The 72089-nt window shown below is 35.2% G+C and overlaps 1 protein-coding gene and 1 long non-coding RNA gene across 2 annotated transcripts; one reads left to right on the forward strand and one right to left on the reverse strand.

Moving 5' to 3' along the window:
* Positions 1-5740: 5740 nt before the first annotated feature.
* Positions 5741-13267, reverse strand: LOC124508729 (uncharacterized). Its single transcript, XR_006961308.1, has 3 exons — positions 13189-13267; positions 6353-6447; positions 5741-5815 (listed from the first exon to the last, which is right to left on the reverse strand). It is a non-coding gene; the product is annotated as an uncharacterized LOC124508729 (long non-coding RNA).
* On the forward strand, positions 12745-50418 carry DPH6 (diphthamine biosynthesis 6). Its single transcript, XM_047075344.1, has 4 exons — positions 12745-12767; positions 17595-17689; positions 31187-31380; positions 50233-50418. The coding sequence occupies exons 1-4, from the start codon at positions 12745-12747 to the stop codon at positions 50416-50418; spliced, it is 498 nt and encodes a 165-aa protein (XP_046931300.1).
* The last annotated feature ends 21671 nt before the right edge of the window (positions 50419-72089 follow it).

The following is a 72089-nucleotide window of genomic DNA, read 5'->3' on the forward strand; positions in this document are numbered from 1 at the left end:
GAGAGCAGAATTAAGGACATATAAATTTCCTTTTGCCTGAGAGAGGCAAAGGAGTCAGTGATAAAGAAAAAGAAAGAAAATCCTATAAATAAATCAGGTAGGTTAATTTATGTGTTCTTTATTAATTTATAACTCCATCTTTTTTCTCTCTCTCTCTCTATTTTTTTTTTAATGTTTATTTATTTTTGAGAGAGAGACAGAGCGTGAGGAGGGGGAGGGCAGAGAGAGAGGGAGACACAGAATCCAAAGCAGGCTCCCAGGCTCTGAGCTGTCTGCATAAAGCCTGATGTGGGGCTCGAACTCACGAATTATGAGATCAACCTGAGCTGAAGTCGGATGCTTCACTGACTGAGCCACCCTGATGCCCACTCCATCTTTTATTTTAAAAATATTTGAGATTTTAGAGAAAGATTCTTCCTAAATATTTTTATTATCAATATTTTGAGATATTGAATCAAGTTAATACCCACTACAATTTTCCAAAGAACTTCTTACCTGTAAAAAGCATTCATTTTTCCAAGTCAAAATACAAAATTACATGTACTCAAAATAATTATGTTAAAATTATGTGTGTGTATGTGCAAACAAAAATTAAATATGGAAAAACTAAAAGAAATGTTTGTAAGGAGATACAGAAGAATATTCTTTTGTTTAATTTCTAGAATTATAATGTCAATTTCATGATAAATTATTTTAAGTATTCACTGCCTATTCATCATCAAACATCGCTTATTATTTTCATTCCATCAATGTTTATATACTAAATTTTGCTTGCTTAAAAATCTTACCTATTTCATATGTCATGTTTTTTATTGTAGATAAATTAAATCATACCAACTATATATGTTCTCCTTCCTCATACTTAAATAATTTTCAAATATCACTTATCTTACAGGTATGTGCAGAGTATGTACCCTGTGTGTATGGGCTGAGATGCACAGATGAGAAATGAAAAACAATATTAGAAATATGTAAGCACATAATCCAATGTTCACATTGCTAAACACAATAAAATTTTGGTAACCTACTAAAATTTTCTACAAAAAACAACACCAACATGCAGAAATCTTATTGATGAAATAAAAGCTCAAAGGGAAAAGGACCACAAATAAAACGTTGTTCAATCAAATTCTAATGTATTCTACAATTGCAAAGAAAATGCTCCAACTTTAAATTCTCCTTTCATATGCTAGTTTTTCCAGTTCTTCTTGCAAATTGCTCTACTTCAAAGAAATATCAGGTTTTCCATTAAAATAAACTAGTTTATTTAACTATTCCTGCTGCCATTGAGTCACCTTTTAGAATTTAGTTTGTTGGACTTTTGAATTCATCTAATTACTCAGAATTGCACAGCTGAACAGAGAAAGTTATTCATAAGGCTTTACCTGAGCCATGAGATATTGCTCTGAATGATTGTAGGCTATATATGTTCCATGATGAAAAAGAAATGACAGATGGGCATGATGTTTATGATGCTCCCAATATTTTCAAAGCTGTGGTCGGCCACTTTCAAATGATTGATTTAGAGTCTAGGGCATTTATATGTTTGGACAATATTTTAGGGGAATAAAAATAGGTGTAATATTGAATCTGATGTCATCACATTTTAAGTTCATTTCACAGAGAAGCGCTTAATGAAGAAAATCAGTGGTTGAATATGTATTCTCTACATTTCTTGAGAACTGTTCCTTTCCAGTGAGATTCTCTAAGGAAGATTGTTTTCTTTTTTTAACGGATTATTATTACAGCTCTAGAAATTCAGAATGTGTGAGAGTATACACAATTACTTTTTCAAAATTACAGAGTAGACAGTTTTATGATTCTGAAACACATAATCTGGCTTGAAAGTCAGGAAACCTGGGTTCCAGTCCCAGCTTGGTCACTAACACACTGTGTAGCCAAGCACTAATCACCTGATATATCTGTTTCCGTTCTTTCATTAGTAAATTGAAAAGAAAATATTTTCTTCAACCTATTTCAAAGGGATATTATTAGGATATATGAAACAGAACTTGTTAAAGTACTTGGAGCTTGTCAAAAGAAGAACCATAATACCACACTATAATTATAAAACTGTATATCCCACCAGACCGAAATATCTTCCTAAATAACAATAGCAATAAATAAAATTATAAAGAAAGAATATGGAAATAAACTTTTTGAATAGGGAATATTAAAAGCATCAATTTATCACTTAAGAAACCTCTTAAGTCCTCTGATGCAATTTTATAGACAAAACATCTGGCAATGGAGATTGGAACTGGATGCAGATACTAGTCTTAGTTCCAGGGCATTGAATAGGTAACAATGAACTTCAAGAATTTCATCATCCATCTCCAACTTATTGAGACACCTTCAGAGCACAATCTATAAGACTTGGTTACAGACTGGGGAAACATCAGGGAGAAGGGGAAGTTAAGAATTACCTTGAATACTAAGTAGGTGGAGGATGGTGTCCTCAAAAAGTAACAAACTGGTAGAAATGTGAGTTGGAGTGACTCAGTGGGAGTGTAACATGTCAGGATATTGACCTTAGGTTTGAATGTGCTGGAGATGCAGGTGTCCTGAGTTCTTTAGTTACATCCCAATCATATTTTGGAGGAGTCTCACTTAGCCATGTTAGCTAGAATTTGGAGCACTAGTGTTCTTGATGGGGACCTTCCAAAAAACAGACTTTACCATAGTTTAGTTAATACTTTTTTCCGCCTATACTTTACCATACAGCAGTTAAAAAGAATGAGATAAATCCATATGTAGTGATACAGAATAATGTCCTAGATATATTTGGAAGAACAAAGTAGACGACAGTGAATACAGTATGCTCCCCTTGGTGAAAAATAAAAGTGATATATGCTTATATATTCATAAACTCATTCTGGAAAGATACAGAAAAATGGGTAATGTGTTGCCTCACAGGAAGGGATCTGGGGGACTGGAGATCTGAGGAAGCAGAGAGACTAATTTTATTCCTTACTCTGAAATCTACATTTTCTCATATATATGTATATAGCTTTTTTTTGACCAGTGTTTGCATAGTATATATCTTTTTTCCATCCTTTCACTTTTCATTTGTCTATGATTTCATATTTAAACAGTGTTTTTTGTAAACAGGGTAGTTGGGTCTTGCTTTCTTGTTGAATCTTTCAAGTGTTTGGACATTGACATTTAATGTGATTACTGATATTGTTAGATTTAAATCTACCAGCTTATTGTTTTGTTTCATTTTTCTCTTCTCCTTTTACTCTTTTTTTCTTACCTCCTTTTGGACTAAGTGAGCATTTTTATATGAATTTATCTTCATTCCTTCATGGCTTGTTATAAATATTGTTCTATCATTTGTAGTGTTTGCTTAAGAGTTTGCATGTGACAGATATTGTGACCAGTGCATTTATTAAAAAAACATTTTTTTAATGTTTATTCATTTTTCTGAGAGAAAGAGAGAGAGAGACAGAATGCAAGCAGGGGAGGAGCAGAGAGAGGAGACACAGAACCAGAAACAGGCTCCAGGCTCTGAGTTGTCAGCACAGATCCTGATATGGGGCTTGAACTCACAGACCATGAGATCATTACCTGAGCCAAAGTCAGTTGCTCAACCAACTGACCCACCCAGGCGCCCCATGACTAGTGCATTTATATATATTTAATCTTCATTTCATAAGGTAAGCATAGATATGCCTCTTTTACAGATCAAGGAAAAACATCTTGCTGAAATTACAAACCAATATCTCAGAACCAAAATTCAAATTCAGGTAAGCCGACTCCCAAATACATTTTTAGGAAAATATTGGAATACCTTTTCAACCTTTGATATGGTCAGAAGTCCATAAAAAGGACACAGGATAAACACTGAGTTGGTACTACATTTAAAATGGTTGAATATACACATGAAGACTTGAAAGGGATAAAGGGTCTAAATGTAAATAACTCTCAGAATTTGGCAATAAAATCAACATATACATTACTGTTATCCTTCTCTATGAAATTGAATCTAGTAAAACTCATCAATGAGAAGAAAAACAGAATAGTGAAGAAATTAACTATCTGCAGAAATAAAGTCTTACCCTTCAGGCAAAGTTTTAAAGTATGCTGCTTTAAAAAAGTTTATACAAAGTTTAAAGTATATTAATGTGTAATGCAAATTTTCTTTTATATTTATAACTGACTAGTGCCTGACATCAATGCAATACTCAAAAATCTAAGTGCTACTAAAGATGATTTAGGAGGCTTTAGCTCCTCTATAATATCTAACACTAGCCTCAAATAAACTCACAACTTAAATAAGAGTATGCTTACTATACAAACACACTTTTAACTACATAGCCACTCCTAAAACATCTTTGATATAGAATTCCAGAACTCCCATTATTGGGGGAAAAGAATGAAAGAAAAGGATGTCTCCACCAATGGATGTAGACATTCTAGTCTCCTTCAAAGTTTAATTCCTATAGTACATACACTCATTCATACACAGATACACATTTTGAGAAAGTGAATTAATGGGATATAATTTATTAGATAATAAAAATGAACTCTATCCTTACCAGTAACTTACCAATAATTTAAGGTATTAATTACATATAAAAATTTTAACCAATTTTAACTGTATAGTTTGATGAATTTTGGTAATTGCATAACTACTGTTACTAGCAATGTGTAGAACAGCACTTTCACACTAAAATGTCTCCTCAAGTTCTTTTGCCCTTAATGACCTCTCCTCACCACTGACACCAGGCAACACTGATTCCTTTTCTGTCACTGGTAGCTTTGCCTTTTCTAGAATTTCATATCAAGGAAATCATACTTAATGCACTGCAGCTTGTTGTTGAAATTTGTTCATGTTGTGTGTATTGCTGAGTGCTATTCTATGGTATAATTTGTTTATCCACTTACCACTTGATGGAGATTGGGTTGCTTTCATTTTCTTATTATAAATAATGCTACGAACACTCACATTGTTTTTTTGTTTTTTTTTTTTTGCATAGACACATGTGTTTATTTCTCTGGGGTAAATGCCTAGGACTGGAATTGCTGGGTCATAAGGTAAATTATGCTTAGCTTTATACGGTACTGACAAACTGTTTTACAAGGAGGCTGTACCATTTTTGTATTCTTACTAACAGTGTATTAAAGTTTTGGTTTATCCATATCCTTGCCAACACTTAGTAATGTTAGTCTTTATAACTTCAGGTATTCTAGTGGGTATGTAGTGGTATCTCATTGTGGTTTTAATTTATCAAGGAATGTTTTGACGAAAGAATATTTCTAATTTGTGTTTTCCTAGTGGCAAAAGAATCAGCTGACTCATATACATTCTGGTTTATTAATGAGTCCTCCATGAAACTACGTAGCTTCCATCAGTTCCCTACCATCTGGTCTACATTGGATAAATAGTAAAGTTGATTTCTAAAATCTATGGAGCTGAAGATCTATGGATCTACTCTTCATACTTTTCTGTAACTTCATCAGAGAATTGGCTCCCTGTGAGACCAACCCTGAAGCAGTCAGGTATCCCATCTCTCTTCCTTCCCTCCTTCCATTCTACCAATCATCTCTTCTCATTGACTTTATTTACAAAGATTTGCATTAATTTTAGAAAACCAAAACAATACAGAAAGGTATATATATGGAATCAAAAATTCAATTCAATTTTACCACCCAAAGACTGCCACCACCAACACATTGATGATTTTTTTCCAGATCTCTCTTTACGTAAAATAACAATAGACTATGTAATTATGATGGTCCATTTAATTTAATTCTTACAACAACTAGGTGTGGTAGATCATATTTTAATCCCATTTTACAGATAACAAAACTAAAAGAAAGAAAGAAAGAAAGAAAAGAAAGAAAGAAAGAAAGTAAGTTTCAGTTAAGTGACTCAAAGTAACAAGCTTAATAAATAGCAGTTCTGACATTCAAATTGAGGGAGTCTGACTCCAGAGTACAAGTATTTAACCGTGATTCTGCACTGTCTCCCATATATATGCCCATGTGTACTTTTTGTATGTTAATGCAATTATACTACATTTCATGCTTATATTTGCATACTAACAAATATATGCATACATCACTCTTTATAATGACGCATGATCTTCTACAGTATGGGTATACTGTGGTATATTTATCATGGTACATTTATTTAACCAGCCTCCTAATTATTGATATTCAATTTGTTTTCCATTTTTTAATACTATAAACAGCATCATGAGGAATATTCTGGTATATACACTTCTGTATTACTGTACAATTATCTTCTTAAGATAAATTCCTAGAGATGGGAATGCTTAGAGCACATGCACATTAAAGACTTAATGTGTAGTCCCCAATTGCCCTCTAGAACAATTGTACTTACTTCTCCAGCAACCAAGCATGAGATTGTTCCTTTCCCCGTATTCTTGCCGACATTGGTATCTTCACCAGCTGTTCTTCTTTGAAATCTTTGCTAACCTGACAGTTAAGAAATGAGATTATATGGTTATTTCATTTCATTTATTTATTAATGGGGCTAAATATTTAGCCTTTGAAAATACACAAGTAATACACATATATTCATCTAAGTCAAACAACATAGATGTATATGAATCAAAGAGTAGAAGTCCTATCTCCCATTTTTTCTCATCAGAAGTATCATTGTTAACAGCTTAGGATGTAACTTTGTAAAGCCTTTAATATCTACTTACATATGTATGCATATATATATGCTTAATTTTCCTTCAGTACAAATGGAACATCTGCAACTTGCTTTTTATGCTCAAAATATGTCTTAAAGAATTCTTCATTTTTCTTTAACGGTTACATAATATTTCACTGTGCAGAGGGACCATAATTTATCCCATTCTGTTGATGAAATTAAAGATATATATATATATATATATATATACTCTATATATACACATTTACTTCCTACTCTAATTCCAGGACTGTTCTAGAAGTGAATAATACAAAGTTCCTGCCCTGATGAGATTTCCATTTTGCAAATAATGCTGCATTGGCACATACTTGTATATTTTTGCACATATGAGTACAAGATACTTCTGTAGGAAAGGACATAAAAATTTTAAATTTTATAAATAAACATAATGGATTATCAACAAATGCTGGTTGAATAAAGGAATAAAGATTACTCTCTAAAGCTACTCTCTAAATTATAAAATTAATAATAAGCAGATATGCCTTATTTGGTGTGAAAACAATTAAAATTTTAAAAATTAGTTTTCTGGGCATCTGGGTGGCTCAGTTGGTTAAGCATCAGACATCAGCCCAGGTCATGATCTCATAGTGCGTGAGTTTGAGCCCCGTGTCCAGCCCTGTGCTGACAGCTCAGAGTCTGGAGCCTGCTTCCGATTCTGTGTCTCCTTCTCTCTGCCCCTCCCCAACTCATGCTCTATCTCTCTGTGTCTCAAAAATGAATAAATGTTAAAAAAATTTTTTAATTACTTATCAACATTAAAACAAAAGGAGTTAACTAAAATGAAGATTGAAGATTTCTGTCATTTCTTGGAAAATCAGAAGGTCTGGTCCTTCTGATTGGGTCCACATTTGCACAGGGCAGCTGAAGCCAAGTGAGGAATGAGTAGTGGTTTGCCAAAGTCCTCACTATCCTGTTGTCTTATACCAGGCCACTTTACTCATTTTTGTTACCTGCCTGGCTCCTATAGCTTTTGAATTTCATGTTACCCATTATGAAGCAAAGAAAAAACATATGTAAAGGCAACAGAATGACTCTCAGGCCTGGAATGTTTAACAATGATCATACAACATGTTAATTCATATAATACAACAATTTGTGTCTTTAAGAAAAAGCATTGGTCAGCTTGGGAGCACAGAAAAAGGAAATTCAGGAGGTGAATGATGGCATTGTCCTTCCAAACATATCTTGGAAACAGGATATTTTAGCCAGAAAACCAGCTGACCATTTCAGTGGCAGATAGAGTATAGAGGTTAAAAGCATAGACTTTAAAGTTAGACTGACTGGGTTGGAATCCTGGTTCTGACATTTACTAGATATAGGACTTTGGGCAGTGCAATGGACTGAATGCTGAAGACCTAAAATCCAATGTGAGGGTGTTTAGAGGCAGGGGACTTTAGGTGGTAATTAGATCATGACATTGGACCCTCATGAATGGGAATAGTACTTATAAGAAGAGACTCTCTCCACTCTGTAAGGATACAGCAGTCTGCTAACCAGGAAGAGCGCTCTCACTAGAACGTGACCATGGTGGCATCCTGAGCTTGGACTTCCCAGCCTCCAGAATTGTAAGAAATAAATGCCTGTTGTTTAAGTCACTGGGCTATGATATTTTTTTTAAAACAGCCCAAACTCACTAAGATAGGCAGATTATTTAGCTTCTTTCTACTCAGCTTCCTCATCTGCAAGTGGGAATGACACTGTATCCTACTTCATAGATTTGCTGCGATATTTAATTGAGTCACCATACATAAAATACTTAGAGGAGTGCCCGGCCCATATAAGCTGCCATTACTAATATAGATGGATCAGATACTCATATAATGATGCCCTTAAATTTATGCTTCAAATAAGTACTTAATTCTTTTTTTCCTAAGTTCTTACCAAGAAACCTTCCGATGGCTTCCTGATAAGGCACAATGAAATCCTTAAGGCCTCTGAGAATAACTACCTGCAGAGTTTTTGATTTGATTATCTGAGTCTTTATCAATCAGTACATCACTGAGATGTGCTGCCAGGAAAGCAGAATTCAGTGACAGCTTGCAACTTTTTATTACCAGCAACAGTGTTTGGCTATGGAGAGTTTCTTTTAAGTACGCTGGCAAGGGATTGAAATTATTTTGAGTTTGATTTCCTATTCACCTATTTTGTTGGTTCTACAAATGAATCCATAGTCACTCATATGTAAGAGCTTGAGACTGCAGGAAGTGAGCTCACAATGCCTTTAAAATGCGAATCTTGGACAAGTCATTTCAGTATAATAAAAAGTAATTACTTTATACTGATATAAAATTTATTAACTTGTTGACATTGACTAGGCTGCAGTAACCTTTACACTATCCATATAGAACGCTATGCACATAGAGGTCTTGCTAGGCCAACTTTTCTTGACGTTTCAACAAATTATTATAGGCAAATGGATATTACTAATTAAAAATAAGTTTTCCCTATTAACTTATGAGTCTTCTTAAAAACACTTTGTCAGCATTCAATGAGTACACTACTAGGTTTAAGATTAATATATTGTTTTTGATTTAAATTAAAGCATTTCTTTAAAATACTGTTTATTATTTAGATTTTTCACAAATTCAGATGGACTCTCCTTCAAATATAATTCTAAGTGTGAACGAACCCTTCATTCTACATTTCTTACTCCAAAGGGACACGGTGTGAAACAAGTAGTGTAAACATTGCTGCCCCTCATTATGTGACTCTGTGAAAGCCATTTTGCCTCAGTGTGGCAGTCATGGAGGTGACCCACTCACATATCCTTTCAAAAACACTTGCTGCAGGAAGCATGGATGACAGACACCTTTCAACTGCCACACTTTTGGATCCACTATGGAATTTATCGAAGGCCATGCCTTTCCAGGCTGCTCCCAGACTTGGATTGAACACAGAGAGGATACTAACCTGGCCTTTCTTATCTGCAATGACTCTACTAGCAGTGCTCACTCTATAAGCAAAGAATTCCATCCAGCAGAGTATTCATAAAAAATAAAAAAAAAAACCCACTTCACAGAGAATGAGGTACAGAAGTGGGTCCATATCCATGAAATCTAATTGTTGTATCACATACTGGACTATTTTCATGAAGCTGGTCTTATAGAGTACTGGAAAGGCCTACTGAAGTTAACAGCTAAATCAGCAGCTGAAAGACAATACTCTACAGTGAAGGTGCACCATTCCTCAGGATACAGTATAGGCACTAAGTCAGAGATCTCTGTATGGCAGTGTGTTTCCAACAGGAAAGCTATCTGGATCTGGGAACAAAAGGGTGAAAGGAAGAACAGCTTCATTTACAATCACTCCCAATGACCCACTGGGGAACATTGTGTTTCACCTCCCACAACTCTGGGCTGGGCAGAGTTAGCAGTCCTAGTCTTTAAGGTTTTCTCTCTTGCCAGGGGGTACAACACTGATATATTGAACTAGAAGATATTTAGTAGTAGGGCATTTTTAACCCTTTGCAGAGGCAGGCAACCAAGGATACTTGACTCTGATTAGCAAGAAGAGATGGGACTGCTTTCACACAGTAGAGACGAGGAAGAATACAGGTAGGGCACAGGTGGTCAACTTGGGTGCCTCTTGACATTCCCTTGCCCAATGATAACTGTGAATGGACACATGCAACAACCCCAGAGTAAGAAGGATATGATGACCAAAGTCTACAACCCCTTAGGAATGAATGTTTAGGTCCTATCACATCTATTCCTCAATCCCCTGTCTCTTCTTTTCTGCCGAGTACAGGGAAGGCACCTTCTATGAGGGAGTTTTATCCCTTATTTTCAGGAATAAAGAGGGTCAGAGTGCCCTTCCCATGTCTGCTATTTCTCAATGCCTTTAATTTAAAATAATCAATACATTGAAGCAACATATTTTGGTGTGACATGCTCTAAACTCCTCCTGTTTTGTTGCCTGTTTGTAAGGTCCAACTGTTCTTCCTGCTCTGTTTTGCCCATCTTTGAAATTCAGTCCTCATTGTAGCATTTACTCTGTGGGTTCAATTCATGGGGCCCTTGCTATAGGCATCACATAACTTGTTACTTTCAAAATATGCCATCTTGTATTGCGAATATCTGTTTAATGTATTTGTCTTATCTCCCCAACTAGACAACAAACGCTTTAAATAGTTGACTCATTTGTTAAATACCCACCATCTCATAATTTTAAAAATGCATCATTTTAATAATTTATTTTATTATTTTTATTTTGGAGAGCACACAGATGAGCAGGGGAGAGGGGCAGAGGGATATATACACACACATACATACATATATATATATATATATATATATACACACACACACACACACACACACACACACACACACACACACAGAATTCCAAGCAGCCTCCATGCTCAGTGGAGCCAAATGGGGGGCTTGATCCCAGGACCCTGGGATCATGACCTGAGCTGAAATCAAGAGTCGGCTGCTCAACTGACTGAGCCACCCAGGGGTCCAATAAAAATGCGTCATTTTAGATGGTGAAACTGGTATGCAGACTGTCACTGCTGTAGTCACTCATCATACCAAGAGTACTGGAGTTAATGAGAACATTATAGTGTAATTAAATTGAATGATTATTTTATGCTGGGCATGATTCTAAATTCCTTACATATATTAATTTAATGCATGACATTAGTATCATCCTTCATGGTTTTCTTTCATAACTCATATCTAACCCATCCAATTCAATGAACTCTACTTTCAAAATAGACCTGGAATTCTCTTACTTCTGCCCAAATTCACTAGCACCATCCTGGTTCCTGGCTCCACCGTGTCTCTCTTCAATTACTGCAATAGCCTCACCACAGGTAGGTGTATTCTTAAAACAGCACAGTGTAATCTTTTAAAAGTTTTAAGTCAGACTTCTGTCCCAAACCCTACAGTGGCCACTGACTTCACTCAAAATAAGACAAAGTTCTTTATGGCTTACAAGACCCTATATATGATCTTCCTCCTCCCTCCATCACTGGAACCTTATCTCGCTGTACTCTCTGCCTCACAGTACTCTCAGAGCTGCTCTGCTCCCACCACATGGGCCAGCCTTGTTCCTCTACAGACACCTAATATACCTGGGGCCTTGGTTCTAGCTTTTCCTTCTACCTGGAGCACATCTCCAGTCATGCACAGCTATCGCTTTTGAGTTGGCTCAAATCTCACCTTCCCAGAAGTCCTATCTTGCCTTTTAATTCTGCAACTTGCCCTTCTGCCTCCTTCCTGATTCCTCTCAATCACTAATTTTTTTTTCATACCACTTACCACTTTTTAAGATATTACAGAATTTTTTTAACCTGAATGTTGTCTGCTCTCCTCACCCCTATATAAACTTCAGGAAGGTAATGATCCTTGTTTTATTCATGAATGTATCCCAAAGAGCTTAAAACAGTGTCTGGTACATGAAAGGCATTCAATACTTAGTGAATGATTCTGCAAGGCCAAGGCTCTTTCGCGAGGAGCCTTAGCCGGCTTCTACGGTGCTGTATTTACGCAAAGGGCCGAACCCCAGGGAGCTTCGAGCTTCACAGCGGTAGTTTCAGGTTTAAATTTGTAATACAAAGGAGATATTAGGTTAAAAAAAACACTAAAGGGTGCAGTTAGTTTCTTGCAAGTGGCTGAGGAAGTGAGGGCACACTTCCTCTCCCTTTGCATGTTCCAAGTGTTTCCATTTGCAGCCTAAGTGATTTTGAACGTTCTCTTGCCGAAACAAATCCACTGCCACCTCATTTGGGCTTGGCGACGCGGACCCTGCCCTTTCCCTGGCAGCTTCAGTGCCCTCACTTAGGTGGTCAGGCCGCGCGCCTAAACATCATTTTTTCCTGGGCCAGGAGGGCCCTGTCACAGGGACAAGGCGCCGACGTGCCGCCTCCTCCGTGGCCAGGTGTCCCACAAGGCAGCCGCAGAGGTCGCAACACCCCGCCGCTGACAGGCGGCGAGGCGAACACCCGAGCCAGGCCCCGCGGCGCGTCACGGCCGGCGGCGGCGTGGGCGGCGACTTCCCAGCTCCCCCCCCCCCCCGCGCCCGTCGCACGCACGCGTACTGCGCCCAGCATGAGGGTCGCCGCTCTGATCAGGTAACGCGGCGCGGGAGCCGCCTTCCTCCTCCCCTGCCGGCCTCTCATCCTTTCCTGCTGGTAAACGGCAGCTACCGCCGCCGCCTTCGGCGGCGCGGAAGAGTGTCTGTGCAGGAACCGCGTGTCCGGGGGCCCAGCGGCTCCTCCCGGCCACAGGAAGAGGCGGAGTTTTCGGGCTATTGCCCGGCCCCTCCCGCGGCCCTGGACCGAGGCTCCTCAGTCTGTCAGCCCCTGCCACTGATTTTCTGGCCCTCATACGTGAATTCACATTGGGTTCACCAGGGGAACTTGAAAACCCACCCTTGTCTGGGTCTCACTGGCAGAGCGCTGGTTTCATTACTCTGACAGGGTTCCGGGTCGGATTCTTAAAAAGTGTAATGGGCAGTGAAGTTTGAGAGCCAACGGCTTCACTTCCACTTACTCAGTCCTCTTCTGCAGTTCCTTGTCTTTCTGCGCCGACTTCGGTCCGCCTTCCTCCGGGGGCTGTTACTAGCTCCGCCCCCTCCCGCTTAAGGCCACTTCTCCCTCGCCTGCAGTCCCACCTGCGACTGGTTTGCTTTTGACCAAGGTGTATTTTACCTTGGGGCTCAAGTACAGAGAAAGGGTCTCTTCCCTCGGGATGAAGTTGGAATTGTATCAGTTTTATCCTAAATCCAGTTGCTTTTGATATAGACACCTGCTTTTAGGTTGACGTATGGTAACATACTCTATTACAAAAGAAGTTTGAAATTTATAGTAGCGCAACATATTTAGGTGTCTAAAAAAGTGAGTCCTGTGATAACCAAAGACAGACTAGTCTATACTTTTTATTATTTATTTTTCTTTCTTTTTTATTTTTTAAAATTTACATCCTAATTAGCATATAGTGCAACAATGATTTCAGGAGTAGATTCCTTAGTGCCCCTTACCCATTTAGCCCATTCCCCCCCACAACCCCTCCAGTAACCCTCAGTTCTCCATATTTATGAGTCTCTTCTGTTTTGTCCCCCTCCCTGTTTTATATAAGGGAAGGGAAAGACAGACTAGTTTAAATGTTTCTATGTGCAATATGTAAACTGAAGCAAAGATAAACATAGTAACATTAAAAAGGGAATTTAGACTACAGTACATGTATATTTGATGAGATTAGGACCTGTATAGAGTGTCTGAGATACATCACAACCAACTTTTCTTTTGTAAGCCCATTGAAGATTTGATAAACGTTTTTGTTCAATGCCCTAGTTAATTAATACTGCTTAACAATAGTGACCTATTAAGAATGCTTAATGTTACATTCTAATCCTTTCTGCAGTGACTGGAATATTCCAATGCCATTTTTATGACTCTATAACGTCAAAATAATTATTGATATTCAGTAAAGTTTTTCTGTTTTTTTTTAAATTTTTTTGATGTTTATTTTTTATTTTTGAGAGAGAGCACAAATGGGGGAGGGGCAGAGAAAGCAGGACACAGAATCCACGAAGCAGGCTCCAGGGTCTGAGTTGTCAGCAGAGAGCCCCATTCAGGGCTTGAACCCACAAACCATGAGATCAATGACCTGAGCCAAAGTCGGCCGCCCAACCGACTGAGCCACCCAGGCGCCCCAGTAAATTTTTTCTGTTAAGTGAATGATTAATCTCTGACCACTGTGATCTTCATGATCAGATAGATAAGAATAAAAAGTAGTCCAGGAAATGAGTAATTTACATCATATGCAATTTGCCAAAAGTTTAACCATTGAAGTAAGACACACCAACTGAAGATTCAGATCCTGGCGACATTGATAAAAGATTACTATAATCCATTACAGTAAATATTCAGTAATGTGTATATATTACTTTTATGGTAAAAAAGCAAATTACTAAAAAACGTCAATGTTGGAAAATTCTTGCTAAATCTAAGATCTGTATAAATGTTAGGAGACATGCTATAAGTATGAATATATAACAATTTATATGTAAGAATATGAATGCATAAATATACATTTATATGAATATACATTTGAATATATATGAATTTAAACTTAAATACGGTGAATCTATTTGTAACGTATCGTGTGTGTGTGTGTGTACTAAAATGAGAGATGGGATATATTCGTGTGCTTTAAGGGATAAGTGAAACCAAGATTCTCACATATCTTTAGAGCATAAAGAACATTATTCTTCTTATACACAAAAGATTGACTTCTTCAATTTTACAGTTGAATGACACCTTGAGGATTAGCTAAACCATTCTCTGGTTTTATAATGAAGCATGTAAACCCAAGCACATTGAGTAATTTCACTTAGTATACCAGAGGTGGGAATTAAAATTCTAATCTATAGGACTTTTCACCTAACATATGCTTAGGTACTTTGTAATGTTCTAAGAGGCAAGTAAGTTGCTCAGCATTTTCAAAACCTTTTGTTCTTACAGTATTTTTTGGACACTAACATTCCATAGAACACAGTTTAGGAAATGCTATTTTAAAGCCATATTTGAAATTTTAACGTATTTACAAATGAATTATAAAGCTAAGTTCTGATTATAGGTGTAAACTCTTTATTATTTTTTTTAAGTTTATTTATTTTGAGACAGAGAGTGGGAGCAGGGGAAGGGCAGAGAGACAGAGAGGGAGAATCTCAAGCAGGCTCTACATTGTCATCATACAGCCCGATGTGGGGCTCTAACCCACAAAACTGTGAGATCATGGCCTGAGGTGAAATTAAGAGTCAGAGCTCAACCCCCTGAACCACCCATGTGCCCAGGTGTATACTCTTTAATCTTTAATAATCTAAAGAATTAGAATTGTGGTTTTATGCACATAAATCTTTAATATTCTAAATATTCTAAAGAATTGGTGAAATCTTTTTGTCCTGAGAAAATAGAGCAGTGAAGTTCAATAGGGGAAGTTGTGGAAGATTTAGGGGAATATCAGAGTCTGAGGAAAGGGAGCATGATGTATAACTTCACCATGCCCCTTGTGGTCTCGCCTTGAGAAGTTCTGGAATGACCGTTGTTATTGATTAGAAGAATGCGGTAGAGGCAGATAAATGTTGGCAACTAAAATAAAAGGCAAAAGGTCCAGTTTCTAGGACAAGCAGTCTCTTTTTAAAAGTTTCTTGGTCTGTGAACAGGTCTCAAGTGCCTGGAGGGGCACCTGCAGATCTTAAGCAAAGATTGGAAAGAATGGAACAGTAGGGAAAAAAGGGAGGTAATGATAAAGGAAGAAACATGTACAATGAAAGGCAGTAGAGTTTTATTTTTTTAATTTTATTTGTTTAATTTAAATCCAAATTAGTTAGCATATAGTGCAACAATGATTTCAGGAGTAGATTCCTTAATGCCCCTTACCCATTTAGCCCATCCCCCCTCTGACAACCCCTCCAGCAACCCTGTTTGTTTTCTGTATTTATATTATTGTAAATAGTATAATTATTTATCCCTGTTTTTATATTATTTTTGCTTCCCTTCCCTCATGTTCATCTGTTTTGTCTCTTAAAGTCCTTATATGAGTGAAGTCATATGATTTTTGTCTTTCTCTGCCTAATTTCACTTAGCATAATACCCTCCAGTTCCATCCACGTAGTTGCAAATGGCAAGATTTCATTCTTTTTGATTGCCAAGTATATGCCATTGTATATAAATACCACCTCTTCTTTATCCACTCATCCGTTGATGGACATTTGGGCTCTTTCCATACTTTAGCTATTGTCGATAGTGCTGCTATAAACATTGGGGTGCATGTGTCCCTTTGAAACAGGATACCTGTATCCCTTGGATAAATACCAAAGTAGCTGCACCAGCTTGCATTCCCACCAGCAATGAGATATTCTTTCTCTGCATCCTCACCAACATCTGTTGTTGCCTGAGTTGTTAATGTTAGCCATTCTGACAGATGTAAGGTCGTATCTCATTGTGGTTTTGATTTGTATTTCCCTGATGATGAGTGATGTTGAGCATTTTTTCATGTGTCATTTGGCCATCTGGATATCTTCTGTGGAGAAGTGTCTATTCATATCTTTCGGAGAGGCAGTAGAGTTTTAAACCAAAATAAAGGTTGCCATTCAACCTTGTTATAGATGAACTTGGCATAGAGGTTGCCATTGGCATAAAGGTTGCCATTCAGCCTTGTTATAAATAAACCACTTGTCTTGACTAAGTGATTTGCCCTTGCCTTAGGTAGATTTGGTATGAGAATTTAGAAGTTCCTTTCAATCTGTTTATTAGATCTAAGGCTCAAGCCTTGTCCTGCCATCATCCATATAGTGATAGCTAAAGTACTGATGGTATTGATGTTTAACTTCATCAGTGTAATTCAACATTTTGTTTTCTAGCTCTATAGAATGTGAACCCACCATGGCCATCAAACTGTCCTTAGATTGGGTCTCAGATCTTTAATTTGAGCCTTTAATTGGTGATGGTGGTCAGTTTTTAGATTTCTTATAGTAAAACAGAATAGACTTTTCTACTTTTCCATAGAAAATTTCATCTAAGGAATATATGCAATAGCTGTTTAGCTAGAATTTACAATTAAATCATATTTTTAATTTTCAAAGCACTTTGTATATAAAGGAGAGCCACTGTTATAAACCAAAGAGACCAAAGAGTTCTCATATTTTGTTTAGAATGGTCTTTGTTATCCTGGCACATAATTTCACAAGCTCTTGTCAGTAGCAACCTTAGGCATTCAGATGCATTTGTTTAGTTTGCTTCTGCTATGGAAATTACATGTGGTCTTTTGTGTTTTAATTCTAAAGCAGTTCCTGAAGTATTCTGAAAAGTCGAATAAGTATATTTTGATATCTAATGATTCTATCTTCAATAATGGTCATTAACCTGATATTTATCTCTTTATTTCTTTTTCAGTGGTGGGAAGGACAGCTGTTATAATATGATGCAGTGCATTGCTGCTGGGCATCAGATCGTTGCTTTAGCAAATCTAAGACCAGCTGAAAACCAAGGTAAGTGTATGATACCCTTACTGGGAAGTTCTCTAAATGACTGAAACTCCCAACTTCATAATTGCTTTCTATTGTATGCAGTATGCAAAGACAAAAATGGAACTAATATATATTTAGCACCTAATTAGATGCTAGGTTCTATGCTAAGTGTCTTTAATTGCATATCCTTTATTTCTCTTAAGAACTCCTAGACAGTTTTATTAGACAGAGATACTGAAACTCATAGTTTTATAAATTTCTCCAAGGTACGTAACTAGAATAAACTTGCAGACCTGAGGCTTGAACCCTTGAACCTCCTTACTTCAGAGTGTACTGCTCTTCCACCACAGCACATTCCAAGTATTGTAAGCAATGTACAGGTGAATAAGATACACCTTCTAGGAGAGTGGAGAGTAAGACATATAATGATAAATGATCCATCTTACATGTACGCTAAACATGTAAGACTTGAGAGAAGCATAAAGCAGTACATTTCCACTTTTTATTTGCCTGTGATAACAAGGGCATCCACAAATAAGCCACAGACCTCATGTAAGCTGTTTTGTTTTTTTTTCAGTTTTCTTCCCAATGAAATTTCCCTAATTAGAAATTTTCCCCCCTGTGACCTTGTCTGTGTCCCAGTTTCCCCTTTTGATAAGGACACAAGTCATATTTGGATTAAGAGACCACCCTAATGATCTTATTTTAACTAATTACATCTGCAGTGACCCTACTTGCAAATAAAACCACATTTTGAGCTATGGATATTAGGATTTCAGGGAAAGAATTTGAGAGGGACACAATTCAACCTTCGATAATTTCTTTTATTTTTACTGAGATATAACTGCCATATAATATTGTATTAGCTGTAGGTGTACAATGTAATGATTTGGTATATGTATGTATTAAGACATGATTACCACAATAAGATTAGTTACCATCTATCACCATGCATAGTTGTACTTTTTGTTGCAATTAGAACTTAAAAAAAAGGAAAATATTCACCAATTTGCCTTTTATACTCTTCTATTATACCCATATAATTATAGATATTAACTGCTAAGGTATAATAGGGAACGATTTACACTTGTCTGACTTTATTTAATACTACTTCTCCACATGGCTCTTCTAGTAAGAGCTTTTTATCATCCCCTTTACTCAGCTTTTTTGAAGACCATGCTTTGGCTCTATTGTTATTTTAGGATGAATTAAATGAGTAGTATATGTAAAAACACTAATTAGAGTTCCTGGCATGAAGTAAGCATCCAGTAAATTTAGTTGAAACTGAATCTAGTGCTAAATATGTCCCTTTTTTTCCCTCCCTCCCTCCCTCCCTCCTTTCCTTCTTTCCTTCCTTCTCTCCTTCCTTCCCTCCCTCCCTCCCTCCCTCCCTCCCTCCTCAAGGCTACCAGTCTGTTGAATTTTTGTTTTTATATCATTTTACAGTTATTTTCTATTTATTTTGTCTTTGATTTTTATCCCCAAATAGACTGCTTATTCTTGAGAGGAGAGATTATGTCTTCTATGTTTCTTTAGTTGCGCCTTAGTACTTGGGACCGCTCTATGCCTCTATAGTAGGCATTCACTCAATTATTGGTGGACAGATGAATAATGAACTAACTAGAATTAGGCCTGGAATATCAAGCAGTTATATCAGTCAGATATCTGAATTTTCTTTATTTCACACTTAAGACCCAAGTAATGCTGGAAGTGAAGTGGGAAGTAGAGATTTGAAATATTTTATAGGAAGAAATAGAAAACAGGTCTTGTAAAGGATCAAGGGTAAACACACAGTCTAGGATTTTGCACTAGGGTTTCAGTGATGAATAATATAACAGCATTTAAGGATGTTTGGAAATGACCTCCTTTTTCTGACTTTAAATAATACAGAGAAAACTCTTTGACTAAGCTTGAATGGAAACTGTATTGTAACTTCTATATTATAAAAGAAGAAGCAGACTTTTGTTGCAGCCTTATGTTCTGTTACTAAAGGAAAAAAAAAACTTCCCTTATTCCTTCTGGCTAAGCAGGCAAGTGGGTTTTTTAAGCTTTCTATCTGAGAGGTCTTGGTATTTAAAAAACAGAAATTTATATAATATATATAATGATATAATTTTTCTACCTGGAGTTTCTATCTTGTTTTAAACTTCTCTACGTGAATTAGTATAGTTACTTTTTACTGAATCGTTGATGTATAATCTTCCATGTGTTCATGGTTCACTGGCAGGGTGGATAAAATGATAAAGTGTATCTCTAAATTATACTTCAGAATGGTATGGAGACATTTACTTAGAATATTGCTAGAAAAATTCAACAGTAAATGGAATTAAAATATTATGAAGTAAAAGCTGGGAAAAAAAATCAGCTGAAACTGTAGGGGAAGAGAGTAGATGGCTGTGGGTTGGTGAATGGAGAGGATTTAGCTAATCTTGATTTAAAGTCAGCAGGAAATTGGTGATTATTGAATGATTCATTGATTGACTTATTTTTTCCCCAAACATGGTGTAAAAGGAACTGTAATGAGGAAAGACTGGTAGAGATGACTCCAGTATAAAATTGGTTAGAGTGAATTCATGGCACTGGATTTTCACTGTGTAGTCTGGAAAGGAATTTATTTCCATCAATGGGGATAATGTGAACTTGTCATAAAATTCACAAAACCATCTCTTTAAATTTGTAGTAGGAACTTTTGTGGCATGTTAATTGAGGTGCTTCAGGCAACAGTGGAGTCTTTTGGTTTTATTTGATCTCATACCATTGTTGCAATATAGGTTCCATTAATACAAGTTACATTGTGGTTAGGACTAAATGGAGCCTTAAAGGAAAATTGTCTTCTAGGTTTTTTGAAGTCAGTAAAATGTTTTAATTATTGTGCCAACATCAGGAAGTTTCTTGCTGAGAAGCTCAAAGTTCTTTAAATATATTAATTCAATTGTATCAGTGTTCTTTAAAACTAATATATTTAAAGATCCAGGGTAAGTGTGAGATGAGGGTAGGCTGAAAGGTTTTTTGGTGACTTTGGCTATATCTCTACTTCCTACTGTTGACTAGGAGTAGACAGGTATGTAGTAATAATGTGAGTACATGCAAGCCAGTGTGGTGTATGGGTTGGGTTCATATCTGGTGGGCCAAAATGTGATGGCATATGGTGATGGTTTTGATTAATGAAGGGGCCCTTAAAATATCATTTTTTCATCCCTTTTGATAGGATACTCTTCATACTCAGGTTAATTGGACGTTCTTGACATATATGCATACACACACACATACATACATATATGTCAAATAGTGTTGTAACCTTTTTTTTAAAAACTTACTAACACATTGTGAACATATTCCGTGTTATTATTATTCCATCATAATATTTCCTAGATATATTCTTTGAATCACAAATACCTGATAAAATGTAAGTCTTTTAAGGGTACATAAATTTGAGATATAGTTCATAATCTCTCCCCTTATTGGAACACGTTAAAGCACATTAGCCTAGGAAGAATTACAGCAAAGACACCTGTTTAGCATGGTTATCCCATTTTTAATAAATTATTTGACCATGGAATCCTTTCTGCATCCAGTATTTATTATCATCACATGGGATTCCTATTCTGCAGAACATACTTTAGAAAACTAAAAGGCAACCGATGGAATGGGAGTAGATATTTGCAAATGACATATTGGATAAAGGGTTTGTATCCAAAATCTATAAAGAACTTACCAAACTCAACACCCAAAAAACAAATAATCCAGTGAAGAAATGGCAGAAGAAGGGGTGTCTGGGTGGCTCAGTTGGTTAAGTGTCCAACTTCAGCTCAGGTCGTGATCTCACGGTTCATGAGTTCGAGCCCCGCATTAGGCTCTGTGCTGATAGCTCAGAGCCTGGAGTCTGCTTCGGATTCTGTGTCTCCTTCTGTCTGTGCCCCTCCCTGACTCACACTCTCTTTCTCTCAAAAATAAATAAACATTAAAACAATTTAAGAAAGAAAGAAACAAAGAGAGAAAGAGAGAGAGAAAGAGAGAGAGAGAGAGAGAAAGAAAGAGAAAGAAAGAAAGAAAGAAAGAAAGAAAGAAAGAAAGAAAGAAAGAAAGAAGGAAAGAGGCAGAAGACATGAATAGACACTTCTCCAAAGAAGACATCCAGATGAAAGGATGCTCAGTATCACTCATCATCAGGGGAATACAAGTCAAAACCGCATTGTGGGGCGCCTGGGTGGCTCAGTCCGTTAAGCGACCGACTTCAGCTCAGGTCACGATCTCACGGTCTGTGAGTTCGAGTCCCGCGTCGGGCTCTGGGCTGATGGCTCAGAGCCTGGAGCCTGCTTCCGATTCTGTGCCTCCCTCTCTCTCTCTGCCCCTACCCCGTTCATGCTCTGTCTCTCTCTGTCTCAAAAATAAATAAATGTTAAAAAGAAATTAAAAAAAAATTCGTTAAAAAAAAAAAACTGCATTGAGATACCACCTCACACTGGTCAGAGTGGCTAAAATTAACAACTCAGGAAACAACAGTTGTTAGCGAGGATGTGGAGAAAGAGGATCTCTTTTGTACTGTTGGTGGGAATGCAAACTGGTGTAGCTGCTCTGGAAAATAGTGTGTCGATTCCTCAAAAAATTAAAAATAGAATTACCCTATGATTCAGCAAGTGCACTGCTAGGAATTTATATGGAGAGTACAGGAGTGCTGATTCATAGGGGCACATGTATCCCAATGTTTATAGCAGCGCCGTCAACAATAGCCAAATTATGGAAAGAGTCAAAATGTCCATCAGCTGATGGATGAATAAAGATGTGGATTATATATACAATGGAGTACTACTTGACAATGAAAAAGAATGAAATCTTGCAATTTGCAACAACGAGGATGGAACTGGAGGGTATTATGCTGAGTGAAAAAAGTCAGAGAATGACCGATATCATATGTTTTCACTCATATGTGGAATTTGAGAAACTTAACAGAAGACCATGGGGGAAGGGGAGGGCAGAAAATAGTTTCAGAGAGGGAGGCAAACCATAAGAGACTCTTAAATACAGAGAACAAACCGAGGGTTGATGGGGGGAGGGATAAGGGAGAGGGAAAAATAGGTGATGGGCATTGAGGAGGACACTTGTTAGGATGAGCACTGGGTGTTGTATATCAGCCATGAATCGCAGGAATCTACTCCTGAAGCCAAGAGCACACTGTATACACTGTATGTTAGCTAACTCGACAATAAATTATATTTTAAAAATAAAAATTAAAATTAAAAAATAGAAAAAATAAAAAGAAAATGCTCCTTCTTCATTTGCAACAACATGGATGGGCCTAGAGGGCATTATACTAAGTGAAATAAGTCAGACAGGGAGAGACAAATATTATACGATTTTACTTACATGTGGAATCTAAACCAAACTAATGAACAAACAAAACACTAGACTCTTAAATACAGAAAACAACTAGTGATTGCTAGAAGGAAAGTGGGTAGGGGAATGGGCGAAAGTGGGTTAAGAGATACAGACTTTTGTTTATAAAATGGGCATGTAGAGTAGCATAGGAAATATAGTCAATAATATTGTAATAATGTTGCATGGTGGCAGATGGTGACTATATTTATTGTGGGAAGCACTGAGCAGTCTATAGAATTGTCACATCAATATGTTGTACACTAATATAACATTGAAACTAATATAACATTGTATGTCAATTATACTTCAACAATAAAGTAAAAAATAGAAAATGCTTTTCCTCAAAATTATATTAATGGTTGCAAAGTATTTCATTATATGAATACACTATAATTTTTAATATAAATAATGCTATGATGAATATCTGCAAATAATATTTTGTACCTTCATGATTCTTTTTTCTCAAAAGTAAATATGACATCAAAAAGCCTGATCCAATATATTTGTAAGTTCGTTTGTATCATCAAAATAGTCTGGTGTGACTCATCTATTTTGAATATTTTACCTGTATTGATATTTGTGGAATCTTGTGACAACCAGTGATTTGTGTTACTGACTAGCTTAAGCTATGTTTCTGTACACATTTGTAACTGCTCTAACAATATTGAATTTCTTTTTCTTTTTTAGATAAACAGTTTTATTAAAAGTATATTACAAAGCTCATGGGTCCACCTGAGACATGGTTTATTTATTATTTTTTATTAAGATAAAATTGGTATATAACATATTAGTTTCAGGTATATAACATAGTAATTCAATGTTTGTTTAAACTCCAAAGTGACCACCATGATATATCTCCTTACCATTTATCGCCATACGATTGACCACCCTCACCCATTTCACACATGCTCCTTCAACCCCCTTTCCCTCTGAAAACCACAAATCTGTTCTCTGTATCTGTAAGTATGATTTTGTTTTTGTCTTTTTTTGTTTGTTCATTTGTTTTGTTTTTTAGATTTCACATGTAAGTGAAATCATTTGATACTTGTCTCTTTCTGACTTATTCCACTTAGTGTGATGCCTTTGTATGTGGCAGTATATATGCCACATCTTCTGTATTCATTTATCCATTGATGGACACATATTGTTTCCATATCTTGGCTATTATAAATAATACTGCAGTGAATGTGGGGATGCATATATCTTTTTTGAATGAGCATTTTTGTTTTCTTTGGATGAATCCCCAGAGGTAGAATTGCTGGATCATATGGTAGTTCTAGTTTTAATTTTTTCAGTAACCTCCATACTGTTTCCCATATTGGAAATTTCTTATTAATTTACATTCCCACCAAAAGTGTATGAGAATTCCCTTGTCTCCACATCCTCTACAACACTTGTTGTTTTTTATCTTTTTAATAATTGCCATTCTGACCAGTATGAGATGTCACATTGTGATTTTGATTACATTTCTCTGATAATTAGTAATATTTGACATCTTTCCATGTGCTTGTTGGTGATCTGTGTGTCTTCTTTAGAAAACTGTGTATTTAGATTCTCTGACCATTTTTATTTGGATTGTTTGGGTTTTTTTGCTCTCGAGTTCTTTATTTATATTGGCTATTAATCCCTTATTGGATATATGATTTACAAATATTTTCTTCCATTCAGTAGGTTGCTTTTTTATTTTGTTGATAGTTTCCTTTGCTGTGTAGAAGCTTTCTAGATTGATCTAGTCCCATTTGTTTATTTTTGGTTTTGGAGTCTGATCCAAAAGCTCAGTGCCAAGACCAATGTCAAAGAGCTTACCACCTATGTTTTCTTCTAGAATTATTATGGTTTCAGGTCTTTCATCTATTTTGAGTTCTAATTTGTTTTAAGTTTTTAACCTATTTTGAGTTCATTTTTGTGTATGGTATAAAATGGTGATGTAGTTTCAGTCTTTGGCATGTAGCTGTCCCGTTTCTGAACACCATTTATTGAAAGAGACTATTCTTTCCCCAATGTATATTCTTAGCTCCTTTGTAATAAAGTAATTGACGATATATGTGTGGGTTTATTTGTGAGCTCACTATTCTTTTCCACTGATCTATTTGTCTGTTTTCATGCAAATACCATACTGTTTTGATTACTATAGCTTTATAGTACAGTTTGAAATCAAGGAGTGTGAAACCTCCAACTTTGTTCTTCTTTCTCAAAATTGGTTTGTCCATTCAGGGTTGTTTGTGGCTCTATACAAGTTTTAGAATTATTTGGTCTAGTTCTGTGCAAAGTTCCATTGGAACTCTGATAGAGATTGCATTGCATCTATAGATTGCTTTGGGTAATATGGACATTTTAACAATTTTTCCAGTCAATGAGCATGGAATATCTTCCCATTTATTTGTGTCTTCTTCGATTTCTTTCACCAATATCTTATAGTTTTCAGTGTGCAGGCCTTTAGCCTCCTTGATTAGATTTATACCTAGGTATTTTATTCTGTTTGATGCGATTGTAAATGGAATTGTTTTCTTAATTTCTCTTTCTGGTGGTTTGTTATCAGTGTATAAAAATGTGACAGACTTCTGTATACTGATTTTGTATCCTGCAGCCTTTTTGGATTTGTTTATTAGTTCTAATAGTTTTTTTGGTGGAGTCTGTAGAGTTACTATATAAAGTATCATGTTATCTGCAAATAGTGACAGTTTTACTTCTTCCTAATGTGGATGCTTTTTTTTTTTTTCTTGCTTCATTGCTGTGACTAGAGCTTCTAGTACTATGTTGAATAAAAGTGACAAGAGTGAATGTCATTGTCTTATTCTGATCTTAGAGGAAAAGCTTTGAACTTCTCACTATGGAATATGATGTTAGCTGTGGGCTTGTCATATATTGCCTTTATTGTGTTGAGGTACTTCCCTCTATGGTCACTTTGTTGAGAATTTTTATTATAAATGGATGCCAAATTTTTCTAATGCTTTTTCTGCATGTATTGAGGTGATCATATGATTTTTATCCTTCATTTGTTAGTATGGTGCATCATGTTAATTGATTTGCAGATGTGAACCATCTTATTACCCTGGAGTAAATCCCACTTGATTTGTTTGTTGGAAGGTTTTTGATTACTGATTCAATCTCCTTACTAGTAATCGGTCTATTTAGATTTTCTATTTCTTAAGGAGTTAGTCTTGGAAGATTGTATGTTTCTAAAAATTTATCCATTTCTTCTACATTGCCAAATTTGTTGTCATATAATTGCTTTTAGTAACTCTTATGATCCTTTGTGTTTCTGTGGTGTCAGTTGTAACATGTCCTCTTTCATTTCTGATTTTATTAATTTGAAGTCCTCTTAATTTTTTGCTGGATCTAGTCAAAATCTTTGTCAATTTTATCATTTCCAAGAACCAGCTCTTAATTTCATTGATCTTCTCTTTTGTCTTTTGAGTCTCTATTTTATTTCTGCTCTACTCTTTGTTGTTTCCTTATTTCTGCTAATTTTTGGCTTTGTTTATTCTTTCTCTTGTTCTTGAGGTGTTAAAGTAGATTGTTTGAGATTTTTCTTGTTTCTTGAGGTAAACCTGCATTGCTTTGGACTACCCTTTAAAACTGCTTTTACTGTATCCCATAGCTGTTGGATTGTTGTATTCCCATTTCCATTTGTCTCAAGGTATTATTTTTTGCTTTGCCTTTGATTTCTTTATTGACCCATTAGTTCAATAGCATGCTGTTTAATCTCCACATACTGCTGAATTTTCCAGTTTTTTTCTTGTATTTGATTTCTAGTTTTCATAACATTGTGGTTGGAGAAAATGATTGCTATTATTTCAGGCTTCTTAAATGTATTATTTTTTTGTGGCCTAATATGTGATCTATCCTGGAGAATGGTCACAAACACTTGAGAAGAATGTGTATTCTGCTTTTGGATGGGATATTCTGTATAAATCTACCAAGTCCATCTGGTCTGATGTGTCATTTAAGGCTGATATTTCTTTGTTGATTTTTCTGTCTGGGTGATCTATTTATTGATGTAAGTGGTTCTTACATGATGATTAAGGTTCTCTGCTATTGTATTGCTGTTAATTTCTTCTTTTAGGTCTGGTAATATTTGATCTGGCAATATTTATATATTTAGGTGCTGTTATGTTGGGTACATAAATATTTACAAATTTTATGTCATCTTTTTTGATTGACGCTTTTATCATTATATAATGCCCTTGTCTTTTGTTATAGTCTTTGTTTTAAAGTATAACAGTACCACTTTTCTTTTTCCATTTGCATGGAGTATCTTTTCTATTCCTTCACTTTTATTCTGTGTGTGTCCTTAGAGCTAAAGTGAATCTCTTTTAGGCAACATATAGTTGAGTCTTGTGTTTGTTTGTTTGTTCAATCCATTTAGCCACTCTTTGTCTTTTGTTTGGAGAATTTGGTCCATTTACACTGAAATTAATTATTGACAGGTATATTACTTATTGCCATTTGTTAAGTTTCCTATCTTTTTTGTAATTTCTTTCTGTTTCTTTCTTCTTTTCTTGCTGTCTTCCCTTGTGGTTTAATGCCTTTTTTTTTGATGTTGGATTTAGATTCCTTTCTCATTATCTTTTGTGTATCTATTATAGGTTTTTGGTTGTTGGTTGCTGTGAGGTTTATATATACATAACATTTCATATATAGCAGTCTGTTTTAAATAGAGAACAACTTTAATTTGAATGAATTTTAAAAGCTACATTCCCTCCCCCACACTGTATGTGTTAAAAGTTTTTTCTTTTTTTGTTTTTAAGAGATAGAGGGGGAGAGAGAGAGTGAGTGAGTGTGAATGGGGGAGGGGCAGAGAGAGAGAATCCCAAACAGGCTTTACATTGTCAGTGTGGAGTCAGGGCTCAAACCTACGAACAGAGAGATCATGACCTGAGCCAAAACCAAGTCAGGTTTCAGCTTAAGTTTCAGCTTAATCAACTGAGCCACCCAGGCACCTCATTATGTTTTAATATTATATTATACATTTTTAATTTTGTATATCCCTTAATTATAATTATAGTAAATTTTTCTACTTTTGTCCTTTAACCTATAAACTGATTTTATAAGTGGTTAATTCACTACCTTTACTGTATATTTCCTTTAATCCATTAGATTTTTACTTTCATATGTTTTCTAGTTATTAGATATATGCTTTTTTTTTTTTTTTTTTTTTTTACAGCCTAGAGAAATCCCTTTGAAATTTCTTGTAAGACCAGTTTAGTGGTGATAAACTCCCTAAGCTTTTCTTTTCTGAAAAATATTTTATTTCTTTTTCAATTCTGAATGATAATTTTGCTGGGTAGATTTTTCTTGGCTGGAAGCTTTTTTCTTTTCAGCACTTTGAGGATATTATGATACTCCCTCTGGCCCTCAAAGTTTCTGCTGAAAAATCAGCTGATAGTCTTATGGGGGGGGGAGGGTTCCCTTGTATGTAACTATTAGTTTTTTTCTTGCTGCTTTTAATATTCTCATTCTTTAGCTTTTGGTATTTTAATTATAATGGGTCTTGCTATGGATCTCTCTGGATTCATCTTATTTGTAATTCTCTTTGCTTTCTGGACCTGTATGTCTGTTTCCTCAGGTTAGGGACATTTTTAGCAATTATTTCGTCAGTAAGTTTTCTACCTCTTTTTCTCTTTCTCTTCTCCTTCCAAGACCCCAATAATGTGAATGCTATTATTCTTGATCTTGTCTCCTAGGTCACTTTAGCTATTTTCACTTAATTTTTGTTTCTTTTTTGATCTGATCTTTCTGGGTGAGTTCCATTGCTTTGTCTGCCAGCTCACTAATCCTTTTTCTGCTTCATTTAGTCTGCTATTGAATCCTGCAGTGACTTTTTCAATTCAGTTATTGTATTTTTCAGCTGTGTGACTTCTGTTTGTTACTTTCTTATATATTCTGCCTCATTGTTGAAGTTCTCACTGTGCTCATCCATTCTTCTCTTGAATTCAGTGAACATCTTTGTGAATACTACTTTGAACTCTTTATCAGTTAAATTATTTAACTCTATTTCAGTAAGGTGTTTTCTGAGGGTTTGTTTTATTCTTTCATTTGGAACATATTCCTCTGTTTCCTCATTTTGTTTTACTCTCTGTGTTTGTTTCTATATATTAAATGAAACAGCTGTCTCTTCCAGTCTTGATGGGAGTGGCCTTCTGTAGATGAACCTTGTTGTTCAGCCTTGCTTTAACTCCTCGTTGTCTCTTGAACTTTTGTGATTGCCTAAGTAGACTGATTTGTTCTTGTTAGGTCCCCAGTGTCAAAGGTGTTCCAAGACCTATCAGTGTTACAAAGGGAGTGATCTCAGTTAAGAACTAGTTTCAGGTGGATTGAAAGCCAGATCCTCAGGCAGTAGTTTTTAAAGAATGCAAATATATACATTTCGGTGGGACCACAAGTGTAAGCTCTGCTGTTAGACTTGGAGATTTGATGAAAGTGTCCTCTGGGCATGAGTTACAAAAACCTGGGCTTCTTTCTGAGAGGTATCAGTGAGCTGTAATAAGGCCAAGGGAGGGCTCAAAAATGTAACTTCTTGCCTGTGGTTCCTGAGGGCACCTCTGTAATCTTTAGGTATGTGACTAACATGAAGCCTGCCCCTCAGGTTGAAGCTCCAGGACAAGCATATGGGCCTTTTGCAAAGCAGATGGGAGGAGTTTCAGTCTCCTGTCTGTTCAGTGCTGTAGGTGTGGTAGCCTCCATAGAGCTAGTCCTGTGGGGCTTAGAAACAGAAGCCCCTCTGGCTACTAGGTTCAAGTGATCAAGGAGTGTCTGTTTTGTGGACTGTGCTTGGTGGCCAACTTGAGTGAGGCTGCAGGAGAGCACTGAGGGTGATGTCCATGGTTTTAATGATGCAGGGGAAGAGTGCTGGGTGCAGAACATACCCATGGCTTTAGCAAGGTATGGGAGGAGCACTGGGGTGGGACATGCCCACAGATTTAGCAATGCAGGAAAAGAGTGCTAGAGGTGGGGCTCACCTGTGGATTTAGCAAGGAAAGAGTGCTGAGGGTAGGGCATGCCTATAACTTTTGCCACGTGGGGGAAAAGTATTGGAGGTGAGGCACCTGCACTTGTCACCAGCGCTAGCAATGTGGAAAGAAGGAGAGGGAAAATGTTGCTTACCAGCACTTCCATCTCCAAAGAAAGTCCCAACTTGCCCCTGCCCCTTCAGCAGACAATTATATATTAGCAAATAAATCTTCACGTATGACCCAGTCATCTCTCAAACTGCTGTCTTTGTGCTGGGTCCTGGGAGGAGTGAGTCTATGCACAAGCACCTGAAAAGGAATATCTCAAATCTCCACAGTCCCTTAGACCCCCTGGGTGTGTGCCCCATTGGTTTTCAAAGCCAGATGTTTTAGGGTCCTTGTCTTTCAAGTGCAGGTTTTACAGTTTTGGGGTGTCCGGTGGGGGCACAAACCCCTCCCTCCTCAGGGAGAGGTTTCAGTATTGTGAGATCCCTTTCTGTTGTGGGTCACTGCTGGGGTTTTGGGCAAGATTGAGTCTCTGCTTTTGTCACACATTTTGATGTGGCCCTTTTATTCCTTGTTGTGGAGGGAGCTATTCAGCTAGAATTCAGTGGGAATTATGCCATATGTAGCTGTAGTTTTGGTATTTCTGTGGAAGGACGTAAGTTCAGGGTCTTCTTTTGCAGCTATCTTGGACTGCTGCTTAATTTATATATTTTTGTATGTCTTGTTGAAGTACTGAATATAAAATATATCAAGAGCATGTAATTTATTTTTACAAATATTTGTCACTTGTTAACCAAGTAGCTACTTAGTTAAGGAAGGTTTTTTCCTACAACTCCAGATGACTTTGTAAATAACCTTGAATGATTTGAAAAACATTTAGTAATAAAATCTTTAATTGAATAAACTAATCAAAATTTATTGGCTATATTACTCTTCTCTTTAAACATTTATTGTATATAGTTTTAAAAATTTATATGTATCTGTAATTAGTAGTAGAGATGACTAGAGCTGATGTGAACTGGATGCAACTGTGGACAGATGTGCCACTCTTCCACTTTATTTCACTTCGTTAATGCAGAGAGATATACTGTAGTAAGTCACCAAGCAGTAACCCAGATGGACTTTCAAATCCACTTTCTTTTTCACTCGGTTTTACTGATTATTTCCACTTTCAATGTTGCAGTGGGGTCAGATGAACTGGATAGCTACATGTATCAGACAGTGGGTCATCACGCCGTCGATCTGTATGCAGAAGCGATGGCTCTTCCCCTCTACCGCCGTACCATAAGAGGAAGGAGTGTGGATACGGGACGAGTGTATACCGAACGTGAAGGTGATGAGGTTGAAGATCTCTATGAGCTTTTGAAACTTGTTAAGGTATGCGCAGGAACCAATTACATTAACTGAATAATGTAGTAATAATTAACAACTGTTAGTAACCCAGCTATTCTTTGACAAGATATTTAGTCTTTTTGGATAGAAAAGAAAACTTACTATGCCTTTATTTTAAATACTATTTAAAAATAAAACTTTTGGTATAGTTTGGCATTCATGGTTGTCAAATGTCTTTAATTAAGTTTTTCCTTAGGATTTTGGAGCTGATGACCTTTTAATCATTTTTTTTTTTTTAACAAATACTTATTGAATACTACTATGTGCACGGTATATAGTTCTAGGCACTGGGGATAGCGCAATGAAGAGATCAGACAAAGCCCTGTTCTGTTGGAGCTTACTTTGCAGTGGGAGCAGACAGATAATAGACAAACAAGCAAATCATATGCTTGGTGCTGAAGAGTACTATGAAGACGAAGGAAACAGAGTGGTAAGGAGTGATGAGGGGGTGCTCAAGCAAGACCTTTCTAGTATGGTGAAATTTAAATAGACCTAAAAGACTGAACCTTGCTTAAATCTAGTAAGAGAGATACGAATTAAATTCTTAAGTCCCTGTACATAAGAGTTTGGCAGCCATTTTGCATTCACTGTTAATTTTTCTAAATAGGAAATTTAGGAGACAAAATGTGGGCCTTATAAATGTAGTAGAAACTTATTCAGTAAGTGTTAATTAATGGAGATTATTTTATACTAAGCCATTATCTTTTCATTCGCATTGATAGTTAACTATTTGAATACATTCTGTATTCTTAATATGAATTTTTTAATAAGCTGTAGTCAATTCATACAAGGCATATCTAATGAAATAGAGTGTAAGCTGATATTTCCTGCTTGTCTTAGCGTATTGTCACAAAGGGAAGGAAGATTTCTGTCCCTTCTATCAAGAAACATTGCATTTCATTTTCTCATTTTTCACAGAACGTTCAGCTTCTGAGAAGTTATATTATGAACCAGTATCATGAAAATTTGCTACTTCAGTGTTATATTTTAAATTTGATGCTGATCAAAGCTTAATATCAATGAAGCGTTTTGATTCAGAAAAAATACATGAAGCACTTAAATTCTTTTAAAGTTTGCTTGAATTAAGTATTTCTTATTTTGTATGTCAGATATTTTCATTTGTATTTACCTTTAGAAAAGAAACTGATAAGGAAAACACTTGGAATAATGCCGTAATTTATTGTTTAATTATGGATAGTGTAAGAAGTAGATATTTTTCAAAGGAAATTACAAGGACCTCATTTCTTTCCTCTGGGAAGATACATACTAATAACAACTATTTTGATTATCAAACAAGGGGGAAAGGCATAAAAGTTCCACTTTTAATTGTCTTTCTGTACAAATAAGATCTTGAAACGGCTCACATTCAAGTGTGAAATATTGAGTGCAAATTCTGCATTTTTAAAATTTCTTTTTTAAGGTACAGAGAAATTGGGTATTAAGTTTTTAGCATAAACAAGTTTTACAAAATGGTGGGACTCACACCAGAAGTAATTGGATTGCCTAAAAATCACTGATAACTGATAACTTTGGGGAAGCTGTGTGATAATAACGGCCTTCCAAGAAAGGGAAAGATAATAAATTACTGATCAATTTAATTAAAAATGGGCAGATTAGTAGTAATTAAGAAGAAATTTCCCTTTTGATCCATGCTGTCTTTGGAGAAATGGATGCTTTGCCATTATCTTTATAGTAACCGTCAGTTATGACATAAATTAATGCTAATGTTAAATCTTGACAACTGCTTTGGAAGTTCGTACATGATAATTATAACTATAGTTGAAAGAGATGTTATCAAGTTGTCGGGGACGAAATAGTTCCTTCTCTTTCTGTATAGAAATATTAATTTTACTATAGGATATTTTAAGGACATAAATATTAGAAATATATTGCTTTTATGGAAGAGATTGTATAGCTAGGCTTTTATAGTTAAATCCATTTGTGAAACACTGGTGTAAAAATTCCAATAGAGGTCTTACATATTCTAATGAATAATTGAGTAATTATGGGAAAAAACGGATCTAGAAGAGCTATAATTCTTCAGGTTAGTGTTCACTCATTCTAAGAAAAAGATGGGATTGCATTTCTTAATCCTTTGAATATTAATGGAGCATTGGAAGCATTTAGATTCATTTTCATTTTAAGCATTTATTTATAACAGGTTGCAGTTTTGTGACTTTCCCATGTAAGTCAATCTTTTGTTTTGTAGCTCTTTTTTTTAACCTCAAAATATTAGAGCTAATTTTTGAGTAGGAGTTGTTTCTTTTTGCAAAGTGCTTAACTAATTGCTGAAAAGAAGTAGCAACGACTTGGGAGAAATGACAGAGTAAGTTTCCTACTTTGTAGAAGTTATGAAAACCAATTTAAATGTAATAAGCTTTTATATCTCATAGATTACTGGGTGATTATGACAGTAGATACATATGTATATCTCAAGCTGTTTACAAGATAACCTGATTTTCACATAACTAGCCTTTTTTTTATTCTTTAGAATTTCGTTAGTATTAAAACGTCACCTTGGTTTTCACCTGGATTAATTTGGTATATATATTTTTTGGTATATATATATTTTTGGTATATATATTAATTTGGTATATAGATAACCTATATTATTTCCTGGAAATATAGTGATTTTTAAATTCTGTGGGTTTTCTTTGTAAGTCATGTAAGAAATGTAATAGGGGCGCCTGGGTGGCTCAGTCGGTTGAGCGTCTGACTTCGGCTCAGGTCATGATCTCACACTCCATGAGTTCGAGCCCCACGGCCAGCTCTGTGCTGACCGCTCAGAGCCTGGAGCCTGTTTTGGATTCTGTGTCTCCCTTTCTCTCTCTGACCCTCCCCTGTTCATGCTCTGTCTCTGTCTCAAAAAAATAAATAAACGTTAAAAAAAATTAAAAAAAAAAGAAATGTAATAGTTACTGAAGGATATGTGTAAACACCATATCCCTATAAAGAGTATATTTAAGGATTAACTTATTCTTTCTCTCTCTAGTGGTTTGGAGCCACTTCTTACTGTTTCTGATATCTTCCTCTGTCTTGGCTATTCCTTCTTTTTAGTCCATCTTTAAGAAACTTCCATAAGGAAGGTACTTTCAAATCCATACATTTTGAAAATGTTCCTATTCTGCCCTCACATTTGATGGATACATTGGATGAATTTAAAATTTTAGATTGAAAAGTAATTTTTCCTCAAACCATTCAAGGCATTGCTCCATGGTTCACTAGCATTTTGCTGATGAAAAATTTGATGCTGATGTGATTTTTGTTCTTTTTAGCTGACTTATTTTTCCTCTCTGTTAACTTTTATGATTGTGTCTTTATGGTTGGTGTACTGAAATGTCACAACAATGCATTGGATATTGAAGGTTGCTTTTCCTGCATCCATTCTGCAGCTTCCTATTGAGTAGCAGCATATCTCTGTCCTCTTTCTCTTAATGATGGTTCAGGGATGGTATTAATCCAGGTGAAAGCCGGTCACATGGCATTCTCCTGACTATAGTGATTGCATCAGGGATGGTTTTGTTAACTCATATGTACCCAATCTCAGTGATTGGACGTTAGACCTCCTAGTTTGAATCTTCATATCTCTTGTCTTTTCTCACATTATTTTGTATCTTTCTATCTTTTTGTTGTACATGATGTGAGATTTCCTTTTTAAATGCCCTCCTTTCTTAACAGTTGTATTTTTGGTGATCAATAACTTCACTTGTTGGTTGTTTCTTTTTTATAACAATTTATTTCTCCTTCTATAGATGTAACATTCTTATATCCCTCTTAAAATACAAACTAGTGATTTTAAGCATTGTTTCCTAAAATATTAATGTTTCCTTTAAGGTCTTTTTTCTATTTCCTTCTCTTTCATGTTGTAGTCTTTTCTTAAATGTCTTGGTTGCTTATTCATATCTGAGAATTAGGCAGGAGGAAAGCTGACTGTGAACATTTTTGACTTTAAAGTTTTTCCAGCCCCATATCTCATACTTGTTATACCTGGAGTTCAGGATAATGTAGCCTAATTTGTTCTCTTCCTTGGTTTTCTTCTCTGCTATGCAAATAGTAGGTTACAGCTTCCGCTGCTGACGTATCAGCCGTTGTTCCATCTTCATCTGTTGACTCAGGAAATGTACTGAAATCCTTTGATGTCTACCCCTGCCTGCCCCACATTTTGTTTTCTAGATGTTGTATCTTTGTTGTCATTTTAATGGACTCTCTTTAGCCAGAAATCTGTGTTAATTTTTTTTCTAATGGGATTCATTTAATATTCTTCCTTAAACTGCATATTCAGTCTTCCTCTTCTAATCCTTGCTACTTTTCTTCTCTCATATTTGTTTTCTCACTTTTCTTGGTGTTGATGACCTTAAATTCCTTAATGGAAACTTGTATTATAATTTGAATATAATAATAAATGAATAACTGCCGTTTGTTTTTTAAGCCAAATATTTACTGTTGATAAAGGTTTGTAAATAAGTGGCTGATTTTTTAAACTAGATTTTAACTTTATATTTTTAGAAACATCAATTGCCACTTTACTCTTTGTGTTGGCTAGATTTATTTTGATTATAAGTCATATTCAAACTGTTTTCAAGAAAAAGAATTTTGGTTTTTTTTACATATTATATATTCTTTTCCTTGTTAATTTTTAAAAATTTTAATTTCAGTATAGTTAACTTATAGTGTTGTATTAGTTTTAGGTGTACAGTATAGTGATTCAACAATTCTATACATTGCTCAGTGTTCACCACAATGTGTACTTTTAATTCTCTTCCATTTTACCCATCCCCCCCCCACCCACTTCCCCTCTGGTAATCACGTTTGTTTTCTATAGTTTTCTATAGTCTGTTTTATGGTTTGTCTCTTTTGTGCTTTGCTCATTTGTTTTGGTTTCTTAAATTCCAGATATGAGTGAAACCATATGGTATTTGTCTTTCTCTGACTTATTTCACTTAGCATTATCCTCTCTAGATCCACCATGTTATTGCAAATGGCAAGATTTCATTCTTTTTTATGGCTGAATAATATTCCATTATTTATATACAACCTATAGTATATACATATAATTATTAATATATAATAATATATATAAACTATAATTACATTTATATGTGTATATATATATCACATCTTCTTTATCCATTCATCTATTGATGGACAGTTGAGCTGCTTCCCTAATTTGACTATTGTAAATAATGCTACAATAAACATAGGGGTGCAATATATCTTTTTGAATTAGTGTTTTTGTATTCTCTGTGTAAATACCCTCTAGTGGGATTACTTGATCATATGGTAGTTCTATTTTTAACTTTTTGAGGGACGCCCATACTGTGTTCCACAGTGGCTGTACCAGTGTGCATTTCCACCAACAATGCATGAGAGTTCCTTTAAGAAAAAGAGAATTTATTGACAGTAACCTAAAGATAAGTTTGGCTTCAAGTAGACTAAGTACAAGACACAAATTATGTAATCAATATCTTTTCCCCCCTGTTTCCATCTCTTGCCTCTATTTTCTATTGATTCCATCCTTTGACTAGACTCTTATATTCAGAAAATGGCTCCTGGTTACATTTTTTCTGGTTCAAATCTAGTAGGAAAAGCTTCAGTCTTTTTAAATAACTCAAAGGAAAATGTAGTTATCCAGTTATATTTCATTGTCACTCAGTGGCCTGACTTGTATCATCTATGAACCAGTCATTGTTGATGATTTTATTTGACTGGATAGGTCTAGATCATATGCCATTCCTAGAGCAACAGATAGAGTCATGATTACTAGAACCACATTTTACTATGGTTCTGTGGGAAGAACAGAACCCATTGGGGGGAAAAGTGGATCTCCAAGTGCAAAGCAAACTGTTGCTGGTAGAAGTGTGAACTGTGTCAGGGAGGTAAAAAGCAGCAGGTTTCCTGAAAATAAATAGGTTTCAATTGCTTACAAACTTAGGAACCATCCTAAATGGCTCTTCTTTCAGTATGTCCCTCCCTCCTCTCCTCCATCTTTTCTTCCCTCCCTCCTTCTGTCTTATCCTTTCTCAAACCTAGTTGACCATTGGAACCACAACAGTGAGTCTATACTCTGGGACTTGCATTCAATTCTCATGATATCTCCACTTGAATATTCTATAGGCGCGATAAATTCAACAAGTTCAAAATTTTATTCATTCTCTTCCTGCACAAACTTGCTCCATTTCCTATATTTCTCTCTTAGTTAAAATCATCATCATCTACCCCCATCACCTAAGTCTAACCTGGGACCCACAACTAGATTTCCATTTTCTTTCAGTTCGCTCCCACACCAACCACCACTATTAGATCTCTAGGAACCTGCTATTACTTCTGTGACTTCTGATATCTGACCCTGTGATTTCATTCTCACTATTACTGAGTTTTCACCTGTACTCTGTGAGAGTCTCCTAACTCGTCAGCTTGCCTTCAATATCACCTTGTGTACCATTCAACCCTTCTACTCTATTGTCCTTGGCTGTTCTGCATAAATACTTAAATAACCCACTACTAAGGCAAACTACAAGCACATTACCTTATCAGAAAAGACTCTTTTAAAAAGAGATCCTTGCCTTCCCTTCCATTTCTACCTGTCTGATCCTGTCATTTCCATACAAGTTTCTGGGTTCAAGTTATAATGAACTAATAGGTTTTAGGAGATTGCTTTTTATATCTGAATCTTTGCCTGTACTTTTCCATATCCTTATCTCTGTTCTAAAGAACTTCTCACTTCATACACTTCTATGAAATGGGCTCTAATTTATCTGCTTCCTGTATTTTCCTTCTCTGTTTGTCTATACCTCTACTGTTTTCCTCAGGACATTAGTAGGATTATTTATGTGACTGTCTCTTGCTAGATTGTGAGACCCTCAAAGACATACTCGGTACTCTTTATTTTTACATATCTAGTGTACAGCAGTATTTCTGGCATATGGATGCCTTTTAAAGGATGACTGAACAAATTAGTCCAAAGCTTAACAAATTATATTTTATATCACAATGTATCTAATTCAGGGGAGCCACAACATTGTTACAAAGTAAGATGTAATGCCATTGGTAAATTCGTTTTGTTTTTGTTTTTCCACTTAGAAGCTTAAATGGAATAGGCATAATTGTGAAACTTTTCAAAATAAGATATCCTATCAGATTTGGCACTATAACCCACTAAGTATACCAAGAATAATTTCCAGCTGCAGAGTACTTTATAAAAATGCTGAGCAGACACTTTTTCAAATTATTTTTGGTGTCTGCATGTTAGAAAACATGCTTATGGTGGAAAATTGCTCTGTGGATCTTTTTTCACTCTGAATATTAGGGAAAAAAACCCTTGGTGGTTGGGTGGCTTGAGGCAAATCCAAAAGGTTTGGAGTGGGAGGAACATATAAGAGGCCCTTAAGATTTGCAGGGAGGACCCAGACATAATGCTAATTAAACAGGCACATAGCCCTGTACAGATTGCTCCTGGCTCTTCAGCATTGCACAGCTTGCCTCAAGCCCTGTCAGTTCCCAAGATTTTGGACATTAAACCTGGTCCCTTGGCACAAGAAATGCTTTGCTAGTATTGATTCTGGACCCTAAACAGAAGAGTTGGAATCAGCACAGACAAGTGTCATTTTGACTCCCAGGTGCGACTTCATTGAGGCTGTGTTATTGCTGGCCCTTCAGACAGTAAAGTCAAGCATGCACGAGAAAGCACATGATGGAAGATCTGTCTGGAAGTAAAATGTTGGATTATACTTGTCAATTATTACAGTTTGTAAACTTATCGCAGGTCTAGAGTCTTCATCTGTAGATTCCCCCTAAAGCTTAGAAAATGTGACTCCCTCATTTTAGCAAAATGATTATTCTGTCTCCTAACCTTGAACTTTCTCCTCTTGGTATCACTGATTGTGTGTGTATATTAAACATGCACATATATACTCTTTCAATTTATTTTTTGCCTGGTTCAGTGCCTCTCTATAAATTTACTAATTGACTTTCCTTATGTTCCTTTCTTCTGCAAAATATAGATTTCTATCTTAACTCTATGTATTTTAAAGTGTGTTGGGTATGTCTGACTTATCTTTCAAGTCTCTGGTGGCTGGGTCCTATTGAATTTTTCGTCTTTTTTCCTGTCTATGCTACCATTTATTTTTTAAGAAACCTTTTGTAGATGTCTGCTTAGGAATTGTGTTGTCTAAGACATTAGATGTATGTTTCTGTCCTACAGTCCTTTACTTCAACTCTAGACCTGTATTTTACCTTGTCTTTGTTATATTCTCTATTACATGACTAAGAACGTATTACTAAAATTTACAAGTATAAATTACTTTATTCATTTATTGTTATCCTTCCATTTTTTCGTAGCACAGGACTTTATTGGTAGTGACACATGGTATGATAGATCTTAAACTGATCTTTTTACATTGACTTTCCCTTTTAAATTGGGAACTTGTTCATCCAGATAATTTGTGGTGCTTATATCATAAAATAGCCATAAAAAGCAAAGATGATATCAATAAATAGAGTTTTTGGGGCGCCTGGGTGGCTTGGTCGGTTAAGCGTCCGACTTCGGCTCAGGTCATGATCTCACAGTCCGTGGGTTCGAGCCCCGCGTCGGGCTCTGTGCTGACAGCTCAGAGCCTGGAGCCTGTTTCGGATTCTGTGTCTCCCTCTCTCTCTGCTCCTCCCCTGTTCATGCTCTGTCTCTCTCTGTCTCAAAAATAAATAAACATTAAAAAAATTAAAAAAAAATAAAAAATAAATAGAGTTTTTAAATTATTAGTATTGGTAAGAGATGATTCAGTAGAGACTTGTTCTGTGACATGCTGATGTGAGAAAAAAATTGAGTGAATAAAAAGGATGAATTAATCAACCTTGACTTTTCCTGTTATCTTTAACCTGATACTACTGCAGTTTATAGACTCCTCTATGTTTTTCTTTCTGCAAACATTAATTGGATGCTTATAATGTACCAGTATTGTAAAGAGATGTTCAAGACAGTCTCAGCCTTCAGAGAATCTGGAGAGACAAGGTAGAGTTGCCATTGGAGTATGCAGTTAAAGTGCTATGGGAATTGAGAGGAGAAAAAAAATCTCATGTAGGAGCATCAAGAGGGTCTTATGGGGGAAATTACATTTGATATCCTTGTACGTTGTTTGGGTTTTGACAAAGGCAGGCATGAGCAAATGTCTAAGAGAAAGTTGCAAATTAGGGGCAGAGCTTATCCAAACTCACAGAAGCAGGAAATCATGAGATACATTAGGGAAGTAGCAAGAAGTTCAATTTGGCTAGAGCTCGGAGTTTAAGGAGTAGTGGAAAATAAGTCTACAAAGGTTGATTGAAATAAAAAAGGAGTGTCTTAAATTTTAGGCGGGATTGCGTAGGCAGCCCCTAAGTTGGTATTTTCCAACTGAGTTTAATGTGTCGCAACCTTTTTTTCTTTAAATGAAAGAGACTAGAATAAAATAGAAAATATCAAAATGCATTGTACATAGTAAGGTTAATTATATTTTGTGAAATGTGCATTCACATATGTGAATATAAATGAGTGTTATGTGAGTATAAATGTATGTTATGTATATTCTACACTGTTAAACAAATTGTTTGTTATGGTTAAACAAATTTGAAAGCCACTACCCTGAAGGATTTTGCAAATGGAATGACATAGAATTGTACAGTTGAAGGGAACTTCAAGGACATTAAGTTGAACCACTATAACGATGCGAGAAATGGATTAGAGAAGTGGAATTCTGGAGATGAGGAGCTCAAACTGAAAACTGAGATACTGGGCTAGATGAAAGTTTCTGAGGACCTGAACTGGGGGAATGGCAGTGTGAAAGGGGAAGAACGGACATTGTAGGTGGATTGATAGGGCTTGACGGTGGCTTAAATAAAAACATGTTTAAATAAAAAGTGACAAGGAGTCTACATGAAGTACTTCATAAACTAACAGTTCCATGTCTAATTAATTCAGCTTTCACTGGGCAGTGTTTCTAAGCAAAGTGAATTACAATAGCTATGTATTACAAATATTGTGACACTAAATTTTACAGCACCCTGTCTTTGTCATCTGTTTAATCTGGTGTAGGATGGTATAGGAGATGCTTCATTCAAGCTGGCTTCATTTAATCAAGATTAACTCTTTTTTTTTTTAATAAATCAAGATTAACTCTTAATAAATCTTAGTCTTACTACAGGTGTTGGTGAGGATGTGGAGAAAAAGGAACTCTCTTGCACTGTTCTTAGGAACAGCCAAGAACACTCTGGAAAGCAGTGTGAAGGTTCCTGAAAAAGTTAAAATAGAAATACCATATGATCCAGCAATTGCACTACTGGGTATTTACCCAAAGAATACAAATACACAAACTCAAAAGGATACATGCATCACTGTGTTTATAGCAACGTTATTTACAATAGCCAAGTTGTGGAAGCAACCCAGTTATCTGTTGATTGATGAATGGATAAAGAAGAGGTGGTATATACAATGGCATGTTATTCAGCCATAAAAAAGAATGAAATCTTGCCATTTGCAACAACATGAGTGGACCTAGAAAGTTTAATGCTAAGTGAAATAAGCCAGTCAGAGAAAGACAAATACCATATGATTTCACTAATATGTGAAATTTAAGAAACAAAACAAATGAGCAAAGAGAAAAAGAGAGAGAGAGAGAGAGAGAGAGAGAGAGGGACAAACCAAGAGACTCTTAACCATAGAGAACAAACTGATGGTTACCAGAGGGGATGTGGGGGATGGGTAAAATAGGTGATGGAGATTGAGGAGTGCACTTGTGATGAGCACTGACTGATTAAAATAAAAACTTAAATAAATAAATACATAAATGTTAGTCTTGATGGTGCTTTTAACTGAATGTTTAACATTTTTTTCATATTGTTATATGTGGTACATACCAACCAAAAAATTTGTTTCCCTATTTCTTAACTCTAAATAAAATCACCTAGTGTGAATTCCCAGAAGGAAGCAAAAAGTACTATATTAATGAGCTTAACATAATAATCTGTGTAAGTGGGATTTAATTTTATAGTAATTGAATTAAAAACTTATTTACTGATGATCATGTAAAATATTGTCTTTTCTTCAGCTTTATTCATATAGTTGACATAACATTGTATAAGTTTGAGGTGTACAATGTTTTCACGTGATACATTTATATATTGCAAAATGATATTACCCTAGCATTAGCTAACACATCCATTCCATCACTTATTTACCGTATTTTGTTTTTTTTTTTGTAGTGAGAATATTTAAGATCTATTTTTTTTTAGCAACTTTCAAGTGTAATACAGTATTATTAACTATAATTGCTATGCTGTACCTTAGACCCCCAGAATTTATTAATCTTATAACTGGAAATTTGTACCCTTTGGTCAACATCTTCCCACAGCCCACCCCAGCCCTTGGTGACCACAATTCTACTCCCCATTTCTCTGGGTCTGGAGGTTTTTAGATTCCACATGTGTCTGTCTCTGGCTTATTTCGCTTAGTATATATGAGATATATGTGTACTACATGTCTTCATCCATTTATCTGTTGATGGGTTGGATTGTTTCCATATCTTGGCTGTTGTGAATAATGCAGTAGTGGACACTGGGGGTGCAGGTTATCTCTTTGAGATCCTGTTTTCATTTCCTTTGAATATATACTCAGAAGTGGGATTGCTGGGTCATAAGGTAGTTCTGTTTTCTTTTTCTTTTTCTTTCTTTTTTTTTTTTTTTTTGAAGAACCTCCATACTGTTTTCCATAGCAGCGGTATCAATTTACATTCCTACCAACAGTGCCCAAGTATTCCCTTTTCTCCACACCCTCACCAGCACTTGTTATCTGTTACCTTTTTGATAACAGCCTTTTTAACAGATGTGAGTGGTATCTCATTGTGGGTTTTGATTTGCATTGCTCTGATGGTTAATGATGCTGTGCACCTTTTCTTACACTGTTGACCATTTGGATGTCTTCTTTGGAAAGATACCTATTCAGTTCCACTGCACATTTTTAAATTGGATTACTTGTGGGGCTTTTGTTATTGTTGCTGTTTTTTTTGTTTGTTTGTTTGCTGTTGAATTGTATAAATTCTTTATGTATTTTGAGTATTAACCTTTTATCAGATACATGATTTTGCAAATATCTTATTCTGTAGGTTGTCTTTTCCTTTTGTTGATTTTTCCTCTAACTATGCAGAAGCTTTTTAGCTTGATTTAGTCCCACTTACTTACAAAATACAGAGTCTTAATAGATTCTGTAGGCTTTTCGGCATCATGTTAGATTGAACCTGCCTTCAGACCTGTAAATTAATTGACACCTTAGATATTTCACTTATGGTTTTCCTCCAGTCTCTCCTTTTATAATTTATCCTACAAACTCCTGCCGGGTTAGTCTTTCTAAAGTGTAGATCCAATCACATTCCTCTCTTCATCAAAAATCCTTGTTGCTCACCATTGATCTGTCAGGTGCTCTGCAATATGGCTTAAGCTTATCTTTCATCATTTCCCAGTATTCCCCCACATGGAACCTATGTTCCATCTAAACTAGGCTATGTCAGAACTCATTTTAACCCACATAGGCCATGTCTTTCCTGTACAGTGCTGTGCTATAGTCATAAATAATCCTTCCTCTCCAGTTGCTTCTTTCACATGGCATCTCCTTTTGATATCTTCCTTCAAATGCTCTCACTGAATATAATATCTTTCTCTCTGGAACCTGCACATAATATTGTATTTCTCTTATAGTACTTTATCTTGATATTCAGAGCTACTAGGTTTTGTTTTGTTTTGTTTTGTTTTTTTATCTTGTGGGTTTTTGTTTAAAGATGCTAAGTACCTTGAGGAGCCGGGCATTGTATTCCTTTTTTTTTTTTTTTTTTAAATATGGGATTTTTATACAACTCTTGAACTATATAGACATTGTGTTCAACTGTACTCCTCTGGAATTCATTTATTGCATCTGTAAACTACGAATATATCTTTCTGTTTCTGTTTTTTTATTTATCTGTTTTGAGAATAAAGGTGAAATATACGAGAGCCTCTTTAGGTTTCTAGGAAGAAAGATGCTGGATAAATTAGTCTTCTTTTGTTTTTTTGTTGTTTTTCTTAGCCTGCCGACTTCATGTTAGTGCCAGGTTTTCTTTCTACCTTATTCCTTTGCTTCCACAATAATCCAGTAAAGCTAAATAAAGTCAGTTTTTTTTTCATTGCAAAGTTCCATTAGTATATTAATATTAAGCAGTAGCTGTAAGTTGGCATTGAGATGAGTGTAATTCCTCTTGACTTTATTAGTAAGTTAATACAGAGAAGAAAAAGAATGGTAATTGTTCAAATTGTGAAAGAGGTTTTAATATGGGGAAATTTGTATTTTATATTAGATTGAATTTATCTTTCTACATTGTTGCCTATAATTTTTGGCCCTCCTGAGACTTTTTTATAGACTTTTTCATTCAGATAATTGAACCTATTCTAAGGGACATGTGGAATTAATGTTTTCTAGCTAGTTACCTACATGAATAAACTGATGCATGGGTCATTCAAAAGAAGATAAAGAAGTGAACCTGAATATGACAAAACTTGTTATCTACAGATGCTTTCTTTCCATCAAAACTTATTTTGGCATGTTCTTTTCAGATTTAACTCTATGGTTATCTTTAAAATCTAAGCAGTGTTTTCTCTACTAACTCATTTGTAAAAAGCCTCAAGCAAGGACTTCCATTTGAAAGTTACATGAGCTGACTTTAGAGAATTTAGATTTTTGAAAGAGCATATGAAAAAATAAGATATTTTTAAAAATGGCTCTTAAATGTCCAGTGGCAATAGAAAAGGGCTATTATATACACTCCTGTTTGTGAAAGCTATTACCTCTCAATGCCAATGGAATTACATCACAGTTACTCATAACATCTCCAGTGCTGGATCATGTGATTATTTTGTGTACTTGCACACATTGAGTGCTCAATGAGCAGTTGTTAAATTAAACTTAGTGAACAAAGTTAAGCGCATCTAACCCTGATAAAGTTCATTGCTCCTTGTAGATTTTTATGAAAATACATTGACAAATGGGGTGCCTGTGTGGCTTAGTCGGTTAAGCATCAGCTCTTGATCTCTGCTCAGGTCATGATCTCTCGGTTTGTGGCTCTGCATCAGGCTCTGCACTAACAGCGTGGAACCTGCTTATGATTTTCTCTCTCCTTCTCTCTCTGCCCCTCCCCTGCTCACTCTCTCTCTCTCTCTCAAAATAAATAAAAAAAATTTTTTAAATACATTGACAGATCAGAAAAGGCAGAAATTATTTACCAGACATTTGTTTCCCTTCCTTTACAGAATTCTTTTTTACCTACTATATGATTGGTTTCAGAGCCATTGAAATGGCTCAAGGTCTATTTTAACACCAGTTGCCTTACGGGTTCTTTCCTACATAGTAATTTTGCTGGCAAGTGGGGAAGGCAGAGAGAATCATTAATTGGTAAATAATCCATGGTCTCCCTTTTGAGCTTTTCACAATTTAGCTCCGTTAATAATTTTTACTTGTCTCATAGTCATTTTTGTGGCTTACTTAACCCTCACCGAAGTTCTACTGATTTTGAGTGGTCATTTAACCTGAACTTGGTCATAGAAAACTAATAAAAATCAATCCAGTGGAATTCAGTGCAGATAATGTGATACTGTAAGACAAGATTTCTTAATCTAGGGGGGAGAGGTGTTTTTGAACTCTGAAATTCTGTGCAAATTTTTTGTATATGTAAATTTTTCTGGGGAGAGATTTTTATCATAGTCTCACATTGGTCTCTTCAGAAGTTTAATAACTACTGCTTTTTAACAAATTTTTAATGTTTATTTATTTTTGAGAGACAGAGAGAGACAGAGAGTGAGCAGGGAAAGGTAGAGAGAGAGGGAGACACAGAATCCGAAGCAGCGCCAGGCTCTGAGCTGTTAGCACAGAGCCTGATGTGGGGCTTGAACTCACAAACTGTAAGATCATGACTTGAGCTGAAGTTGGATGCTTAACTGACTGAGCCACCCAGGTGCCCATGGTAAGTACTGTTTTCATCCTCAGTTTCAGAAAGCCTTATATCCTGGGGGGTATTTAGGACTACTCAACTTGGAATCAGTTGTCTTTTGACTGTGTAGCACATACTGTGCTCAGTACTTGGAGGTCAGAGGGGCTCCCTGGGTCTTATGAAGAGTGAAGAGGGAGCACCTGCGACCAGATGAGGATGACACGTATCTCTTGAGAACGCCATTAAAATCTCAAAGAGAACAGAGTGCAAAGTGGCATCTTCAAATTTCAGGCAGGGAGTAATGGGGACCAGATGGGGCAGCAGACTTGTAGACCTATACGTGGTCTGGCTGGCTCATAATAGGCCCTTGGGTTTGATGTTGAAGGAAAGAAGGATAAGGATGTAAAAGATGATTTCCTCAAGTGTAGTTTTTATTTGTTGAATTTTTTTTTTTTTAGTTTTTTTTTTTTAACGTTTTATTTTTGAGACAGAGAGAGACAAAGCATGAACGGGGGAGGGTCAGAGAGAGGGAGACACAGAATCTGAAACAGGCTCCAGGCTCTGAGCTGTCAGCACAGAGCCCGACGCGGGGCTCAAACTCACGGACCGCGAGATCGTGACCTGAGCCGAAGTCGGCCGCTCAACCGACTGAGCCACCCAGGGGCCCCTATTTGTTGAATTTTTGTTGTGTTTAGTTTCTTTTGAGGGAAGTTACTATGTTATGCCTTGTTTTACATAATTATTTTCATATACAGTATATCTTGCTTATTAGTTTATACCTCGTGAAGGCAAGGACTATGTGTTTTTCAATTTTGGATACTCTGCAGTGCTCACCATGAAGCCTTGTCCAAGTGAGACGCTCAAAATTTTTGTTGTATATTTGCTCTAAGGATGCTGTTGAGGATTTTTACCATATCACACATTTAACTTTATGGCACTCCAAGGGTAAAATATTTCTCCGGATTTGGTCTTTGTAATAGTCTTGCCTTAACTATAACTGTTGGACAGTTTTTATTGTATGAACACTGTAAATCATGCAACTCATTCTAGTTTTCTTTTTATATTGATTATTAGAAAGCCTACAGCCATGTGATTTTTGTTCAGTTATTTCTGTATTATAATTTAATTGATGTTGTTTATGTAGCACAATCTGCCAGGCACTGTTACACGTTGTATACATTATATTCTAATTTATCTTTATCAACCCTGGTCTATTTTCTTTATTTTCCAGATAAGTAAACTGAGATATAGAGATTTTAAGTAACTTGTCCAAGGTGACACAGGTAGAAAGTAGTAGAATATGTACTTTTAATCGCTGTATTCTTCTGCCTCCCACCATTACATTGTGTTATCAAGAAGATACTACCATATAACAGTACATATATAGTGCATATAGAAACAAAAAAGGCATGTGTGAATTAACTGTGAGACAGAGGGGTGGGCATGTGGTTTGATAAGGTGAAGTGGGGTTATTGAGTCAAGGATCAAAGTGATCTATCTGTGTTTGATCTCATTTCAGAGCTCTCAGAATTATTTTAAATCTTTGCTACTCAAAGTGTAGTCTAGGGGCTGGTGCTGTCCATGAAGTGATTGTTATTGGTTCAAGGTCAGCTATTTATAGAAATGGAAAATAAGCATTTGGAAACTTTTATACTTATTTGAGAGTATTTTTATATCTGTTGAATCTAATAACAAAAAAAATTGGCTTCATATTTTATATGTTTGTAAAATTTCTCTCTTTTTTTATATTTTATTTTAATTGTGTTTTATAGATGTTTCTGTCTCCAAAGTTTTAGAAATTAAGAGAAAAATACCCTTGTCTTTAACACAGTTTGAGAAACACTGTTCTAGGTAACACCTTTAAGCTATGGTTTGTTTGAAAAGGAAAAGACATGATCTATAGCTTGAAATTACATTCTAATCTAAGTCTGTTTCTGAAGATGAAGTAGGAATCAGTATATTTGGCTACTTTGTCAGTTCCTTGGTTCTCTGAGAAAAGGCCCTAAATGAATTGACTTGGAAGAGAGGGCATTTTTCATTTTTTTCTTATCCTTAGTACTTTTCTCAAGAATGACAACATTTTAATTTTTTTTAATGTTTACTTATTTTTGAGAGAAACAGAGACAGAATGTGAGTGGGTTAGAGGCAGAGAGAGAGGGAGACACAGAATCCAAAGCAGGCCCAGGCTCTGAGCTGTCAGCACACAGCCCGACGTGGGGCTCGAACTCACGAGCTGTGAGATCATGACCTGAACTGAAGTCGGATGCTCAACCAACTGAGCCATCTGGGCGCCCCAAGAATAACATTTTAATTAAGTCCTTGATCCAGGGTAATAATAGCATGAGGAACTTGTCTATCATCTGTAGTTACAGTTTCCTTCCATGATTTATCAAAGTTGCTAATAAGGCAATTCATATTTTTTGTGTGTGTTCAAACTGTTCCCTGGAATAACAGAAAAATAAAAACAAATAAAAACAAGCAAACAAACAGAACATTGCTGTTAATTCCATATTAATAGATTAGTATGATTTTTCATTTATAGAAAATAAAAATCGCTTCAATGAGACAATATTTATACTAGTTCGCTTTTAATTTTTTTTATTCTTTTTGGGCAGGATAGGAATCCTCCTTCTATAATATAATATGTTGTAAAGGAGTCTCATATAAAGTTACCAACCTTAATTGAGTCTTTGAATGTGTATATAATTACAATATACCTTCAAAATAATCTCTTTTCCGTGATCCTCCAAGGTTGCATTTGAGAAGACTCTCTCACTGTTTTTTTTTTTTTTGTTTTTTTGTTTTTTTGTTTTTTTTTTGATGTTTAAAAAGTGGCCTCCAAATAGAGAAATGGGCTAAGGATATGAACAGGCAGTTCATAGAGAAAGAAATCCAACTGACCAAAAAATGTGCAATCTCACTTACTCAAAAATGCTGCTATTATTTTGGCAGGATTAAGAAATGATATTGGTTTTGAAGAAACGAGTGTCTTATGTGCTGCCAGCAGCCCTATAAATTGGTTCAGCCTTTCTGAGGTAATTTGGCAGATCTCATCAGACACAAAAAATAGATTCTCTTTACCAAACATTTCTACCTTGGGAAATTTATTCTGAAGAAATACAGATGTATTCAAAAATTAAGAAATGACTGGCAAACTGAATTATGGTATATATATATATATATATATATATATATATATATATATATGGAATATATGGCATCAAAATATGGAAGTTGCAGAAATACATCTGTACATGTTATTAAAAGAAGCAAATAGATTACCAAATACCCTGTAAGGTATAATTACAGTTTTGTAAAACATATTTGTGAAATGTATGTATAGAAAAATAATTGAAAGATGTGTTTAGATCTGCATGTAGCAAGTATTAAGAATGTGTAATTTTTGCACATTTGAACTTTTAAATTTTTTCCCTCTAATGACTACATTGTATTTGAAGCTTCTTTGTTAATGATTTGGCCTCCATTTTAAAATGCACAGAATGGTCTAGGAGGAAAGGAAACCTGATAATCAACAGGATGTCGCCATTCCCTAGGTCCTTTTCTGAAGGTTTACAAGGAGCCTGTTTTTCTTTCAGAACTTGTTCTTGAAAGCTGTGTTTGAGTTTTGTGGTTATTGTTGCTGTTTTTCTCCCTGTGACAAATGCCTATCATTTTCTAAACAAGAAAGCCAATGTCCCAGTTAGGTGTGTGGAGTGTTTCTCATTCACTCTCAGTCCTGTTGTGTTAATACTGAATAAGCAGAGACAGCCTGACCAGTGGTGAAAGATAGGACGCCAGCCTCAGGGCTTTTTCTGGTCAGCCCTAAACCTCTGATTGCCACGTTTTCCTAATTTCCCATTTCCAGGGCATCGCTAGAGTGACCTTGCCTGCTGAATATGATGCTCTGAATCTCCAAGATTTTCACATGAATTTGGAAGTGGGCAGTCAGGCGATTGTTTACAGGACTCCAAATGAACTGTGCACTCACAGCAAGTTTGATAAACACACATTTCCTCCTTTTATCAGTGAGATTGCAGAATGTGAAGTATGAGTTTCCAGTTTTACTTATTCCCTTCAACCCTTTTCCTGTTTAAAAACTTAGACATACTAATTGGATGCTGATCTGTCCCTGTTTTTTAGTCTGTTTACTGATAGTTGACGGTTTATTCCAATACTTACCTAGGCGAGGTTTGGCAGTTCTTTAAATAATAAACTTCCCATGTATTCAACTTAAAGGAGATTCATCCCAAGGAATGCAATGTGAGCACTAATTAACAGTAATGACTGCTAATCACTTTGCTTTTTATACTCCTTTAGGAGCACTGCTATTACCCAATGTAGTTAAGTAAAATGCTTGTATATGAATCAACAATGCTGCATCCTTTTAGCAGCTATTGCTCACAATCAAACTTTGCATAAATTAGAGTTAACTAAAATTGATTTTAATATCCTGCATTTCTTTCTGCAATAGTAACTAACATATCCAGTTAAATACACTGGATGTTTAAAAGGCATTCCCTGATTTTTTTTTTTTGTAGTCATACTTATGGTAGATGAAAAGCAAGATTGCAAATAAATTTTCTCACAGTTGACGACCTTCCTCTTAGATTTCTACAAAATTGCATGCAGCATACTCTTCATAGGCACACGGCAACACTTGGCTTCTGTTGTAAGAATTTTATCACATCAATGAAAATCAATAGGTTTATGTTTAATTTTTCTGAATTTGTGCATTTACTTCCTAGAGGATCTTACAGTTCCTTTAAATTATATAGCCCATTTATATAAACTTGGTTCATAGGATTGTGCATTCAGTGTTCATTAAAAGGGGTTGTTTTATTATGTTTGGTGTATTATTAGACTCTTATAAAAGCTTTCTGTTTATTTACATGCATTCAACATACCTACAAACTGCCTTGCCTCAGGAGGAGACGGAACAAAACTCATAAATTAATAATTTAAGGGAGCAATACGCAAGTAGCATTTTGGTTAACTTAATAAGCTAAAGCCTTAGAGTCAGTGCTGGCCACTTTAACAATGCTTTACTTTTGACTTTTATTGGCAGAAAATAACTTGTTAAACCAAGGCTTTTGTCATAAAGTGAAATCTACATACCATCTGAAGTCCCTTCCCCTCTTTTTTGATTTATGAGTAGGTTGACATATTATTGAAGAATTTTTAACGCTTTCACAGTTCTGCACTTTGATTTCAGAGAAGGTGCTAATCTCTCTGGAAGTTTGAGAGTGACAAAATGAGTTGTATACTGTTTTTCTGGGGAATTTGGGATTCTTTATTAGAGGCCTTAGTTTTATGATGGTACCTATATTAATGTTGATTTATCAAATACGTGATGTGGTGTTGCGATCTGATATGCATTAGCAGAATGTCCTCCTTTCGCATTTTACATGTTATCTGTAGTTGCCTGGTCATGACATTGTAATTCTTATAGCTAATGCTAGTGTTTCTACAGAGGTTCAGCAACTCAAGACATTATTTTTAAGTCACCAAAATAAAATGATTTCCCTTTTATTTTTGTATTGCTTTGTAGTGTCAGAAATCTAAATTTTTGGTGAGTAAACAAGTGGAAAGAATTAAGTGATAGTGTAATGAAAAGGTTTATATTTTTTATACTAGTCTTATTGTAATACATTGCAAATATATGTATTAAAAAAAAACTTTGGCACTATACTTAATTGAATTTAGTTTCAAAGAACCACAAGAGGAACGATGTAGAGAACAGAAAATATATGGAAGCTTAATTGAATGTTATTCATATCTAATTATAATCTTTGTGCGTATTGTTGTAACTTTTAAATTTTGTATCCCAGTACTATTGCACAATAGCATGAAATACGTGTCTGTGAGGAAAAACTTGTTTTTTCTATTTTGCTTTGAGTTTGAGTTCCTGTGTGTAACAAAATTACGTTTAAAAACGGTGAGGATTTCAGTTTTGATCCTTTTTTTGTTTTGTTTTGTTTTGTTTGCAGTGTGTTTACTTTCATGTGAGAGTGATTGATCTGTAGCTGTCATTTTACCCAAAGAGGGGACAAATGGAATTGGCCTTTTAGACAAAAGTATGCAAACAGACTGCATTCTTTCTGTTGATAGAATTATGGAAGGATTGCATGAGGTGCCACATTCATTTTCCTATTGATTGTAAAAAGGATTCTGCAATGGGCTGCTGTTTCCATTGGATAAGGAGGTGCTATGATTAGTTACCTTTCTCCTGAAAGCACTACAAAAGGAAATGCAAAATGTGTGCAGTGCAGTGTTCTCAATTTGACAGTTGTTTTTGTTAAGTTTTTTTGCCCTATTGAAGTCCAGTCTATTTTTAAAAAAACATACATTTTGGTTTTGTCCCTTATATTAAGCTTGGTAGATTTCCATGCGTTTGACCCTTTAAAGAAATTATACATTGTAGACAGTTTTTCTAGGCTTCTATTGTAAAGCTTCAAAGCTGATGCAACAGTGCCCTCTGTAGTCTTTCAGTGAGCAGTAGATAAATGTAGATGATTTGGAATATTCAGGTAAGAAGCAGGATATTTAAATTTAATTTTTGCTCAGACAAGAGACTCCTTTTTCCTGACTAGACATTCTTGTTTTTCACGAGCGGCTTTACTTTAGACAAAGGGAACAAAGGACCATTCTGAGTTTTCATTTAGAATTATTGGCTACCTCTTGTTGTTACCCAGTGGTAAATCTCAAGTTTTATCAGACATTCATCAGGGTAATTTGAGATAGAAGGAATCTTACAAGCTGTACTGTCTCTTCATGAAATATCTTTTTGAAGTTGAGTTCCAATAGGAGTATTTTTAAAAATAATTTAGTTCCTTTGTGCTCTTTTCTTCTATTTAATTAGAGCCTAAGTGGCTGCCTAGAACTTAACTTTTACTTGTCCCTGAATTGAGTAACACAGGCTTTATACAGGACATTATTTAAATTCAAACCCAGGGAGTTACACAATGTCTAAAGTATTTGTCATTCATTAGCATTGATTTAAATTTTAGATTTCCCTTCCTTTCTTTATTGGTTACCTATTTGATTGTATATATTGATAGCTAAATTTTTCATTGTAAACACAACTTTATGTGAAGTTATTAAATGATAATAAAAGCAGGCATCATATTTAGCTGTGATCAGAAGAGAAAAATTCCATGGGCTAAGTTTGTTTTCCTTCTGAAAGGGTTTTCGTAAAAAGAGCATGGGCCCAATCCTAGCTTCTCCATGTATTCACCATGTAATATTGAACACATTTCTTAATCTCTGAGCCTGCTTTCTTATCTGCAAAATGGGAGTAAAAAGTGTTTATCTTTTGAGGTTTTTGTGAGGGATTAGAGATAATGTATATTAATTGGTCAAGTTGTTACAAATGCCCAAATGGTTACTTTGTTCTAAAAATCACAGTGTGAAGGTAAATGGCATTGTTTTATACAGGGACATTTCAATAAAAATCTAGAGCACATTTAATGCACTTTAGATTTTTCAAAAATTTCTGTGTCATGACTTGTAATGATTTATGTGAATCTGAAAGCTGACGTGGCATCCCTCAGTAATGTGGACTGACACAATGAGATGTGCATTAACTTTCAAGTCTTTACAGACTTCATCCCCAAACTTCTTAAATAAGCCACGTTTATAAACTCTAATGGACATTTACTAGCAAACCAATGTTTGGCAACTTGTGAAAACAGATAATAAATGAAACTCAAACAAAGAGTCTTTTACTGTTTCAAACCCTGGGTGTATTGGGGAAAACTTAGGATACTTTTTGTTTACCTGTGTTCTCAGTAGTAGTCTAGAGCCCATATTTTTCTAGGTAAGTGGATTTTGCTTTCTCTACCCAGTTACAGAAAAAGACTGATTTATAAAAATAGATGCAAGTGGAGCTTTTCTGGTTGAAGTGGAGATGGGGGCTCAAGTCTCTTTTTGAAGGAACAAAGTTCAAAAACCATTTTGGTGCTATACCATATATGTATATGTGTGTGTACACATAGATAAATTTTCTCTCTCTCTCTCTCTCTCTCTCTCTCTGTCTCTCTCTCTGTCTCTCATACAAAGGCTTTGTGCTGCTTTGATTTGAATTCAGAGCAGTTAATTCTATACCTGGCGCATAAAAGATGCTCAGTAGTTAATTCTATACCTGGCACATAAAAGATGCTCAATTAATATGTGCTAAATACAGAATTTTTTGAGTACCAGGCTTCCCATTATTGACACAGAAGATTTGAGATACCATATGTTTAAAATGCACAGTTTAATGTGGCAACATACTATTACAATAATTGTTTCTATATGAACCCTTTAAACAGGCACACTTCAAGTGTAATTCACCAGTTTATTTTTTAAAAATCAACTTGTTGTGACCACAAATAGTAATGGGAAATGAATAAAACTGTTCAGAACTTGTCTTCCAGATGATTAAAAGTTGTTGCATTCCACAGTGATGGATTTAGCAAAAGATTCTGACATTTCAAATGACCTGATGGTAAAAATAATCTTGCACAAAGAACTTGTGAATTAAATTTTCTCAACATTGACTAAAGCATTGTTTTTCTTGTAAAGTTCTTATTTGTGCTTCATATTGATTTTGAGTAATCCTGAATTTAATGTTATAATAAACCACATTTTGTTTTTAGTATATCATTTGGGTTAAAAATTGAGAACTATGAAAGTATCTTTTTAAAAAAAATATTATAGAGAAGGAACCAGTGTTTGAAACCAATAGAATGAAATGGAAACCAAATATGGTAGGTTTTTTTTTTTTTTAATAGTGACCAGTTGCAGTAAGAAACATGTTTAAAATTAAATTCTGGTTCATAAGACTGACAAGATGCTGTCTACAAAAAAAAAAAAAATGAATAAGGTATTTTTCTTTGCAATGAAAGTACCAAATTAAGAATCTGCTTAATTAAAATAATGATAAATGTAGATTACATTACTGAAGACAGTGAAATACAGCTGCTCTGTCTAGTGAGAGCCTGCATAATTTACCAAGACTGTACAAAGAAGCAATGGAGCAGCCACTGCAGACTGTTAGAGGAAATGTCCTGTTTATTCTACATACATTTCTTTTTTTTAATTAAAATGTCAATGATAATTTTATAGCGGTCCTCCAAAGAAATCCCTTAAATTTCTTCAAGGTGGTAGAATGTGAAATGAGATCATTGCTGCTGAATGAAACAGATTAAACCCAAGAAAAGAGTAGCATTTTATTATTTTTTTATTAATTCAGCTTTCATTATTAGGAGTTAATATTGAAGAATGTATGTTTTTTTTTTTTAATGAGTCTTTCATGAGAGAAATGTGGCAAAATCTTTGAATACGCATTTTATTTCAAAATCTCTTGGAGCCATAAGCAAGATTTGGGTGGAGCCATAAGTAGCATTGCTTACAAATAACAAAATAGGTATGTATACTGTGGAATTCTCTAGGTGAGACAGACACCTCTGGGTGTATCAGGATTGACTGAGTGGTATTTCCTCCTCAGCTCCATCACTGGACTATAATGATGACCAATAATATCTTTATAATTACATATATTTAAGAAAACCAATTTTGTGTATAACAAATGCTTTTTTGTTTTTGGTGTTTTTTTTTGTTTGGTTGGTTTTTTTTTTTTTGCCTACAAGAGATAAGTGGGATTTCTGGAGTCAGACTTGTCTGTGTTCTAGGCTTTACCACATGCTAGCTATATGACCTTGGTTTAGTTAACTTCTCTCCACTGTGGCTTTCACATTTGTAAAGTTGGGGCTGGCGATAGTACCTACATCATAGGATCGTCATGAGCATTTAATGGGATAATCCATGTAAAATAGATCATAAAGGAAGCCTCAGTAAATGTTAACTATCACATTAAGAATAATAATAGTAATAGTAATGTTAACTAATATTAATGTAATGTTAATATTATTAATAATATACCAACTCACTAGATAAAATGTTTCTCCTGCACGGGAACAGTGGAAGATTGCTCATACTTAACTAGTTTAATAGGACCATTGTTTAATAGGATCAGTTGCTTTCACATTGGTGAATATGTCAAAGCTTGTGCATTTCAATATGTTTGTTTTAGACTTTGCAGTAGGTTGATACCGACTGGAATTAATTGAATATTTTCCATGGTTCAGTTTTTCTACAGGGTCTTCCAGGAGTCCATCTGCTAAAAACTTCTTAATGGAAAGGGTTTGTGGGCAGAAAATGGTCACATCACTAAGAATTTGAGAAGTTTATATGAAAAAACGGTATGAGGAGAAACTTCTTCAGATGATTTTATTCTATACGCTTTTTTCTTTGAACTTCAATAAAATGATAAGTGCTAGAAGTGCAAAGATAACAAGTCACACACTATATAACCATTGTTTGTAATGTTTACACATGCTGTATGAGTTGCAGAAGGTTAATATACATTTACTTTTTTTCTCTTGGTTAGTTGTGGGCTTTTTTCTAGTTGCCAGAAATGTAGATGATTAAGGCACAGTGCCTGTCTCAGTGAGGGAGAAAGTTACTGCTATGTATTCATGGAAATTATTTGTAGCGAATTCTTTGCTCTTTTAAAAATATTCCATTTTTCTTGTAGTGTATCTCTTTGTTCCATGACTTGGCATTCATCCTTCATCGTCTAGCCATTGTTGCTGAGTTTCTCCTAAGAATCCTGTGGTCTTTGAGGCTCAGTATTTCTCTATCTGTGCCTGTTTGGGAATTATACTGATGACTTTTGATTTAGCGCATAATTTTGACTAATACCTTGAAATAATTTATCATTTATTCTTAGAGTCTTAGAATCTCCAGGTTTCTTCCCTATCCTGGTCCTCTTCAATAGAGAGCAGGTGACTATACATTAACATAGGTTTTCAGTGCTTCCTCCACAGTACTACTGTAAGATGTTTGCTGAAGTATGAAGTATGACTTAGCACTTAAATTGAATCAGACTTTCAGTTCAGTGTATCCTGAGGTCATTATTAGACTGTATTTGCTTCCTATTTTAAATTAATTGTTTTTGGAAGGCCAGTAGCTGCCCCCCCCCCATTATTTATAGAAGCATCTTCTCATTTATTTAAGACATTCTTTAGGGCCATCACAGATCAGATTCTGTCAGAGGCTAGGTGATATTATAAACTTTAATTTTAAGTTAATATCAATGGGACTTGTTTCACATGGAGTTCTTAAACATTTATACTTACATAGAAATTCGGTCTTCATCTTTGAGTAGCTTGTATTGTGCACAGAGTTTCTTCTCAGAATGTTATTTGTGTGCATTTTAGACAAAACAATGCTACATGATAGATAAAACTTACCTAGTTTGTGAAGATTTTATATAATTAGAAGCTGCCAAACTTAGGTTGGTGTTTTTTGCTTTATGGTTAATTGATAATTACCAATTCCCTACTGTGTGTAAATCCTTGCATTCACTGAATTCTGTTTTATATAATGGCTTTAGTGTGGCTACTCTTCACCCTATGTTTATGTTGATTTGGAATCAACTGATTAGTCAACCAATCTGAAATGGAAATGATACAAAGCATTTACAACCAAGAAAAGTTAAGGGAAAATATAGTAAGTTACAACTAACTGTTACTAATAAACTAGCTAAAATAATTGTTTCCTAAAAGCCACAGCTTGTGGATTGTACACATTTTTGAGTGTATAATTTTCATTATCTGCACAGTTTAAAGATGTGTTTTAATTATGTTTGTCAAAAGAAAAAAACAGTCTTTGTAATTATCAACTTTTAGAAAACAAAATGAAGATCTATAAATTGTGTTTTGATTTATTGGTAACCAGTTTCTTATATTTAACCTAAACGCTGGAATAAGCCTCCTAAAATGGTTATCATTTATTTCCTGCCATTATTTGGTGCTTTTGCGTAGTAAAAATAACACTGGCATTGATGAGATCCCCTTTGCTTTCTTTGTGTAGTTATTAAATTCTAATAGATCTGACTTTTCTGCATTCTTTTATTTTACTTTCATTGTTTTTATGCTTAACTATCTGTGTTTGTCCTCTGTCTTCTGCCTCTTAGGTAGTCCAGAAAGCTTCTTTCCTCCGAGACTAGGTTCTTTGTACTCCTCTTGCAGACACACGTACTTTCTCTGTGCAGTGAAAATACCTTTGTTATAACTTCACAGGGTTCTTACCCTTGTTCTTCACGCCTTCGTTTTTTTTTTTTAATCTAAATTACTCCTTAATATTCTTTGATACTTAGGATAATTGTTTTCTAAATTAAGGAGAACACATGAAAATAGAAAAAAATGTGAAGATCTTACTCAAAATTCAATCATTGAGAGTTAACATTTTGACACATTTCCACGCATATATACTTAACATACTGTCATAGATACACACAGACACACACACATGTAAAATCAGTTGTGTGTATAACTTTGTAGACTGCTTTCTTTTAACTTAAAATATCAGGAGCATTTTCCATGCCATTAAAACCTCCTTATGAACATAATTTAATGGCTACTTAATATTCCATCATGTAGCTGTATAATAATTTCCTTAATGATTCCCTAATTTTGTAAATTAGGCTGAATCTAATTTTTAGTATAAAAAATAGCACTTTGATGTGGGTACATCAATTATTGTCAACATTTAAAAATATTAATTTCTCAGGATAGATTTCTAGATGTATAATTAATGGTTCAAAGTATATGATTATTTCTCAGGCCATTGATACATATTGCCTAGTTGATTTCCATAAATAATATACCTGTTTATGCATGCATTATTTATATTTTGAAATTCTAAGTCTTTGTTTAATGTGTCTGAAACCTCAACTTGGAATTCTATTTTTACAGTTCCTGGCATGTGGTGAATACAAGCTGGGAGTAGCATTCTGCCCATCTTTGACTGCATTTTATTCTTGGAACAAAACCAAAGAGATATGTGTTAGGGCAGCTCAGTCATGTAACGCAAGGCATAGGGTGATGTTTTTCCCCCCATATTGTGAGAAGTCATTTTCCAGTGTTTTAATGGGACCACATTCAATAGATAATCTGCCGCAAAGTGGGCTGAGTTTTAGTATATTGCATACTAATATTGTGCCATGTGGATGAACACAGATGCAGAAATAGATACATATATGTTATTTTTTTTAAGTTCCAGATGTCATATGAATTAAAACTCATTTTTTTCTGATAAGTTCTATTTTCTGACTAGCCACACTGTAGTCTCTGGATATCAACTGGTTTATTTTCTACTGGCATCATTAAGTTTGGTAGTATTTAGAAATTATTTCCAATTTTCTCATTAAATAAATGCTGATAGACTATTGGATTAATCACAGGAGATTGATCATTTTGGGTATATATATTTAATATCAAGCATAATATTTTAGGTATATTTCATACTCTACAAATTATTACTGTAGGTCTAAGCCATTACTTCATGTTCACTAAGTCCCATAGAAAATATCTTATGCTTCCTTTTTTTAAAAATGAACTTCTATCATTAATGTTGGCTATTTTTATTATGTTATGAAAAATAAAACAATAGTGCTACTCTTTTGAATTTAGTGGACTTAGTATAGTAACAATAGTTCTATAATAATGGTCAATTCATTTGTAAGAATAAAACAAGTAATGTTCATTTCATGGTAATTATAACTAAATGGTTATTTAGACCTTGGGAAAAGAGGATTAGATCACCTTTTTGGTATTATAACTACCTTTTGCTGTTGGTCTCTTTGCTTTCCCAGAACTAGTTCTGTGTTTACTTGTATTATACAACTAGTATTAGGGGATGCTGGCTTCTTTGACATACTTACTCTTTTAATGCTTATTGCTTGGCAGTTTCTTGTTAGTGATATGAACAGCATTCCAACACACCGGCTTAGGCTGGTATGTGGGAATGTTGTCCAGAGGGGGTATTGCTGTTTTTTCCCAAGCAGCTGGGTTCTCACTTTATTTCTTCTTCTTTCCAGCTCTAAACATATCTGCCTCTACGCACTGTGTACACTTTGTGGTTCCATTCTCTTCTTTCTCCTGTCACTTTCATTCTGTTTCTCCTGTCTTCCTCTTTCATCTCCCTCATGCATTTGTGCATGCTCATCCGCAACTATACGTGGATTTTCAGGTATTAAAAACAAAGATTGCAGGATCTAGATCTAATTTAGTTGCTAAAGTTTTGCGTACTTTTTCTCCCTGTTTTCTCTTTCATTATTTAAATTGGGGTCATCTGTAACATTTACACGTTTTTATGAGTACAAGCTCTTCTGTCCTTAAGCCTTTATGTCTCTTAATGATGAATAAACGGTACAACTAGAGAAAAAAAAGTTAGACCAGAACTTCCAAAACTTCACTATGTAGACGAGCCATCCGGGAATCTTATTAAACATCCGAGTTCTGATTCAGTTGGTCTGGGTGGAGCCTGAGATTCTAACACGTGCCTCGGTGATGCCAGTTCTGCTGGTCTGAGGCCCCACTTTGCATAGTAAGGTTTTAGACTCTGGTTCCCTGCTGAGAGTGTCATTTATTTAGAACAGGAATATTTGAATTTAAAAGCCAGTTTGTTCATATATTCGCTCTACATATTAGCTATAAGAGTCTAATACCTACAAGGATGAGGGGGTACATTTTCTTTTAAGACATAATTTGCTATGTTTCTACAGTTCTCTAATTTAGGCAGTGGTAAAGCATGGTGATTTAAATGATCTCTGAGTCTTGGGCATTCTGTGATGGTCCCAAGTACAGCTTCCCTGGTTTAGTTGGCTGTTTAGTGCAGACTAATGATGACATGTCTCTAGGTTGATGTGGGTGATTAGATTTTATGGTGTTGAAAAACTTTTCTTGTGGAAGTTTTGGGAATGAGGGTGAGGGGTGGGGAATTGGGACCAGGGATGGAGGCGCTGGTGTAAAGGAGAATTAGATGAGAGCAGAAAAATGCTTTGTTCCTTCTCATCCTTATGATGAGCACTAGGAGAAGCATGGACAACTGGATTAAAATGAGTTACCTGTTGAAAGTGAGAAAATCACCCAATACATATGCAGAAGTTATTCCCATTATGCTTTTAAATAAGAGGTGTTTCATGTCTTTTAAATAAAGAGATCCACATAATTTCCTGTATAAAAAATGGACAGCTTCTAGCACTAAGGATGTATCAGAACCTACAACAGATTAGAAGATGGGCTGATTTTAGAAAGGAGATGCTGTGACCAGCTTCTGCAGGTTGGCCCATTATTTGCAGTCCATTAGTCAAATGTGACCACCATCAAAACACTTGCATCTTTAAATTGCAAAATATCTTGATCTATAACATTGATGAGGAAAAATGATCAAATTATCTAACATGGTTGGTTCCTGAAATGACGGAAGCCACGTAGTCTGTTGTAAACTCGAAGAAAGAAATGTGGGAAGCCTTTCCCTTGCCAGTAAGCACCGTGCTTGAAAATAAATTGTATTTTAATTTATGACCCAAAAAATTCATCTAGCTTTTGCTTTTTCAAACCTTTTCAAACATTATTTTAGAACTAGGAACAACATTTTAGTTATATTTCCAATCTTATTTGTCTATGTACTTTCAATGAATATAGATTGCCCTTTTCTTTCGGCAGCCTACATTTAAAAAGCTTATGTTTTGCCATAATACAGTAGAATTATTTGTAGTAATGTTACAAGTCTCTAAACTGCATGAACATTATCCTGCTGTTTTATTGTTTTATAATGTAAAAGTAAATGCAAGCATTAAGAAATGTGCAGTGCTGTCAGGCTCCTTCAGGATTTAAGAAAATTGCCCCAACTATTGAAGAACTGAAAATAATCTTTCAGGTCGCAAAGAGCAGTTGTTATAATATTGCCTAACATTTTGCTTTCTTTTTACTCTAACCATAGTGGTGATTTGAGTCAAATGCTAAAAAAAAAAAAAAAAAAAAGAAAAAACCCTCAGATTTTATTTAATTTCAGCACTGCTGAAATTATTATTATCTTATTTCTTTGTAAGAATTGCATGTAAAACATCATGGTTAAAAAGTAGGAATAAAATAGAGGACTCATTCTTAACTTTGCATAAACCTAGACCATAAATCTGTTTCTTGTAATAATAGAAATTTTGCAGTCCAACTTCTTGATCCAATCTGTAAATTTGATAAAATAGGCTTAAATAGTATGTGTTAATCACAAAACTGAAATTGTTGCCCTGTGAGCTCTTCATAAAAATGAAACAAATATACAAACAAAATCTAAAAGCCATACCTTCCAGAAAAGTTCACATGAAGCATTTTGGATTTTTAAAATGTAAGGAAGGAGGTATTCCTTACGGTTTTAGCCTTTTTTCTATCTGTTTTAAAATATTTCCATTTAAATGCAGATTTTGATTTTCCATCTGGGACTAGGTGGAAGCCATTCTATTACACTACTAAAAGAATAATCCACTTTAACACAACATTTCTCCCTAAAGGGATGGTCTTTTCTAGTCATAAGGTATTATTTTTCTCAGAATGATATTAACATTCATGATGTAGCGATTTTATCTTGATTTGAAAGATGTTTTGTTCTGGCAGTAAAAGGGATTAAGAGAATGTCTTTTGTATCCTGTTGCTAATATATATATATATATATATATATATATGTGTATATATATATATATATATATATATATATATATATATAGCCTTACCTTGCTCAAGATTAGGTATTAGCAATTTTCAAAGAGTTTTGGGTTGGGTTATGAGTTATATTTTTAGAACATTAAAATCTTTAAACCCAGTGAAATGGAAATCACCAGATTCATTTAATCAAATTCTTAAACATTGGGTTGTACAAATATTTTTTTTTAACAGATCAAGTAGCATATTTGAAAATTTCTGAACGAACTATAACATTTTTTTGGTTTCATTTTCTTTTGCCTTGTAAAGAAGCCTTTTGTGTACATAAGAAAAGTGTTAGAGCAACTAGTTACTGCATTCAGTGTCATAAATGTGTTGATTTTGTCTCACCTTCTAAATTTATTAAAACTTTAAGATAAAGAGGGATTATATTAATTAAATGGAATGTCTCAAAAGAAGAAAGGCTCTATAGGCCTCTCTGCTATTTGTTGGGCAAAGTCTTGGCGTGCAGAATATAGCTATCCAAGGCTTAAAGCACATTGGGACCCTGTGTAGGATGCCAGCGCCATGCCCCTAGGCGCACTGTCATTCAGCCGGCAGATTAATTAACCAGAGGCTGCAGAGGCTCGTGCTTTCAGTCAGCCCATTCTTGAGGCAGATAATGCAAGGTTTTTAAGACTTTGAACATTCAAAAAAGTTTTTTTCTTTACAGAATCATAGTGTATAGTGACACTTTTTCTAGGAATCTAGGCATATGTATACAGTATATATATATATATATATATATATATATATATATATTTTATTGTTGTTCTCTTTGCACATATGATTTTAAAATCCAACCAGAGTATGATATGTATAACCCCTAAAGAGAAAATTTTTCTAGTGTCAGTGTGCACGCTTAAAACTTCCTAATTAATGATTTACTAAATCACACTGAGTAGTGGGCTCTTAATTTTGATTAAGATTTAGGAGGTTTTAACAGGGTCAACTTAAAAAATACATTTTTGTTTCTGATCATAAACTATGCTGATTCAAAGTTTCATTAAGGTCACTTTTTATCTTCAGCAAGGACATTTCCATTCATACATACGCAAAAATGTTTTGAAATGAATGAAGATTTTTACATTCTAGTGTTTTATTTAAGCAACAGTTTTAAAAAATAACTTTTAACATACCTATATATTACATTCATCTTTAGAAATGCGTTCATTAAATTTGATTGTTTTTTCTTTTCAATCTGGTGTGTTTTAGAATTATATTAAACATTGTTTAATAGCTTAGGGATAAAATAATAACTGATTATTTTCTAAATATAGGCAAGGTCTATGTTGATCAGATAGTGTTTTATTTGTGGCTTAAAATTAGGAAAGAACAAGGACATAACTAAATGCAAGAAAAGGCATAATTTCATTTTAATTTTTTTAGCAGTGTCGATACAACTCCCTCCTCCAACCCCCAGCCTTTTTTGCTCTGACACTGTCAATTTGTTAGCGTTCTCACTGGAATTTATTTTGTTGTAGTAAATAAAAGACAAGTCATTATTAAACAGATTTTGCTGTTAATTCAATGTATGATTACCCTTTGCCATAGGTACTTTTAAGGGCTTTTATCCAAAATAAAATTCATTAAAAATGCAATTAAAAAAATCTATTGTTAATGACTGCTTGAGTGACTGGCTCATAATTGGCTCATTACAATAAAAAAGCAACTGTTTAAAAATCCCGACAATGAGATACAGTACAGAGTGAACAATTCATTGTAAGGCCCTATGTGATTACAGGATCCTGAAGGTGAAGCAGAGAAGCGTGCAAATCTGAGACTCCAGCACAACTTTCTCTTTTACACCAGTACAGTGAGTTCAGGTCATGACCTAGCATGGGCTGTCCAAGTAGGAGCCCCTCTTATTTACAGTGTCCCTCACTGAAGAGTAAACTTAGGTAATATATTCCACTTTAATGCTAGCACTCAGACTCCTCTTTGTTTCCCTTCCCCAGAAATCTTTTCAGTTGACTTAGATTACAAAGTTGTAATCAGGAAATCTTTAGTTCTGTTGGGGCTAAACTAACAAAGACAATATTGTCATACAAGCCGTCATTATTACCTGCCCTTTTGTTAATGCAGGGAAGCATGTAAATAGCTCTTTTTCAAGCTCCAGAATTTTTATTTAAGCATTCCTAGAGATTTCTTTTGTTCTAGTATTTTGGTGGTTTGCTATTTGTATTAAATTATTTTGAATTAATTAATTTTAATTCATTTTATTTTAGGCCATCAATCCTAAGTAAGATAAAAATATAAACTTAGTGATGCAGGAGGAAAAGTAAATTGTGCATGATAAGGTTTTTCTTAACAAATCAAAGTTTTATTTCTCTTTTTGTGTCTTGGATTTGGCATATTATGGTTTTAATAATGAACTTTGCTATGTCAAACATCAGCTGTTCTCTGTAGAGTATAAAATTGTAAAATTCTGACAAGTGTAAGAATGGTCAATAAATTTCTGTTCAGAGTTCCACCTATAAGGCAGAAATCCTAAGTTCCAACAGTAGTTTAAAGGGTGTCTTTAATGAGCCCTGTATTTCCAAAATGCTTTTCCTGTTTAAGGCTAGAAAAACAGTAAAAGTTTAAAGACTGATCACTCCTGCTTTTGTTTAGTCTACAGTGGCAATATTAATGTTGCCTTTGTGTTCTGGTGAGTGACTTAGGTGTAATTTTTCATTATATGTATTAAAAGTTGAATTATTTTGAACTCTGAACTTAGACCAGCCCTTGTGTGAACCTTAGCATATAAGCAACACAGTCACTTTAGGATCAGAATCACTCAATACTATTGACATTATTAAATGCAATAAAAAAATGTTGATATTAGAATTTAATACAAATTAGGAAAAAAACTGTCAGTGAGATACTCATCAGTTTTTAAAGGAATAAGACATATGTAATGAACTTGATTGTAGCGTAAGTAACAAAACCGCTTGGGTATTTCATCATTACTCTGTGTTACTTTGAATTTCTCTCATCACCTTATTTTGTAATCTTTACTTTTTTTTTTCTTAGTAGAATTAAGAGGAAATGCTTGCAGAGGAAATAACTGCTTAAAACATGGTAGAAATCACTTTGCTTTCTGGTTGAATTTTTCTTTAAAGATCTACTTTATACACTTTACTTTTATTTGTATAAGCAAAACTTAAGAGCAGTGTGTTTCCCACCCTTGAGGCTCAGTAGACAGCTTCAGTCCACCTCACACTTATATTTAGTTGGGCATGTAAACTGCTGTTTTTGTGATTTATAAATGTAATTTAATAAACCATTTGGTAAATACCATAACTGGGTCATACCAGAGCCCAGATATTTTCTTCATTAAGGAATTAGTATAGTGGGGAAAACTATTGAGACTTAACACTTCACTGTTTAGTTCATGGGGATATTTTGTAAAGTTTATAATTTGATGATTGTTTATGACCAAGTCTTGTGACTTAGAGATAGGCCTAACATTTATGACTTCTGTTTGTTTTAATATATTTTATTATTTACTCAAAGATTGCTTGTATAGATGGTGGAGTTCTTTGCTCAGTGGCACTTCAAGAAAGAAAGTCTATACTTGTATTAAAATTTAAACAAAAATATCCTCTGCATGTTGCTAAGTTTTTAGGCATTTCATGGGCAAATAATGATTAATTAAGATTATGATGTTTCCTACGATGTATTAATTTATCTTCCTATGTCCAGGGCACATTGATTTTGAATATTAAAGAAGAGCTACATCTATTCATTCATCATATATGTTCTGAGTGACTGCTCTTGTTCTGGGCACTGAATACAAATATCAATAAGAGAATGTCCCAGTTCTGTAAGAGCTCATAGTCTAGATTATTAATGACAGTACAATATTATATTGTGATGATAGAGTTATTACTTTTTTTTTTTAACAAATGTTATGGGGATATAGAAGTAGAAGAGAGATCCGCTTTTATCTGGGAAAGGGACAGGATGGGCAGCCCCTTTCCCAGGTGATAATACAGGTGAGCAAGGATTCATCAAGAGGAGAAGATTAAAAATGACTTCCTAAACTGAGAGAACATTATGCATGGTGCATGGGATATGACAAAGTATGGCACATACTTCCCAAAGGCTGGTGATTAGAGGATGTGTATAAGGAAGGGCAGGAGTAGGAGTAAGAAGGTAATTTGGGGTCAAGGTATGAAGAAACTTGTGTGCTTTACTGAAGAATTTGTAAACCCCATTTTGTAGGTAATGGAGAGCCATTGAAGGTTTATGAGTTAAGAAGAAAAGTAGAGTTGTACTTTGTGGTAGCGTAGAGGAAGCTTAGGGAGAGGAGCGATTAAGGCTGCGTCTTTCAGATATATTGAGATTAAGGTATCTCAAAATAGGAGGCAGCAAAACTAAATAGAAATCAAGACTAGATAAAATGATGGTAGCGATCATCAGCATATAATTAATAATCAAAGCCATGTGAGTAAATATGGGGAGGAAGTATTGCATAGTGGGAAACAACTTGAACTCATATCTGGTTTCCCAGCTGCCACTTTCTAGCTACATGACTATGGGCAAGTTACTTTACCTCACTGTGCCACAGTTTCTTCTTTTATAAAATAGGGATAAAAATTGCCTACCTTATAGAGTTGTTGTGAGGATTGATTGAGTTAACATAGTGTTACTTATTGTTACGCTATTATTTAGGGTTGAGAATAGGCATTTTGTTCTTTCCCCTATGAAGTGTTCTGTTGAGGAGGAAGAAAATGGCTGATCAATAGAGGGCAAGAGTTTTGTAAGATGAGAGAGAATGGGATGTGTTTATAAATTAAGAAAATGCAGCCAATAAAAAAGTTACTGAAGGTACGAGTGATGGAATAAGATCCAGGAAGATGCAGAAGTGATTGTGCACAGAGCACAGGTTGGTAGGTCAGTTCTGGACAGAAGGATATAACTATGTTTAGAAAGGAGAAACAGAATGATAAAGACTGTCCATCCAGCAGCTGCTATTTCAAGGCAAAGCCGTTTCCCTCAAATGGGTGGAGATGATAGAAGTAATTAAGGGATTTGAGGAGAATTTTAAATATTTGGAATGATCTCTAAGGAGAAAGGAAATGGGGTCTGAAGATTGCCAAACTGCCCAGTGCCCATGTGGGGTGGGAAACCAAAAATTTGAAAAGGAGGCAGTCTTTAAAATTTAATGTCAATTAAATTGAAAATAAAACTAAGGATCTTTTATAATAAGATCACTTTTTTTGGATGTTACTTATATTAAAGGCAAGTAATGTATTTTATTATGGAATATATAAATAAAGCATTTCAGAAATTATTATAGAAATAACTGGTGAGTAAATCTCAATGAGAACAACCCTCCGTACTTCAGAGAGGGGAATGCAGCATTAATATGCATTTAAATTAATACATCTGCTCAAGCACAATATTTTCTGGGCAACAAACAATAGATGATGCAATCATTTTATGATGGTCACTTAATACATCAGTGATGAAAGACCCTCATGCCAGAAAACAATTCACCCAATCAAACGAATAGCCACACCACCCTGGCATTAGTAATGAGATTAAGGAGACCTAGGTGCCTGGACTGCTGACTTAAATGAATTAAAAGCAAAGGGAGGGAGCCAAACCATAAGAGACTCTTAAACACTGAGAATAAACTGAGGGTTGATTGGAGTGGGAGGGAGGGGAAAGTGGGTGATGGGCATTGAGGAGGGCACCTGTTGGGATGAGCACTGGGTGTTGTATGGAAACCAATTTGACAATAAATTTCGTATTAAAAACAAGCAAACCGAGACATCCACAGATAAGTTAATAGATGTCTGCATAACAACTTGTTGTAGTTTTTCTGTATTTTGTAAGTTGCTTCAAGAGTTATTTCAATTAGTTTTTCAAAAAATCCTTTTTAAATGCTTATCCCATATTTAATTTATTAAGCAGTTTTCCCATTTTGAGCATGGCGAATAATCTTTAGAATACTTTCACTTCATATACATTAATTTATATTACAAAGGATTATTAAATACACCAATGTTGACTGCTTACAATTTTTTAACTCATGAGAAATTTAGTGTTGATAGTTTGGATTCATAAATAGAAAACAAAACTCTGAATGGGAGATTATTTGTTAATAGACGAACAGTGGTTGGAAACGAATGCAGAGATTCTGGTGGTGTTTTATTTCATTTCCTCTCTGGTAACTACACAAAGTCTCATTTAAAGCTTAACTTTTTTTCCTTAACTTTTGATTGACAAAAATTTCAAACATGTATAGAAGTAGAGAGAATAGCATTATGAATCCCCACATAGCTGTCTCCAGCTGTAGTAGTTTTCAACATAAAATGCTTCACTTAATGTGTACAGATTCCTATGATGTGTTGGTGCCAATATGATACTAGTTATATCTTAATTATAAATATAAAAAAGCCCAGAATAGCATCTAAAATTAAACATCAGTTTGCATAAATAGGCTTTGAAGGAGTAAGTTTTTCCCTCTGTACCCTAAGGGAGCATTTTAAAGCCATTGTTTTTATTATTTTCCAGTTAGGGGAGTTAAAGCATCATAATTCTAGGTTATTTATCAAATGAGAGATTAAAGTCAAGTTAAGAATATCTACTAACTACATGATAAGAATTGAACTTATTTTGGGAATGCTAAACTTAGATAAGTTAAGGTCTAGCTTGAGAGTGTCTTTGAACCACTGAATAGTCCTTCTTACCCTGATTAGGAAAACTCTTGAGAGCTGTTTTAAAATACAGCCACCCTTAAAAGTATATGAACAAAATTTAAATAAGAATGGCTTTCTACTTTTCCTCCAGAAGATAAATATAATAATTTGAGTTTTTAAAGTTTCTTAATGAAGGAACAAAAATATGATCAGTATTTTGCTTTGTGGTTAATTTTTCAGGAACACATTTGCTCTATTTACTTGAAAACAAACAGCTGGGTTGACTTTCCAGTACTTAAATCAACTCAGTGGTTCCTAATTGTGTGTGTGTGTGTGTGTGTGTGTGTGTGTGTGTGTGTGTGTGTGTGTGTGTATGTGTAACAGAGACTACACGTTTGTTTTTCACCAGGAAGTTGAAGAAAAGTAATGTGCAACTAACTTTTCTATCTTTTTCATCTTATATGTGAAATATGATGAAGGTTCCTAGGAAAAGCTACAGTTGTCAGCAATTGGCCCATGTCAGCAGTTTAGAGAACTAATTGAATTTTTGACTAATCTAAACATTAATGCTGATAGGAAGGCTCCTTTAGCATTCATGAGCACCACTTTGCTCAAACGTAAAGAAACATATTAGTGAGAGGCATAGTTTTCAACAGAAGGTGATGTGAATGTGAGAGGAAGCTCCTAATGTTTTTCCATATCTCAGGTTATTATAACTATTGATAATCATGAAACTAGAAGAAATAATTTTTGAAAAGAGAATGGGCAGTGAGACAGGGATAAAAGTACATAGACAACCTACTGAATAGGTAAATTCATACATGCATACTTAAGTACAATGCATACTTAAGCTAAGACCTATTTTATTTAATATTAAAAGTTAATTATCACAAAAAGGGAGTAAATGTTGCAGTCTGTGTGCTTAGAGTTATTCCTAGTAGAAACAATGCTGTAAGATACCAGGTTTGTGTGGGCATGGTGGCTTGCCCATGTTTGGTACCCCCCTCCCCGCCCTTATTTAAGTGAATAAATAAATGCCAGGGACCAAAGCAGTGGGAGTTTAGCCTTCGAGTGAACAAGCACGTAGTAAAACAATAGGTTGAATTATTGTTTGCAGGACAATAGGTTGAATTATTATTTAAATCATGACAGGGATCCCCAAGTCAATTTACACTTGTTTGTAAAAATAGCCCTGGCACTCATTCTCCTTGATCACCAGGTTGCATTGCTAGCAGACACAGTTCTGATAAAAGGTAGTGAATATCAAATTAAACTGACTTGGATCATATTGGGCTCCCTGTTAGTATGTTGAAAATATTTGCAAGGTAGAAAATATTGCCATCAATGACCCTTTCATTAGCCATAACATTATGATTCTACTTATGGAAAGTATGAGGTTCAAGACTGAAAATAGGAAGCTTCTGGTCAAGGGAGAGCCCTTCACTGTCTTCCTAGGATAAAATCCATCAGCATCATATGAGGTGATTATGATACTGATTCTGTTGTGATGGACACTGATGTATTCATTATCTTGAAACAATAACTTACTTACAGGGTAGGACCAACATGTTTCTCATATTTGTGACAGGAGCGAACCTAGCTTCACCTTTAACTTCTCAACGTCTTGACCTGTTGGCACTATGGAAAGCAAGTCACACCATTGCAGTCTGTGACCTTGCTGACACCCAGAAGACTGAATGGTCCCTTTAGCAAGCTGGTTGTTATGGGCATGTTATTGCCAGGAACCTCGTTTCTGCTTCTGTTGACACTGCTGCAGCTGTTGTCAGGGTACTTACAGAGTTAAATGGGAAGCTCACTGGCATGACACCCCCGCACCTATGACCAACAGGCAAACCTGCCGAACACAATTTCCAGAAAGTAATAAGGCAAGCATCTGCTAGACCCATAAAGCTGTGGTTTCCTTTTACTCCTGTAACTGGCATTCCCCTTAATACTTAAATGAATTCACTTACTGGTACAATATTGATGTGGCCATGACAACCATGCTATTGATATTAGGGGCTTAGGCTTCTATTCCTATAGCAATAGTCAGGGATCATCTCTCCTAACTCTTCCCTCTTTATCTTCCCTCTCCCAAAACATACCATAGAAAATTCCGATTTCAAACCTAAAACTTTTACCAGATTTTATAGGGGTAGAGTAAGGGACAGAGATATTTCTGTATTCTGTGCCGTTAATACAAATTGCACTTGGCTCAAATTTGGTAGATTGGAATAGAGGAAGTATTGACATCAGTCAAATATGCTTTTTTTTTTTCCAACGTTTTTATTTATTTTTGGGACAGAGAGAGACAGAGCATGAACGGGGGAGGGGCAGAGAGAGAGGGAGACACAGAATCGGAAACAGGCTCCAGGCTCCGAGCCATCAGCCCAGAGCCTGACGCGGGGCTCGAACTCACGGACCGCGAGATCGTGACCTGGCTGAAGTCGGACGCTTAACCGACTGCACCACCCAGGCGCCCCTCAAATATGCTTTTATAGACA

This window comes from Lynx rufus, unplaced genomic scaffold (genome assembly GCF_022079265.1).
Source record: "Lynx rufus isolate CCGP_SWC_20201006 ecotype Redwood Valley unplaced genomic scaffold, mLynRuf1.p SCAF_13, whole genome shotgun sequence".
Taxonomy (NCBI): Eukaryota; Metazoa; Chordata; class Mammalia; order Carnivora; family Felidae; genus Lynx; species Lynx rufus.

Coding starts and splice junctions, on each gene's coding strand:
- DPH6 (XM_047075344.1), top strand. CDS start 12,745: ATGAGGGTCGCCGCTCTGATCAG. Junction 12,768..17,594: donor AGGGTCGCCGCTCTGATCAG/GTAACGCGGCGC, acceptor TTTCTTTTTCAG/TGGTGGGAAGGACAGCTGTT. Junction 17,690..31,186: donor AAGACCAGCTGAAAACCAAG/GTAAGTGTATGA, acceptor TCAATGTTGCAG/TGGGGTCAGATGAACTGGAT.